The 71,755-nt window shown below is 46.4% G+C and overlaps 2 protein-coding genes across 2 annotated transcripts in view; one reads left to right on the top strand and one right to left on the bottom strand.

The window, feature by feature from the left end:
* The window catches only part of UPK1B (uroplakin 1B), a gene marked incomplete at its 3' end in the record, with an annotated part of 5,333 nt that extends 3,811 nt beyond the window's left edge, over positions 1 to 1,522 (top strand). Inside the window, exons 6-7 of the mRNA XM_082496426.1 lie at positions 756 to 839; positions 1,472 to 1,522. Of these exons, the coding sequence (XP_082352552.1) occupies positions 756 to 839; positions 1,472 to 1,522 (135 nt within the window). The remainder of the gene's footprint in view (positions 1 to 755; positions 840 to 1,471) is intronic.
* Positions 1,523 to 13,571: 12,049 nt separating this feature from the next.
* ARHGAP31 (Rho GTPase activating protein 31) lies at positions 13,572 to 69,236 on the bottom strand (the record flags this gene model as incomplete). The annotated part of the gene is made up of 12 exons (XM_082490637.1): positions 13,572 to 16,043; positions 16,939 to 17,252; positions 17,587 to 18,213; positions 18,891 to 18,950; positions 21,365 to 21,489; positions 23,230 to 23,428; positions 25,026 to 25,171; positions 26,902 to 27,009; positions 27,644 to 27,726; positions 32,403 to 32,547; positions 33,047 to 33,149; positions 69,137 to 69,236. The coding sequence occupies 12 exons, from the start codon at positions 69,234 to 69,236 to the stop codon at positions 13,572 to 13,574; spliced, it is 4,482 nt and encodes a 1,493-aa protein (XP_082346763.1).
* Positions 69,237 to 71,755: the final 2,519 nt, after the last annotated feature.

Genomic DNA, 71,755 nt, shown 5'->3' with positions numbered 1-71,755 from the left:
AACATATGTTGGTCAAAAGCACCTTGCTGGAAGGGAAGGAAACAGTGAATAGTTTCCCTCCTCCACTCTGAGCTACAGGTGTTCAAAAGCTTTCTGGAGGAGAAGCAATGCCTGTAGGGTCCTGGCCATGTTGCTGAACACAGAAAAAGTTGTAATAAAGGCTCTCCTGATGGAGAGAGAACTATTAAGAACAATATCCCAATGCCACCAGTAAGAAGTGAGATCTCCAACATGTAGATGGACAATAGCTAAACCAAATCTAGCCTGAAGATGAGAGCATACTATATGACTAGGAAAGTCAGCAGTTCTCCTCCTCAAGGTAGAACTTTTCAGTAGACCAGCTTGTCCTGTTCAAAGAGATTGCTGGGTCTTGAACATCAACTTCTGCATTAGCAAGCATTTCTAGGAGGTGTTCAAGCTTCCAAATTTGCCTGCAGCTTCGTGATTCTGGAGGTCAACTCTGTGTTGGCTGTGTTTGGTTATATACGTATGCTTGGCAAGTGGATGGCTCAGAAAGCTGTCCTTGAAGTGTCTGACATGGGTCTACTTTGTATCTGGAGCTAGAAACAGGTAGGCTATCTGCAAGTTGTCACTAAGCAGTGCAGCTGTGGCTTGTCTTCTTGAGACCTTGTGAGATATGCAAATTCCAATAGGAGAAGAGCATGCCACCTCAGTCTCTCTCAGAGATGGATAATCTTGTTGCCTGGTGGTACAAGCTCGAAGCTGGTATTGATTTATTCACAATTGTCTTACAGGGTTGTTATGATGCTATTTCTGGGCCAATGAACACACATGCCTGGGGTGTTGCATGGTTTGGTTTTGCCATCCTCTGCTGGACTGTGAGTACTTAATATTTGCCTTTATTTCCTCTTCTTCTTTCTTGCTATTCCACACCCAGCTGGGTGGAGGTGGATGACAGGACTGACACATTTTTAAAGTCTGTAGATTATAGTTATTCATTCGTCACCAATCTGCCTGTACCCTGTTCCATTAACAGGGCTACATTTACAAGTTCCCCTCCATTCTGGCTTCCACAGGTGAGGGGCTAGATGGCCTTCCAGCCTGCTGGGGCCTGCTGCCATCTCAGCAATACAACACAACAGACACAGCTTGCAGATACTTGCTTGTGAAGAGCATTGAATCATCAAAACAGTAATCATGACAGATAATGCAGTTTCTAGTTGGAAAACTGTGTATGAGTGCTTTAAGTACTCAGGGTTCAGCAGCTTCAGGATAGATAATCCCCAGTGAGCTGAGTGATCCAGTCAAATATTTATGGCTGCACATATCCTCTTTCTTCACTGTGAAGCTTCTGTGCAGATAAAAAGCTTTAAGATTTCTCTGCCTGAACAGACTTTGCTTGTCAAGAATTTCTCTTGCTCTCTCCTACCAGTAGGTCTAAATGGGGCTGGGGAAGAGGTGGGGAGAAGGAAACAGGGAGCAGAGAATCTTAGGAGTCTTGTCATTTCAGTTCTGTGTCCTCCTTGGTACCATGTTCTACTGGAGCAGAATTGAATACTGAAGGCCCGGTGTCCTCAGTGCTGTCCTGAAGCACTGCGTGAAATTGCATTTGTTCGTCTCCTGCTCCGTTCTCCTCATGCCATGGAGGATTTGAAGTCTTCCCACTACCTCTCCCACATATACTTTTGCCTCTCCAAAAACTTGACACACAGAGCTGATGACTCCAGGAAAGAATCTTCTTGGATCTTCTTTGCCCCTTGTTCTGCATCCTTACTGCCTTCTGGCTGAGGCACCATCCTTCTTTTTCTGTGCAAGAAATCCTTGGAGCATAAGATAAGAAGTGATCTGATTTGTTCTGTGATGACATCAGAAAGGAAAATATCCATATATGCTTGCTCCAGAAAAGTCTCTCTCTAAAACTAGGTCGAATGTAAATCATAATGGTAAAGGCTCTGGCAAGGGCAATGTGAGCAAAACTGTAACCTCCTGTGACCAATAAAGACGGATGCTGCAAGTAAGAAGACTGCCGACCTCTCTGATATATTTTACCGTTCAACTTCTGTTCCTGGTCTCTGTCACCCCTTGCCTTAGAATAAGGCAGATTCTCTGAGAGTTTAAGTGTGTCGGCAGTAAAGACATGTCACAGATAAAAAGTCTGTTGCTCGTCAAGCCCGATAAAAGGCTAGCTCACTCCTCAGCAATACGCTGTTTATATTCAAGCCTACCTCCTGTCACTGACGAAACCACTGCATGCGCTCCTACCATCAGAAGTGACAGTCCAGAAAAAGCTCCTCTTGCTAACAAGCGACTCCTTCAAAAAGCTGTTATGTACTTCACACAAGATTTCGCACATCTGCGGGCTAGAATTTGGGCAGAATACAAGGGGTCCTGTGCCGTAGTTGGCTTCGCAAAAGTGGCTGTCCCACGGCTGTAGATTACTGTGCTTCATGCTTCAGCTACCTCCATGTATATGGTCACGTCCCCTGTGTACTCCCCTTCCACATCCCCAGATCAGATAGGACAAATGCAAAAAACGGCAACGAGTAACTCTTGTGAAAAATGCAGGCAGGGAGCTAACTGAACCAAATCCAGTCCTTGCATCAGCAGTTACAGTTCTCACTCAGTTCAGTGGAGGCTGTTTACTTTGGCCCAGACTGATCTGGTGTCTTTCCTAGTGAACACTTCAGCAGTTACCTGTGTCGTGTGAAATATGCTCCTGTATAGAGCGTTTTAAGGTGAAGCCTTTTCCTACGGTGTACTGGTTCAGGTCCTGGCACTTGCCAGCTGTCTTGATTCTTGGTTTTTGTATATTCACCAAAATACTAATTAAAAAGAAGTGGAAGTGAATTTTTTTTCTTGTTCAAGATTGTGTGTTTGGGAAGGGGAAATTATAAAGGTCGGTATATGGGATGAGCGGGGCAGTGCAAACGCAGGTTTGAAAGTCCTGTAACCCCCTCCTGAAGATCAGTGTGCAAAGCACCGTGATGCACAGTACTACATAAGTTCTGCAGCTGAATAATCCCTCAATAGGGTACCGGGGGAGAGAAAAAGGCAGCTATGAGGGTGAACAGCTTGAAGGAGAATCAGGTCCCTGCAACATAAAGGGGTTTTTCTGTACGAGTGTGCCTTCAGAAAGGAAAATCCCTGTGGATCAGCCACTTCACTGGTTCAGTGGGGTGGTGGCTGTCTTGGAGAGCCTCAGCTCTCAGCAATTCCCATAAGGAAATTAGTCTTCAGCACTTTTTTGTGAGACTCGAGGACATGGATAGACTGTGGGGACCACGTATGGAAGTGGTCTGGGTTTGGTTTTCAATTATTTTTGTGTGTGTGTGCGTGCGTATGTTGCTGAAAGCTACAATAATACCCAACTCTAATGAAATCCAAAGAGAATTGGTGCCTGCCTAAGCAATAGCAAAGACTCGGTTCTGTGCTACTTACCGTGAGCTGCAAACGTCTGCCAACTGCAACAGCAGAGAGGAGAGAAATGGGTGAGGCGGGACAGTGCCGGCACACAGCTCTGTCCTCGCTTGGCCAAACTCCTCCAAGAACTCCTCAGTCATGGCAGCCTTCATGGATAGGTGCACACCTGCGTAAAGGTCTCTTGCTCAAGTTATTTCTGAAACTTGAGTAGTTCTCTGCAAATGGGTGAAACTGGCTATGGGACTTTCTAGAGACTAGCAAGGCCTTCTGCATACAGGTGTGACTGCAGATGTGGCCTGTAGAAAACGTTAAGACCACAGAAGCAGGTAATTTCAAATATTATTCTCCTCCTCTGGTCTTTTGCTTTAGACCCAGAGGTCTCTTCCTTCCTGCTACGTCCAAATGTGGTGTGATTGTAGCACTGCACTCAATATAGAGAAAATGCTGCAGGATTTTGCAGGAGAAGAGGAACTGAGACTAAGATTTTTGCAGTATTAACTGCTCCAACCAGTTGCAAATGATACCATTGACCTATTGCATAAATGGCAGTCTAAGCCAATTAAGTTTGGGTTCTTCTAATTTGCCTTCTGCTTCCTGAAACTTTCCCACACGTGACATATTATGATTTATGTTTTGCAAAAATAAAAGCTGTGATGAACAAATGATCTGGGCAATGGTGGATCTATGCAGAAGTGCCAAGCATGCTACGATGCAACCAGAAAAACCCAGCTTTATCCACCTGAACAAAGGGGGAAGCAGGTGACTGGACTGATGGCAGAGTTATGTTGAGCAGGCTCGTGAAAAATCCTGCACAGCTTTTTCTGGTTTTTCAGCTTCTGAAGGTTGATTCCAATCTCTGCAAGTTCCCTACCTGGGATGCCAGGGGAGGGTGAGGAAGGGATGGAGTCCATCACAGGAAGGGTGGTGAATGGGTTCATGTGTTGGCTGAGGCTGTAAAGAAATCCTGGTCATTCTCAGCTGTTTGGATTGCTGCCTGAAGGTATGGATGCATGTGGTCTTCAGAGCAGGTAATATGCACAGATGCATGAAAACTGCTGGACTAAGACAGGATGAAGAAAAAAAAAAATCTCTATGTGGAAGCTGTGTGGTTTGTTTGCAGATGTGCTCTGTGTATTTCTTCTCTGTAGGTGTGAATATTCACATTTCTCTCCTGGAAAAAAAAAAAAAACAAAACAAAACAAAACAAACAAAAAAAAAAAAAAACAAAAAAAAAACCCAAACCCATGTTTCAATTTTCCCATGGAGTTACCAACTGTATTTTTAGATTATTAATTTATTGTAATATTCCCCACTCTGAGAAATCACAGTCTTGCTGAGAAACATCCTCTGTTCATACTTGACAGAGCAGCGTGGCCTCCAAGCCAACAAGGATCCCAAATCCTAAGGTGCTCCCCTCCTGTACACACACAGACATAACCTGATGTCTTTCACGTTGTTGAATGCTTGTGGCTGGTGGTATGGAAGGTCTCTCTTTCTTCAGGCAATGGGGCAATGTGGGGCTGCCTTTCTGTATTTTGTGCCTTGCCCCCATTTTTCCAACAGGCTTTCCTACCCCTTCCTCCTTTCCCCTCACTTGTTCTTCTTCTTCTACATGAGATGTCTTTGCACAGACTCTCTCAGTCCCTATTTCTCCTTACCTTGCCAGTTCCTCTACGACATACAATGCCCACTATGTGCTGTGTTTGCATCTGGCTACCCACCTCAGTGCAAAAACCAGAAAACAGGCTGTCAGTGGCGGTTGCTATCCTCTGACTCAGATGATTTATTCCTCATCCTGCTCACTGCCCTGGCATCTTAGTTTTCCCCATTCCTTACAAGAGGGACTCATGCCAAGTGAATGTTTATTGGGACAAAGTATGACCTAAAACCAGCTCATAAATGAAGCCTCCTTCTCCCACGCCTTGGCAGCCCTGCCCTCTTTGGCAACTGGGGAAAGCCTCTGCAACGTGCGGTATGCTGGGAACCTCCTGCAGGGACTCTCCCTGTAATCTCAGGCATCTATCTTTAGGAGATCCGGCTGCATGAGGAGTTGAGGATGACTGCCGAGGGTTTATCCTCAACAGCAAAACAAGGTGAGGGTGTTTCTGACTGTGTTAGCTGGCACACGAGGTGAAATTCTAGCATAGGCAAGGTCATCTGCAGTTCTTGCATGTTCACTAGTTGAGATGAGATAAACTCTGCAAGAGAGCTAAGTGATGAGCAGTGAGCTGCTCTGGCTACCCAGGGCTGTTACTGACTGAGAGTGAATGCAGGACTGAAAACACTCCCTCTCTATTTTCTCCAAAGCAACACTCACCTTTAGCAGGGTACGGTGGCTGGCATAGAAGCTGGGGAAGGTAAAGCCAAGCTACTTCAAATAATCCCTGCAACTAACCAGCCTAGTCTTTTTACATCTCTCTTCTGCCTCCACTCTCTGACCCTTGGTGTTTAAAGCAAATCATCTCACAATGCAAAAAAAAAAAAAAAAAAAGTGAGTAAAGCAGTTTGTGAGCACCATTTTTTTTCTGATCTAAACTTCTTGCTGACTCGTATGAAGGAGGAAGGAAAGAAAAAGTTATCTGATATTTTTCAGACTGGTTCAATTCTATCTTATGTCTGGGTTTGTTTTTGTTTTTTTTTTTTTCTTTTTTCTTTTCGGGTTTTACTTATGGGGAAACTTTCCCTGTTTAATAATCATCATGTGTGTTATTCTTCTTTCTCCAGCTCTGATCATTCCCATGTTCCCGTTTCTTGTGGTTCATTCTTAAGCAGCCACTAAGTTTTCTTTGAAGTCATTTCCTCTCACTGAATTCAAATATTTCCTGGTCTTTTCAGATAAGGGATTTAAATGATTGAGACGTGTTCCTTGTATCAGATGTTCTACGGAAGGAAACAGGTCCAGTTTTAAGATGTGTCTGGACCCAAAGTGCATCACATAATTTCCTATATATTTTCTAGGTTTGCAAAATGTAGTTCAACTCGCACTGCAGTTTGCAAATAAGGCATGAGAAAATAGTCACCCTTTTTTATTAGGGAGTGAACCAAACATTCTTGTTTTAACACTCATGCTCTAGTTAACTTTTGGGGGCATCGGGACTTGGACAGGTCTGAGCTTCACAGCTCCCATTCATTTCTAATCCTTAACTCGGAAACTGTTCATCCTTTACCTTTGCGGTGAGACATGTTCTTTGAAAAGTTTGTCCTGCTCAGATGGAAAATGAACGTGGAGATCTCACTGCCTTTCTCGATCTTGGCCATTATGATCCTGTTCTTTTTGCTGTGGTTGATGCCTTGTGCCAGCTTGCCCTAGGTCTCCTTCACTGGCCTAAATTTCCTTCCCTGCACTGGTGGCCTTCCCTTTGCTGCCGGTTTACTGTCAGCTTCATCTAGTGGGATACCAGCTGAGTGTCCTGTTTCCCAAAGCTGCTGGACTCCTGTGTTGCAAGGAGGATGCATGAGACACCAGTATCAAATGAGTTTTGGCACTGGGTTAGATTATTTCCTGGTTAACAGCCAGTTTGGGAACTTGCTTAATCCTGGCTTTGGCTTAGCTGAAAGTATCCAAGATGTTATAGCTGTTGCTTCCAATACAACCTACACAGATGATTGTCCTGAGTCAGACTTTCAAACTAGTGGTGGTGGGAAAGCAGGCAAAAGGAATTGGCTGAAATTGTGTTCCAGCCCTTCCACATGTTTAAGCACCCTGATTTAGAGCAGAGCGCTGAATGGAGCATGAGCAGGTCTGCAGCATGCCTTTTGCTTGATTTCCATAACCATGGGAGTGCTGGGGAGCTGTCTGAGATTCGGCTCTTGTCTTATGGCCAAGTCATTGCTAGACTCTGTGGCACAAAGAATACAAAAATACTGTTTCTCGTAGAGCGCGCGTAATTGGCTATGGCTAACAACAATTCCAGAGTTCAACAGACATGGTTTTCTCTCTCACTTTGTGTGCCAGTTGCCATGGTAAGCAGGAAGCACAACCCAGGCATTTTCCTAAAGGGAAATTGAAGTCATGAAGGAGGTAGGAAAGGGAGTCAAGCCCTGAGTTCAGCTGCTGAGTGGGAAAAAAAAAGTATTTCATTTAACCTCATGATTCATCTGGGGTTTAGGGAGAAAAAAGAGCTGAACTTAGGTATGTCCACTGAGGCTAAAACCCCCTCTTATTTTCTTTTTTTGTTCCCAGAGTAATATAACAGACAGATACTAATAATATTCGCTTCCACACTACAGCTCAGAGATTGGATCAATGAGGGCACTGCAAGAATCCAGAGAACCAGCGAACTTAATTCGTGATTTTTTAAAGTTCTTGCTTGTTCTTTACAAATCAACAGAAGTGCATATACAATGCACCAGAGGCTTCATAGTAACTTCTCTTGTTCCAGCTTGGCTTCCCCTCTACAAGCACTGGGATCCCAAAGTATTTCCATGCTCTTCCCTGCATTGCTCTACATTATCACAGGCAAGGCAGAAATCTGCGGGGCACGTGCTAACTGGGAGGACATGGTTGCACAGCACTGAAACTTCAGCTTGGTAGAACTAGAAATGGTAAGGAAAAAGATTATTTTTACCCTTGGAAATTTTAAAGCATTTCAGGTAATGGTAATTCTACAGAAGTTTCCAAGCCCTCACTTCATTTTCAGAGCTGCAGGGCAGCTGCAGCCATCATAACCTCCAGTCAGAAAAGTGTGTGATCAGGCCCTAACCTTCACCCCCCCGGTGAAAACCCAGACAAACACAGCTAAGTGGCCTGGCTGCTCACACAACAAAAGAAGGGCTCAAACTCCATGTCAGAGGAAGACAAATGCATATGCGCTGCATTTATAAAGCAAACCCAGGAAAAAGAAAATGGTCCAAAACACCACTAGGGCACAGGTCTGGTTTTATAAAAACTCCAGTTTAATCTCATGGCTGAGACCTGGCAAAACATCTTTCTTTCGTGGCTTTGTTTTTTTTTAAAGCAATAAGGCACAAAGGCAGGCAATTCCACACAGAGAACAAAGCTTAACAAAAATACAATCCGTCAGAGCTAGCAGAAGAAATAATCACAAACCAGGGCCAGTGGGATGGGGACAGTCCTTTTCACAGTGTCTGACTTCCAGCCCTTCCCTTGACCTGGCAGCAAATAATATTTCAAAGGGGACCAGTGCCTGCAAGAACAAGATTTAAGGTCTGGGCTGCTGCATGGAGCCCTCAGGAAGAACTGCCTCCTGCTATCCTTCTTTCCAGGGCTGTTAAAGTCCAGCTCCAGCTCCAGTTAAACTCAGTGGCAAGCTTTCCGTTGCTTGCTTGGAGCAGAATTAGTTATCACCAAGCTTTTACATCAGTTAGGAGCAAGAAAAAGCTAAACCAAATAAGGATCAGCTACAGCTTCTCTCCCACCTCTAGAGATTACTTTTTTTTTTTTCTAGAGATGGAGAGAAGCAAAAGGGACAACTGCAAAACCTGGGCATACCTGAAAGGTAGTATATGCTCCAGTAGATTGCGTTTTCAAGGACTGGGGAGAAGCTTGTAGTAGAAAGCTAAATCAGTCCTTCCACTCTGGTCTCCCCTAAGAGAAACCTCATCCCTCGTCTCCCAGGAGATGATCCAGCTCAGGAAGGTGGATTCAGGGCTTCTGCCCACCACAGATTAGCCAGAACTCATTGGCTTCTCTGTGAGCAAAAAGCCAGTTGATCTCACACATTAAGTGCTACAGAAGTTGCAGCAGAAAACAGTTCCATGCATCAGCCCAAGTTTCAGAGATGTGCAGGATTCTAATTAGGCAATTCCTTCATTTTAATTACATTTCCTTTTTAATATATTTATAGAGAATGTTCTTTTATATATATATATATAAATTTAACACAATATTCACCACTACAGGCATTTCAGAATTTGTGAAGAAAGAAAAAAGACTTTGATTGCACCATTTGGACTCTGGATGAGGGAAAATGTTGCAAGACTTTAGGGATGCTCTCTAATGCAGACCTAAGTTCCTCTGAAGCTCTAAAGGTGAAAAAATAAGTGCTTCAGTCTTTCTGAAGTGCTGGCATGGAATGGACAGCCCAGAGGAATGAGGTTTATAAGGTAAAATACAATCCTCATTTCTGTTTACCCTCCCACCAATAAGGCAGCTCCCACATGAGCTAAAATTATGCATGTCCCTCGGTTCCATCAGGGGTTTCCCATCTTTGCCAGCCCAACCATTTCACTCTAAGCTACACTTAACAGAAGCTGCACAAACCCCCTGACTACATGGGAAGAATAAGTGAAATTTAGTCATTTGTCTCCCATCGGTGAAAGTCCATAAGCAACATATGTTGGTGATATCATCTCACGACTGAGACTGGGGCCATCTGCAAACTTGGGAATGGTCTTTACACTCTTCACAGTCTCAGGAGAATTGACATGTGCTGCAGGGTCCCTGAAATTATCCTTGCAGAGCTGCAAATGATGTGAAAGTCTGTCTAGGGAGGTCCTTTCCATAATGCCAAGAACAATCAACTTAGCTCTCCTGTACACAAAACTTCAAATTCTGGGCCAGACCCACCTCCCATAAATCTATCCCTCTCCATAACACTTCACAGAGAAAAACAAAAACAAAACCAAAACAAAACAAAACAAAAAAAACCCAAAGAAATCGAAAAACAAGCAAAAAACCCAAAATCCTTTCTTAAAGTCTCTAGTGTTGCAGGACTGTGATGGAGGGCAGGAGTTTGGTACCCACAATGTACCACTGCAAAACCCTGAACTTCAGAAAAGCTTCCAGTCTCGAGTTCAGTCTGCTCCTGCAGGGTGGCAGAGGACAACCTAAGGGCTCTGAAGTAAAGATGACATCGGGTCTGACCCTGAAGCTGACCTCAGGAATGTCTTAGTAAAGTTGGATCTCAGAAAGCTCCAACCACACTGTCAGCACCATTTGATGGGAGATGGATTCTGTCTTCTGGCTCTGTCTATCAAGCTGTGGTCCTTGCAGCTGACTGCAACTATTGATATCAACATGGTTCTATCATCAAGCATTACAAACTCTGCAGAAGTCTGAGTCTGAAGCTGGGAATGGTGACACCTGTGCAATGGTGCACCTTGCAACTAAGCAAGTACTCTTAGCTCTGCAGGATCTGGGGCTTCATCTCAGCGCTCTTGATACAAGCCCACTTGTGACCCCAGAGCTACACACTGGTGTGCCTTCATCGAGTTCACTTGCCTAGGCTCTTGGAAGTTTGATACATCAGCTGAAGGCTGGAGATGAAATTGTAAGTAGAGATGAGATCGAGCTACAAAATAGAGATGTCATTACAGAATCTTGTTTAATTAAAATACAGGGCCTGGGTCTGAGTTCAAAGTCTGAAACACCTTTAAATAGTATAGTCTGGCTACAGATTTTAGTTGAGGCTCATCTCTAATATTAAGTTAAGTTTTGTAATCATTTTCTCTTGCAGGAGTTTCACCACTTATGCCAAAAGCACTATTACTTACTGGAACACTGTTAAGAGTTGAGACAGTGTATTATATACAAATTGCCAGACCTCATTTCTTGTTCATAGATCAGCTTATATGAGAATAAGGAGGGAAAAAAAAAAACCACCAAAAAAAAAACGGTTTTAAGGTGCCAAGGTTTTATCACATTTTCTTTTTCTTTTGATACATTACTTCATAAGCTTCACTGGCTCCTTTCCAGATGCCTTGGCAGTCAAAACTTCTAGGAACTGAGAGAATATAAATCCCTGCCCAAAGTAAACTATTTTGTTGACGCCAAAAAAACCTGGGCATCATTTCCACAACTTTTACTTTCTCTAAAGCCTTACCACAATACCTCATATCGCACCTTCTCAAGTCATTTGCCGTTACCCAAGCAGTGGTGGTGAAAAGCTTTACCATGAAGCAGTAAAAAAGGCATTTGGATGCCATGTTAATGCAGTGCAGAGCTGTGCTAACTACGAGGAGCATGGAAGACAGGCAATCTGCTAGTTTTAATGGGAGGCTGCACAGGCATCTTATGGTCCGGGAGGAAGATAACACAATTGTCATGAAGAGGCATATTTTGGACCTGCCATCCACAGCTTGCCTAGGTAAAGCATTGGCTGACATCTGTGAGAGACCATGGTCCCAAACAAGAACTCCAGGCTCCCGTCTGGTTTAATATTCTCCCTCAACAAAACTGACAGCACTGACTTAGATCTCTGCTCTGTTCTTTCTTACACAGAGTTATGCACAAATGAGGAGTACAGTGGGGAGGATCAAAGATTGCAACTGGTGACAGGGAAAAGCCCTCTTGTTTTTTCACGCTCCCTTTGCGTACAGCAGGAGAAAATTCTGCTGAAGATATATTCCTTGCATTTGTGGGCCCTGAACTTCTCAAAAGTACCCTGGAATCTCTCCCCTTTATCAATCAAAGCGTGCAGAGAAAGCACAGGCTCTGGACACTAATTAAGGGACACATTCAGTACAGACCAGGAGCTCATGGGTTGAGTTTGCTAACTGCTTGAAAATGGCAGTACTTCAGAAAAAAAAAATCCCTAAACATGCACCCATTGGGAAACTGACTGACACTCGTTTTGGTGGCTATAGCACTTCCTACCAGATGCTCATTTACTGCTTAAACTATAGCCCATAATACCCACCTGAGGGCCTACAGACTCAGACATCTCCATGAATGATGGCCCCTGCTAGCACCATTACAGGGACAGTCTCAGTGCTGGCAGCAACACCTGTGTTCTCGTCTCCTCCGTAGTCACTAGCGACACTTAAATTGCAGAGGCAGCACGGGCTGTACCTGACTTTGCAATCGCCCACAGTCACATATCAGGCAATAGATGAGCCTACGGTGAATGTAGAGTTAGAAGCTTTATAAAGGAAGCTTTAATTCTATTCCCACGGCAGCTGTTGCTTATATGAACGTGTATTTGTCTGTAACAATAATGGCCCTTCAGGAGACAGTTTAATTCACTTCAAATCCCCCTCTCAGGATATTGTTCATGATCTGTTCTGCAGTCCCACAAATCACCCTCTTTACCATACTCTTAATCAATCTGAAAGCACTGAGGGCCATAGAGGTGACAACCAGCCATGTTCTCAAAGAAATGGTGTAAAATCACAAGGAGAGGAAGTTTAAAGGAAGAAGAAGCACCTGGGGACATGCCACACAGTGGCAATGAAAGACCAAGGGTCAAAGATATGTCAGTCAGGGTGCAAGAGAGCAATAGCCCAAGGACACGCAGATCAGAAGATCTTCTTGCCTTTTTCTGCTGTTGGCAGCGTGGACCACAGCTAGAGATAGTTGCAGAGGTGTCATCTGTCTTTAAGCAATGATGAAAATAGTTGATACTGGCCTTTGTTATGACCATATCTTTGCTTTCATTGATACCAGCCTGAGAAGTCTCTACCACTGGACAGACAGCTGCACACTCATTCCCCAGCCACACTGATCTCGTACGCCCAAGGAAGGTGTGGCTGAGCACAACAAAACTCATGAGCAGGACTTGGAAGATTAAAAGAACAACTAGGCGTTTCCTGTCCAGCTACTTTCATTCCAGCCCTTGCACATGCTGGAAAGAGCACATCTGTGATGTAAGGACAGAGCCGGAGGCAGCGCCTTCAGGTTGTATGTTTGTCAATGGAACATCCTTGGGTGTCTCACACCCTGTGTAACTTACTCATGCCAGCTTCACCTTCCTCTTCAGCTATCCCCAGCCTCCTGCACTCTTTAGTTACACTGTCTAAATCAGACAACAGAGATGGATAGGCATGGTCCTTCAGTGGTGGCCGGGAAACAATGAAAGGAGTTCCCAAACATCGGGACTTGCCTCCTCAGCAGATGTTGTGCCCCTGCACCCTGGCACGCAGTGCTTTGGAACTGTGTTTCCTCCCAGCCCTATTTTCTACTTATACCAAGATTTATTTTTCCTTTTTTCCATAGGGAGGATGAGACTTTCACAGGGCTTGTTAGACAATAAGTATGAGGAAATGCAAGTTCCCTGGGACTGGCTTACAAAAAAAAAGCAGACAGTGAAGGACTAGGCAGGGGTGAGAAAGGGAAGGAAAAGCAAGACAAGAAGACTATGACCCTCCATAGCAAAATGCTTTGCAGAAAACTGTAAAGGATTTGGGTCCACCTTGCACAAAATAGTTATAACAACAGCAAAATGGCAACAGAGTTGTTCTTGGACACTCCCATCCCATCCACCACACATAAGGAATACGAGAAGCAATTGCTATTCGATCTGCCTCCCACTTCGTCCGTCCAGAATCACAGAGCGCCTCTGGGGCTGGTAAAAGCAGCTAGTAGAGGTCTCCAGTCTCTGGCCATTCTTGGGGATGGTCATTTTGTTCCGCAGCGTCACCCCCTCAGGCGTTGTCCGCGAAGTCTCAGACAGATCACCACAAATGGGGCTCGAAGAGGTGGTCTGAGTGGGGCTCCTTATGGGTGATAACAACACCCTGGAGTCTGCTGAAGAGGATGGATGGTCCATGATGGGGAAGGGGGGGCTGAAGAGAATCAGACTCTGGGGCCTTCCAGGCCTAGATCTATAGGAAGGCTTGGAGAACCCTGATGGCCTCTCCATCTTTGAGGACTGTGGGTTATCTCCAGCTGTCTCCCCCTCAGAGGTGCGCTTTCGGCGCAGAACTGGGACATCCAGAGTGGGGTGATGACTGGATTGAGGTGGCTCCAGTGAAGAGCCAAGGCTGCTGTGCCAAGGACAGGCTGAGTCCTTTTGAGCTGGGTCACTGTTTTCTTTCTCTGCTTTGGCTTTCTTCTCTGTCGGTGGGCTCTTGGGGGCCTCCAGGTGGCTCCATGCCACACGTTGATTCTGCCTGACGGCCTGCTTGGCTTCTGCTTCCTTCTTCTCAGCTGGCGGAGCGGCGTTCTGAGCCTGCAGGGGCTGGGGGATCTGGGTGTACTGAATCTTGGGTGGTATCACAGGCACTGCTCTAGCCTGGCACATCTTAATCATGAAGGAGGTCCTGACTGCCGACACGCTGACAGGGGCAGAGTTACGACGGCCAGTGGTGGCATGGGCCACTGCCAGGTAATCCAAGTCTAGATCCATGTGGGCATTGAAATGAGACCCCCAAGGAACGTCTTTATTGGCAGCAGGACACGCAGTCGGCAGTGATGGGACAGAATCACTGCTTTTTACTTCCTTCTGCCCACATAGGCGGTTCCCAGGGGCAGAGGACATGGACAGGCTCTCAAATGTGAAGAAATCTTGGGCTGGAAGGAGTGAATCCAAGTTGAGGGATGATGGCCTAGTCTTCACTTTGCGAGGTGTTTCTTCATCTTTATTACTCAGCTGTGACTCAGTGGCAGAGCACAATGCTTTGGTAACAGTGTCTCCTCCCAGGGAAATGTCCTGAGACATGGATAACTCCTCCTTTGTGTTCTTCACCTGTGAAGAAGTGCCTGGGCTATTTTGGTATGGTAAAGACAGCTCAAGCTTTGAGCTCCAAGGGTTTTCATTGCTCACATCCACTTTCTTTTCCTCTGGCTCTGAAAGAGGGATTCTGGAGGGTCCTTCTTTCTCAGCTGGTGCTTCCTCCCTGCTGAGGGGGTACCTCAGCTTCTCAGGTTTCAAAGGTTCTTCTGGAGGACTTGTGCCATTCTCATCTTGCTTAGCTTTGCCCAAACTAGAGGGGGAGACAGGTTGTGTTTTGGGCAGCTCACAAGTCACTGGTAGAATGTCACTGCATGGTTGCTGCTGGTCAGTGGCATCTATGAAAGAGAATGGGATAGTCCACAGACTCATCACTGTGTCTTTACTGTCCAGGGAGAGGCTGCGACTGAATCGTGGTCTAAGAGAAAGGCCTGTCTCTGCTCTCTGGCTCTGGGGCTGAAAATCCTGTATCATCTTCTCCTGAATGTCCTTAAAGGTGGGGGAATGGAGTGGACTTGTAACCCACTGGTGATCCTCCCATGGCTCCACAAGTTCTAAGCTCTGCACGTTATCTGTCCAGGTATCCTCATCATCCTGGTCACCAAAATCATGGGTTCTGCTAACAGCATTGCCCTCCTTCAGCTCCTGGATTCCAGCTCCACTCAGTGCCTTGGAGGAGAATGCGTCCCTTTCACCAGCAGTCATTACCTCAGGCTTCTCCCTCTGAGTCTGGACTCTGGTAAGACCGTCCATATCCCTCTGCAGCTGGCGAATGCTATCTTTTTCTCTCCCTGACTCTGGACATGCTCCTTTGGAACAAGAAAATTCATCACTTGGGGAAACCTCATTAAATTCTGATTGTCTATGAAGCTTCCAGTCCAGGGGAGGAGTGAGACATTCACTCCTGCTGTCCTCCACCACTGGGTGGTGGTTCTTTGGAGAGGCTGTGCCAGTTGGAAGAGTACCCACTCTGGGTAGGGCTGAAGCACAGCTCTGCTGTGCAGCCACATCAGACTGGCAGTTGTGGAGGCCGTCTTGTCGTTCCACGCCAGTGGCACCAAATAAAGGCACCTGAGTTGTTGTCTGTGGTGTTCTGCTTGCAGATTTCTGTTCAGACACTGTTGGACTCTGCCCTGAGCCAGAGGAAAAACTATCTGTTTGGACTGAAGAAGAGGATTCAGAAATTAGTCCCGTCTTGGGGACAGCTGCTGGCAAGAGCAAGAGCTCCTCTTCAGATTCAATAATTTTCAGTTCCTGCTGTATCTCTGGCCACAGCGGTTCTAGAAGGGCATTTGAAGGGTCCTCCTCACTCTGAAAAACAAAAAAAAAAATGCCATGACCTGGCAGCTCACAGTTTACGAGCAAATAACCCTCCATTTTCCTCAAACAGCCCATATAGAATAGACAGGCTCCTGGACGAGGACGCTCATGGGTACAGAAAGACACACATGCAAACTGCTACCAGTCCAGAGAAGGAAATGCATCTATAAACAAATGGATTTATGGAGGAGAAGATTGGAGGTGCAGCCAAAATGAGGCCTGGACAGATGTACTGGAAGAGTGAGGTGAATGAGTAGCTGGAATGCCTCAGCCCAATTCTCAGCTCTTCCCATTCAGTGCTTACTTGGCCTTGCCAGAGGATCTGCATTCCCAAATCGCACACAAACTGGAATGAATAATCTATTCAAGGAGCTATGCCAACAGATCTTTAAATAGCTGTCCAGAGATGAGTATCACTGTAAGAAATCTGGTGAAAAATCTCCGCTAGAAATATAGAGGAGGCAAAAATAATAATAATGAAAAAACAATGCATAGAGAATGAAAGAAAAAAGGACTGTTCAGGATGTCCAGGACAAATGGGACAGTAAAAATAGAAGGGGAATTCAGAGACCTTGGGTCAAAGCGCTCAGACATCTGGACAGTCTCACATCTGGAGAGTCTCAGAGCAGACAAAGTGTACCGACTGCAATCATACAGTTACAGGAAAAGAAGTTTAAGAGGGGACAGTAGGTAGTTGCATAAAGGTAAATCACCACATGGTCATGTGGACAGGTGTGAAATCAGTACATGGTCAGTTCTTGACCCTGCTTAGCCTGGGTCATAGACTGAATTTTAATGACTACAGACACACAATGAAACTTAAACAGCCTCCCAGTCACCACTGTGACATTGTCCCCAATCTTTTTTCTCATGCTTTCTTCCTTACCACATCTCTTAAGGGTGACCGTTCTTCTGCCTTAGCCATCTGGATTTCCTGCTGGCCACAGCTGCCTTCTGAGGAGACATCCCTCATCTTGAGCTGTCCTTGCTCTGCCTTGTCTGCAGGGAGCGGCCCTGTATGAACCTCTGAGGCTGGTGTTTGTTCCAAGGTTGGACTTTGCTCCGAGGACTGCTGGGGGCTGCTGGTGCTGCTTGTGCCACTGCTTTGCACACATAATGTCTCCTGATTTTCTGCTGCTGGCTGTGGAGTCTCTAAGGACTCGGGTTTCCTGGCTGCCACCAGCTCCTCAGGGTGAGAGCCTGGTCCAGAAACACAAATGAACGATGTAACTACTTGTGACTGAAAACATGTGCCCTGAGACAAAGTGGTGCTGTTTCAACCCAATGCCAACCAACAAAGCTAAAGAGCTCCCTGTGGGCATAACAGGACACCACTGGGAGGCCACCCACCTCCCCAGTCTCGTTACTGCAACAAGCACCAACCTGACCTGCGACCATCAACACCCACCCTACTACCGCTCGGTCTCTTCCCTGCCACAAGAGCAGGCTGGAGCAACCTCCATGCAACCGATATGCAGGCCACCTCCAGTAGCCCAACAGAGGCTCCACATCACCCTCCTTAACACACTTTTACCTCTGGATGCTGCTGCTGGCAGGGTGGGCCCCAGCTGTTTCTCCTTACGCTCCGGCATCTGCTCTGTCCTCATGTGGGTCCCTGCTTCCTGGGCAGAGGGGCTCGTGCTCTCGGCCACCAGGGAAGACAGCTCTTCCAGGCTGGAGAGGGAAAGCTTCTCCTTGGCGGGCACGCGGCAGGGGGTACTGTTGGTGCTGATGACTGCGGATACCCGGAGGGGTACAGAGACAGCAAAGGGCTCTGAGATGTTCAGGGCTTTTCTCTGGTGACGAGGGGAGGCCTCCAAGGGAAAGAGGCTGCTTGGGAAGCCTGACTTGGCGGCTGTTTCAGAAGTGTAGAACATGCGGCCACCTTTGGGGGAAGTTTGCTCATTTTCGGCATCCTCTCCTGCTCGGAAGACCTTCAGCTGCTCAGGAGGTGACTTTGCCTGGGGTGTCCGGGGAGGACCTTTCTCCCCACTCAGCTCAGAGCATCCTTTGGCCCCCACACCAGATCCTTCCCGCTCCCACTCATTCTCCTTGCTGAGGTCATATGAACTGCCTGTGCCTCCTGTCCGTATCTTCATCACCGGGACAAAAAACCCTCCAGTAGTCACTGTCCGTTTGAATCTGCTCTTCTCATCCTCCCCTAGACAAGAGAAGGTACGAGGGAGTCAGTGGCAAGTGAAGCACTAGCAAGCAACCTTCCTCTGTGAGGAGCTCTTCTTGGTCCCTCCAAGGATGGGTCCTGCCATGGTGAACACCCAGAGGGATGGGGACAGAAGGCACTGAACACCTTTCAGGCTCCATCCCTGGGGCTTCCTTCAGTCTTGGCAGGCAGGGCTGAATAGGCTCCCCTCCAGTGGAAATCACATAAGACTTTTATTATTAGAGGGTCCTCTCAATCGGATGCAGCCAAGTTTATGGCTAGAGTGCATTGCCCACAAAGATCACAGCTCTGGGTTTTATTGGCTTATTGCAAGCACCTTTCGCTGTGTTATACTTTCCCTTACAAATGGAAATTTTTTGTGCCCAGAATAACCAAGAATGAAATCAAAGCAATCCCACCGCTAATAAAGATGCAGCTAGGCACAGTGGTAACTCTCAGGTGCACGCACCAACATAAAGGTCACAGAAATGGGTCAAAAATACGTCCACACAAAGGTGGGGGCACATGTCAGTTGCCATGACGCAAGCATACAAAGGTACACAATATGGCGAGAAAGGCAAAGAAAGACAGCAGTGCATCTATGCAGGCACGGGGGAAAGCTGAGAATGCAGAGGTACAATCCTTCACCTTTACAGTATAAGCTCTTGATGTCTCACCTTCTACTGGCAGGGAACACAGCGAGTCCATGCTCTTCGCAGGCCGAATAGTTGCTTTTTCTGCGGAAAATGGGTTTTAGAAACAGGCTTCAGATCCCACGGCTTTGCAGGTTTCAGCCCACAAAGACCAAAGGCTACATATAGATGGGCATGCCAGACAGACATCAAAGTTATTTTCCATTTCCAAGCGTTCCCCCTCTGTATCCACACCATGTGGCTTATTACCCACAACACTTGTCCACACAGCTGGGGATCTGCTAGCACTAACGACAGCTTTGCACCTGCCGGACATGTGGAGAGCTATACTTAACCCAGCCAGTCAACACCATCTCCGTTGTGAAGCAGTTAAGCATCCCCAAAGCTGTTATGCGCCACTGCCCTCCCCGATCAAGTCAGGCTATTGGTTGTGAGGACTTTTTAACTAAACCGACATACATACCTTCTCACCTCTCATTCCCTATAGCAAATGTTAGGTTATTTTTACGTTGTACTCCCAGGCTTTTTGCTGGCATAAGCACACCCTGCCTCCACCAAGCACTCCGGGAAATTTATGAGGGCAGTAAGCAACCTATTTTCCTGGTCATCCTCGCTGGATTTGCTTGTCCAGAAACAAGCTGCCATTTGTCACCAGACATTCTACAGGTCTGCTCCTGAGAGGTTTTGGAAGCATGTGGCTGTTACCGGTCTGAAAAGGGGAGACGGGGGAGAATGTAGCTGGCAAGGAAGACAAGTTAGTCTCTGGCAGCCCAAAAAGGGTCCGTGGAGCTCTGGAAAATGTCTAGGAGCAAAATTTGCTGTATACGAAGTTGCACAAAGTAGGTAAGGCAGAAAATGAGCAGGCTTGTTGGACTTCATTTGTTTATACAAATAAGGCTTCTGGGAGGGACTTTCACATGAGCATAGGAGAAACTCCAGCTACTTTTTGCATTTATATGGAGTCCTGACTACATTTTATGTTCATATGGCGCGATGTCTTGAGCACTGGCTTCGCTTCCCCGGAGGAACAGAATTCAAGCTGTGGAGCTCGCGTTTTAGGTGACTTGCAGACTCGTGTGCACGGGCACAAACTGTGTTAAAGCATGTGCTGAGTTTCAACAGCAAGTTCATCTGTTTCCTCACATTAGGCTGTAAGCAGAGAGCACACAAAAATACAACATGGCAGCGCTAAAGCACTGCTTCTCGAAAGCACTACTTCTGTGCCTAAATCTCTGCAGACGGTTGTGCATTTTTGTGTCCTGCTGGTGAAAATGTACAGCCTCCTGTCACTCAGTACTGTGCTTGGAAAAGGACTCAGCCCCCAAAATCACTGGGCTCCAGTCATTCCTGGGCATCCTTGGGTTAGCACTATTTGGGGACGTAGTATTCCTTATCAAAGTGAGAATGTGATCTCGTGATCAAAATAGGATGGAGAGCTATTTCGAGGTCTGCCACCAGCACCCTGTGCAAGGCCATCTGTACATGCAAAACATGGGAGAAGGCAGGGGTCCAAAAGGAGCTGGATCCAGCATTTGGCTTCACACTCACTTCTGATCCAAATACAGCCTCTCTTATATGTGGTGGTAGGTAATGTTGCCAACATTAACTATTTTATTTTATGTCTTGCAGTGTTTGGTAGTGCTCCTCCAAACACCAGCTCCTGGAGTCATGAGATTATCTTAAAAAAAGCCTCACCTTCACCTTCTTTGTAAAAAGTAAATCTCTTGTCTTGGAGATACTAAAAAAAATCTAGCACATATAAACGTGAAACACTTCTTTATGGAGTCAGGTTGAAAAGGGTACGCTTTCTTTTAAAAATTGCAATTACTTTTCAGTCAACTTCATGATTTTTAGAACTTGAGTCATCATTTCTGAACACTGGGAATTGGCACTGCCATTTGATTTCCTAGGAAGCAGAGTGTTTAAGAGACTCCAGCTCAGGAGGGGCTAAAACTTGCGATTACAGCCAGGAGAAAAGACAACTTCTTTCTCGTAACTTCTGCAAAAAGTAATAGCTTGCCTCAAAGTGCTGAGAGCCAGGAGCCATAGGAACTCCTAGTGCCTTGTTTTTCTCAAAGACACTGAACACAGTTGGTTCTTTAATGCCCTTTAGTGGAAGGACAGCCTGGAAGGACAGCCATTCACCCAATGCCGTGTAAGGAACATTAGGAGCCAGAGGCTGGCTGGGCCGGAAAAGTGGACTAATCCAAACCTACATAGCATTTCCTAGTCCCCAAGCTTGACAGCTGGGCAATGGGAGCCCATTTATCACGTACCAAAATTGAATACTTGCTGTAGCTGTCTGGCATATCCTCCTGAAAAGGCGCTTCTCACCATCACGTGAAAAAGAGCTGTCCATGAAACCAGGCAATATGACCCCACCAGACTATCTCAAGTCTAATGCTATTAGTGTCACGTGGATAAAGGTTGCCCCACGCTATCAATATTGCAGAAGAAAGCTGCAGAGAGAATTACTTAACTGAAAAGTGTGTTCTTACCAGAGAGCTTCTGTGCCCTTACGAAGACACTCCCATTTCGACTCAGTTTAGATTTTGATTCTGAGCCAGAACGGCCCAAGTTAAATATCGACTTCCATTTCTTGGACTTGGTAGATAATTTTCTCCTGGAAGGAAAGAGGGCTCCAGAGGTTACCAAACCCAAGAGATTTTTTTCTTCTTAATATCCCACAAAAATGTCTGAGCTCTCTTCCCTCAACACTGTCCTGCTTTTCTTCTCACACCTCTCTTAATTCTAAGGCATGTGAAGCACAGCTGCACAATCAACTCTTGCTTTTCTATAAGTGATTTATCTGTATTGCTGATTTAACCATGTCATGGATGGAAAGACACCTAAGCCAACTCTTCAGAGAACTGGCTGTGGCATCGTGCTACAGCAACTGTGATTGACTAAGTGATCAACCATGCCTCTCTCCAGAAAGGAGAGGTTTCTGAGGCTAGAACCATCTTGCAGTACAGTAAAGAAAAATTGCTTTTTAAATGGGTTTTAATGACAGAATGCAAGATAAATTCCAGAGAACCGATGGAACTGGTACTATCACCCAGTGCACAAAGCTACCATTTAAAGTCCTCACAGTTTTATGAATTCACAAAAATAGAAGGCTCTCTTAATACAAACTCGCTACTAATACTTCTCAGGCCAACATGCATTTAATCATAGGTGTTACATCACCAAATGGAGGAGGCTTAAGGCAATTAAATCAATTTCTAGTAAATGTCAGAGGAAATGGGACACCAGTTCCCTGCGTCTCTTTGGAAATCCCAGCTTTAAACAGAAAGAAGCTGCTACTCCTGAAGCCAGTTTTCTTCTATGCGTATTACTGCATGAAGCTGTTTCAGTTCCTTCATATACCCATTCTGACTCCTCCTTCAATCTCCCCTCTTCCAGAGCAAGAACCTCTTATCTCCCTATCTTGCTCTCCAAAACGGGCTTTCTACCCCCATAGTTCTGCTTTTCTTTCAGATCAATACTCAGAAGTCCTACAAAGAGGATTAATATCTTGGGGATAGGACCGTTCTCTTCAAGCGAGGAAGGAAAAGGCAGTACAGAGGGGCAGTACACTCTTTTGTCTTAAGCTGGTTATCCTCTTGCCAGCATTCAGTTAGATGGCTCGTTTTTGCTTTAATACATCAAGTGTGAAGAAATGTCTTTGCTACGGTGCTTTATGGGCCAGTAGATTAATGAGCCTCCTGCTGCAGAGGCTATAAACTCTCAGAACCAGGCAGTAGAGTGGCTATATATTAACAGATAGATAGACAAATAGATAAATACTTATGCTGGGCAGCACTGCCAACAACGGCAGCAACCTCAGCTGAAATCAGACTCTTCTCCTGGCGTACACACAGATGGCATAGGTGCCACTATGTAAATATCTCTCCATACCAGAAGTGAAAATTCAGCTTATTGCTTGGCTATGAGCGCTGAGGAACCTGGAGAACAGCGAAACTGAGCAGGTCAATGTCATCAGGCGCGCCGTGGACTGGCCACCAGCAGGTGGAACTCACAGGAGAACTGTGTCCGGACCTGTTCCACACTCAGCCCAGCTTTAGCCAAATCCTGAGCTGACCCAAGGATGCAAAGAAATTAATTCTTTCTGTAGGCGGTCTGTGAGGTTCTGCCCTAATGGAGGGATGTGGAATAGTGGAGCTATGAACCAGCAACTGCCATGCTTCTCAGGAGCAGCTGTGCCTCTTTTGAGAAGGGTACACAATTGTCTCTCAATATTGGCTATAGATCCATGTGTGCAGGTGTGGGGGTATCACACTAACAAAAGATTCATTTGCGGTCACGCTGGGAAACCTTCATTATTTTTTTTTTTGCACTTTACACTCCTCTTAGCACTTACTTGCTGTCAGGGAGGTCAACAACCGTGTGGAAGAGCGACCCAGTTACAGGGACAATTTCAGGCAAGCTGTTCTCTCTCCTCTCCTTACGAGCAGGGTGGGAGGCCGACAGACTCCGTGCCTGAGCTTCTTCCAGGCTCACCAGTTTCATCGGCAGGGAGGCCGAGGGGAGGGTCAGACTTTTCACAACTGATGGACTCTCTGAAAAGCAAGAAAACACATTCCAGCCTCGGGTGAGGAGAGACGAGAGCAAGAGCTTCATGTCTTTATTTGACTGGAACATCTCCTGCGGAGGGGGGAAAGGAGCGGCACGTGCAGGGAGAGAGGCTTTTTGTCAGATGTGTCTTCCATCTCCCCAGCAACCTTATCCATCTGAGTGCATTCCCAGCAGGGGCCACGCTTGAGAGCCAAAGGCTGTGTTGCAGAGACTTGCTGCTTCTGCTGTAGATGTTTCGGTGTGAAAGAGGCATCTCTGAAAACCACCAGGATTCACACATTCCCCTTTCTCCTCCCTCCTTCCCTCCCCAGATTTTGGAGCAGTTCGGTCCCCAATCTAAACCTGCTGCCTAATTCTTTCTCTCACTTCCGCTTCTTTCTCCTTGTCTTGATCCAGCACAGGTGCTGTTCTAAAATCAGCATTACTTTACCTTCCTAATGCATTTCAGGGCTATGGGAAGCAGTGTAACTGGCAGCCCTGGGAGCTGAAGGTCTCTGTTTACACAGGCAGTGGCAATGCCAGCTTCCCATAGGCCACCCCACCAACAGGCTTGTCCTAAACAGACCACCTCAAGGTGCATGAAGGTAGCGCAGCCTCTGGAGTCCACTCAGAACTTAGCCCTGCTGCTGAAGCAGGGTGCAAGCTCCTGCCTGTGCAGAGGGGCTAAGTGAAGGGGCACTTTCCCAGTAAGAAAGTAACTGGGACCATCATCATGTTCCTCTCCTGAGGAACCACACTGGTAGAGCATGGGTGCTACAGGTCAGGCAGGGCACCACACTGGAACTGCAGACTCCACGGACAGACTAGTAGGGAATGCCACATGTGAAGGGAAGGGTGGATGGGACAAGCTGACACAGGGCCAGAAAGCAGAAAGGTTACCTCCTCACTTCTGCAGGTATTACAAGTCTTCCTAGTGTGTAAAACAAAACGATGCATATTTCTGAAATTATGTGAGGTCACTGTGGATCAAAACCCTCTCACTTCCCCGGCTTAAAAGCATTTTGACAATAAGCCTGTCACTAAATAACAAAAATCAGCGTTTCCCAAGACTGCTGATGTCCCAGAAAGAAAAAAAAATCTCTTCTTATAAAATGTCCCCTGGCACAAGACATAAGTTTTTAGAACAGAAGCTTAAGTTTTATCTTGGGAGTGTGGTTTCTGACTTGGGTGGATATGGTGGCTGCAGAGCAGGTATCATCAGTATGAGGAATTAAAATTGGGGGAGCCTGAGAGAAGAGTTGGGACTGTGGCTGATGGGCTTAGAGAGAAAGCTTAGACCAGAATTGAGAAGCAAACAGGTGGTCTTCCTTTTGTGGAAAGGGTTAAGCCAAGTGAGATCATGCAAAAGATGAGCCATAGGGCAACCTGGGAGCACAATGAAGGAGGCTAGTATTCAAAACCAAAATGTTGGAGATGGGGATGAACAGTACAAGAACAATGAGGGATTGGGCTCATGGTGTGTTTGGGGGAGTCTGTGAGCACAGTAAGGGTTGATGTGCTTGAAATATTAGTGGAAGGAGGTACAGTTAGAGCTGGAGTACATTGCAAGTGACATGTAGAGTGGTTCAGGGAGGTCGTTACCAATGTTCTCTGCACAGCTGGCTTTTCTGTGGTTGCTGAAGATCTGATCCACGTGATTCAGGATGAATTCAATCACCAACTGCTGCACTCGCACCTCCAGGAAAGCTGCATCCCCATTGCAGCCAACCGCCTCAATCTCCTTTGACCTGCACCAGGAAAGAAGTATACTAGTAGCCAGCATTGCTACACACAGACCCTGGGAAGCAGAGATCAGCTTTCTTCCTGCAAGACTTGGAACAAGGATATTTTCCCCATTCTTGCTGCACCTCTTGCTCTCCTTCCCTCACGGACCCACATTCTCTCTGCCTTTTCACTCTTCTAAAAAATTATTTTCCCTGTTTTCTCTGTCACCTCTGGTGCTTCCTTTCCTGCCAGTGTTATTTTCCCTACTTCACTTTTACATTCTTCAGCAGCGGATAAAAATATGACTCTCAAACTCCACTCTTCTCCCTCTATGTTCCTTTTAGCTATTTCAAAGTTGGGCTGGAAAGACGATGCAGGAGCCTTCAAACACTGCTTCGTGATCCCTTCTCAGTGCTTCAATCATCTCTCAGTGAAATCCCTTAGAACCTGCTCAGGTCTTCCCCACACCAATTTTTTCAGTGCTTTGCCATGTGCCCCAGTAGTCTCGTCTCTGCCCCCCTGCACTCCCACATTCTCACTCTTGCTCTCAGCAAAGAAACATTCCTTATCTTGACATGCCAAAGTGTTGCTGAAGAAATTATCTCTGGGCAATGGATCCTTTGTAAAGTTAATGACTGGTGTGTTAGATAATAGCTTGGGGCATTGCCAAGAGGATAACCCTGTAAGGAGGCTGCAGTTGCACTGCTTGCTCCTTTCTTACCCTCCCTGGGACTTGCACTTACAAAAGATTGCAAAAGGAAACAGACTTCAGGTTTTTTTGACATGGACAGATGCTACAATAAAAATGTCTCAGTAGTAAAGGTCCACTTTGTGATATACAATAGAGTCAACATTTGATTCATTTTCAGAACCTGCTCTGCCTGTTTTGTGATTTAAAAGGGTGAGATAACTGTTTATAGAATGTTTTTCAGGCCTGAACATCTCTAGCCAATGTCTTTCCCTCCTGTCCTCTGCCAGCCCAGGGCTCCCCCACCCCAGCTCTGCCAGCGCTGCTCTCCTGCCCAGCTGCAGTCGTGGACTCTCCCTGCATAGTTCATTCCTCTCAATATATGGGTATGGGATGGATGGGGAAGGGAATCTCAACAAGATATGAAATATTTCCTTTTTTTCCCCCAGATACTATTTTTTCTTGTTCTGCTTAGTTCCACAACGTATCAGCCAAACCTCTGCCTGCATCTTATCCGGGCCTCTTCCCAGCAGAGTGCCAGGCATAGCAAACATGACAAACTAGCTGGCGGTCTTGAGATCTGACACTAGCTGCCATCTTAAGCCCACCAAGCTCATCTCGCTTATGCTCAAGCAGATCTGGGCACAGGCCTGTAGTATTATTGCCCTGTTGCCCTCCCTTCCAAGCCTTGCTGTCTCTCATCGCCCCGCTGCAGAAGTACTGGCACTGCCAGAAATGTCATTTCCGTTCCACAGTGATGAGCTAACTCCTCATTTTTAAATTCATGTGTTCAACATGCAAATAACAGCTTTTTTTTTTTTTTTTATAAGAAACACACCAAACCACAAGCTTCCTTGGATGCTGGCAGCAAGATCTCAGATTATTCAACCTGGAAGAATTTTTTCTCCTTTTAAAAGTTGTTTGCTCTGTTCTGCTGTTCCCCTTAGTTGTTCTGCTTTTTCTTGTCTTCCCACTTCCCTCAAGGGATGGGTCTCCAGGCTCAGGTGCTGGCGCTCCCCTTGGAGGTCAGCACGGTGCTCTAAATGAGAGGACTCTCTACTGTACCTGAGAAGATTGGGAGCCCACACCAAGGCCAGGTTTCTGGTGTGCATGTTGGTCATGTTGCTGAAGGAGGCCAGGTGAGTCAGGTGCTTGATCAGGTATTCCAGCGTTCTGCAGTGGTTTTATACGAAGAGAGAAAAAAGGTTTCAAGTGATCGATGCCCACCCACTGGGACAGCAAGGCTCAGACCTGACCCAGCCCTGACCTCAGAGTTGTCCCCTCCACAAGGAAGGCAGTGTCTGAAAAGGCACAACAGGCCCCATAGGACAGAGGATTTACAGCACCAGCATTCACACGGGATGGCAGTGAGCATCTGAACAACTGTGCTCTGGGGTGGCCAAGGATGGGGCACAGACCAGACAATCCTTAGTGTGATGGGTGTGAAGAAGATGGCAAACATATGGGAGAGGGAGTAGGGTGCTACAAAGGCTGAGGGCTTAGCTCTTGCTCAAGGACCTCCTGCAGATCATCTTCTCCTCACCATACCCAGCACACTGGCCAAGGATGCCATGGGGATTGTACCCGGGGAAGGAGGATGATAGACTGTGGCCAAGAAGAGCTTGTTCAATCTCTAACAATGGTTTGATATTTAAATGCCAGATTAATTGTTGTCAGATTTGGAAATGGTGAGTCAGTTTTTGAGAACTGACTTCTAGAAATAAACTCCAGTGCTATTTGAGGCAATATTCCCTGATGGTGAGGGTCGTTACACTGTTCCTCAGCACCTCAGTGGACACGTTCTCACCTGTAATGCGATGGTGGGAGCTCCTGGATGACATTTTGAATTCGTGCCAACTGCTCGTCCTCAGGGAAGCGTGATACTGCTTCCTGTGGAGATACAAGGAAACAGTCCACCCTGGCAATGGACTCAGGGGAAAAGGAAGAGGGATAAGGAGGGTCACATGAGACAGCCTGTCTCAGAGGGAATGCTCTCTTGTTACCTTACATAGCTATTGGTAAACAAAGTTACATTGAGCCCCCCAGCGCAGCAGAATTTTGCTATGCTGTTCTTTCATGTCTCAGTGCATCCTTCCCACAGGGTGGGACAGGGTAGTTAATATTTTGGGAAGAAGGGCATTTAAGGACTGAGACCTTAGATTAGGAGTTATGCTTCTTTTCTTTTTTTTTTTTTTTGTTGTTTTTCTGTTTTTTAACTTGGGCAGTGATGGGTGGAATAGTAAGAGAGGGAAAGAGAGAAGCGAAAATACTGGAAAAAAAGAAAAGTAGTGCCACCCCCCTCCCTGAATCTGTGTTAAAAATAAAGCAGGTCTTTCAAGCCTTGTGTTATGAAAGCAGCTTGGATATACATGTTCCGTGTTCTTCAAAATAAGCAATATTTTGGCTGTCATATGAAGACAGTTATAGGCATTGTTTGTGTGAGTTTGCACCTTTTATGGTGGGAGAGCCTTTATCAAAATCCCTGTCCTGGTAGATTAATAAATTCTCATACTCAGGGTTAGACTAGGTTAGACAGAATCTCGGTCTTGAGCAAGTCTGTATGGACCAAAAGCTTAGAGAGCCACGATAAGCTTTTGTCTGCATTCCTAGGAGTTTACTGCATTGGTATTCATCTGTTCAGCTGTTCCCTTTCAATATTTGTGCTGGGGGAGGACAAACCACCAGCGAGTTCAAACAATGCATGACTGTCTGGGAACCTCCTGCCTACCCTACTGCCACTGGAGTTTGGAGCCAGTTCAAAGAAAGATGCTGGGACCCACGCTGCCAGCAGAAGCTTTGCCTACAGACAGACGTCAGCACTGCTAGGAAAGGAAAGGAAGGAAATAACCCGTCCTAAACATTATGAACCTGAAATTACCAGCCACAACTAGAGAAGCATCTTCTTGTAGCAGTCACTACAACATCCACATTGATGATGCTGCCATCTCTGTTCTGGTCACTGTCCTTTTCCCAGCAGACCACTTCTAATGTACAAACACCAGCAAACCAAACATAATATGAATCATGTTTTATTCCCTAACACCAGGAATTGAGATCTATGCCCTCTAATTTGAACTTGTCACTGGTGTGATGGCAAATTAAAACAAGTAGGCTCACTAGTTTGGTGTACATGAGATGCAGATGCACTTGGTTTTGACCAAAGTAAAGGTAGATTAACTCCTTCTCATACTTTTTACCCATAACTACAGCTTCTTTTTTAAAAAAAAAAAAAGAAAGCCTATTACCATCAGCCCAGAAATTCTAAGAATAAGAACTCTTGTGATCTTTATACAAGGTTTCCAGTTGAATGGCCTTGTCCAAAGATGAAGATGGACAGAAATATAAACTTTAACTAGTGCATCTGAAACATTAGATTTCATCTAGATTGAACATGGTGTTTTCTCCCCCAGTGCTAATCTTCTTTCCCATATTTAACTTCCATGTCTCAAAGACCTAATGCTTAGACAGCAAGTGAATATAAGCTTCTCTGAGATCATGACCCGTTCAAACCTCTGAGCCACATTTCTGACCCATTAGTGTTGCGCCTTTGAAATCCGAGGCCCCCTTCAAAACTCAGGAATACAGCAGCAGAATACAGAATTCAAAGAAGAATCAATAACTCTACTTATTACATGTCTGTTAGTCATGGTATGAATTTATGTCATTTAGGATTTTTCTTACTCCACTGGTGATCTTGGGAGCGCACAATTCATAAGCCCTGGTTAAAAAGTGGAATAGATCCCGAAGAGAGAAAGTAGGCTTGACCTCCTACAGCTGGTTTGCTCTGAGGGAGTACTTGGACCCTCTATGCCCAGGCTAGAACAAGCCAACCAGATTCAACTTAGCTATCCTGTGAAACAAGCATCCATCACTACAATACAAGACGGCAAGCTGGAGAGCTTGAGAGGTCATCATTTAGCACAAGTTGATAGCCAGTGAGGTCATGACTGGGATGTTACATCGTGAACTGGACATAGTGATGACCAAACGGCCAACCCCTCCCTAGCCGTTAAGAATTTTACTTTCCTTAGCCACAAATGTCTGAGTCACTCTGCTGACTCAAAGTGGGGCCTATCCCATCTCAGAGACAGCTCCGACTGAGTCAGGCTGGGATTAGCATGCATCCTTTACTCCTACCAGCGCTCTTCTGCCGAGGCACAGCTGCCACCATTCCCTGTCCAGACACCCCACGCACACACACGCTTCTAGCAGTTTTTCTGCTCCTTGGGGAATTGTTCTTTTTTCTTTCTTTCCTCCTGTTATCTGACTGTGCTTCCTGTCAGCTGGGTTACCCATTATAAATCCCTACTGAGTAGACTTACGTGAATAATGGATTTTGTGGGTAAGTGGACAAACTGAAAAGCTGGAGATTAAAAAAATATCCCTCTGAGGTCAATCCAAAGTGATAACATTTTGGGGATCTGGCACAAGGTTTTAAAAAACAATTGTTTGAGGTTGACCAAAGCGTCACCCTCAACCACAAGTGAAAGAAATTATCATTTAAATTTGGGGTTGTTTAACCCTTTTCTGAAAGACATTTTATTTAAGAGTTAGATGTGTTGATTTTATGTTGAAACATTTCCTTTAGAAAGCATTTGTAAAAGAAACATTTAGACAGTTACAGAAATGTTTTCCCTTTTGTTTTTGAATAAAACTATTTACCAAATGTATCTACTGAAAATCTGCAAGTCGTCATCCCAAAACTGCACTTTTCAGCAAACATTCTTTCCTAAAAAAAGTTTCCATCTAAATCTTCATGTTTCCTTTACAACATTTTTCTTTCATAAATCAGTAGTGATAGCCAGAAAGACACCAGCCAAATAGCTTCAGCAAGAATGAGACTCATCAGTTACTGTGAATGGGTGAATAATACCCTGTATTTTCAAGATCCTACTCATCCTGACTGTCTCTAGTTTAGGGATCCAATCCTATATCCTCAGGATCCCTATATCCTGAGGATACAGGTCGATTTTTCAAATCTGCTCAGAATTTTGGCTGAAGTTTTGACTATACATCACCTTGAAACATAGACCAATCTTACTTAAAATGTGGCGTCAAAACAGCAAGACACCTAACGCTATTGCCTATCTATCAGGCAGCACAGCAAGCCAATTCCCACCCCGTGTTCCCCAGCTCAGTTGTAGTCTCTAACAGCTACATGACTTCTCATAGCAGGTTGCTGCTCGGCTGGTCCTGTCTGGCTTTGCCCTACAGCAAGACCCCTTGCAGAAACATGCCTGCCTCTTCCCATAGAAGGCTACAGGGAGACTTTAGAGAATGACGTCTTCTTCTGTGGACCCCGTGGATCTCTCTCAGTGCCTCCTGTGCCAAAGCAGCGCCACTTGGAAGTGCTTGATTCAGGATAGAGGCAATGCAGACAGCAACACCCGAAGGCCAGGTTGCATGCCACTTCCCGTTTCACTCAGACGTGATTTTGCAAAACTTCTCTGCAACATCTGACATGTTTGGCAATGTCTGTCCCCTCCACCTCCTCGCAAATGGGAAAGAGTAGGATGACAGAAATTCTTAACAAAGGACGGATGTTCCTAATGCTGAGAAAACAATCTTTCCCATCCCCCCACCCAAATCATTCTAAGGAGTTGGTGAATTCTTTTAGCTGAAAATTCACACCACTGGCACAGAAGATTTCAGCCTGAATGACTGGATTTAAATTTGTTGGTGTCATAAACTGAAAGCGGATTTAGAGCTGTAAGAAGCAGGCAACCTTAACAACAATCACAGCTTGCTGTGCCACCTTTTAATAAAATATTATCTGTCATCAAAATTAGCCAACTCTCTTAAAAATTCAGTCTTTGTTGGTCTTATTTTTCTGCTCCCCTGCAGTCTGCTCCTAAGCTCCAACTGTATCCATGTATAATCTATAGTTGCTTTTCAGAATCGAGTTACTACTCTTTGAATTATAATCTCTTTAAACAAGTTTGGAGATTTCTGCTTGGCCAGCTGCCACTTATCTCTGCCATTTGTATTTATGACATGATCATGACAGACCTGATGTGCCATAACTGGCATAACCTGTGTCATCATTTGCACTCTGACAAACTGTGTGAAAAATGCTACAGAGGCACAAAAATTGGTACTTTACACATGGGCTGAACAATCAGAATGTGCAGGTGTCAGGAACTGTCAGAGGGACAGGGAGGAGGAACCCACACCCTTGTGATTATGATCACAAGCTCCAGGTGACCCAGAAGACTCTCAGTGATGGACAGTAATGAGGAAAAGAAAGAAAATTAGTAATTCTGGGAGGAGGTGCACTGTGGGGAGAAAGAGTAACAGCAGGGAAGCAATGCGGTGAAAAAAATGAGCAAGATGAAGGGGAGGAAACAGCAGAAAAACTGAGAGAAATAAACATGAAATGGGGGAAAGAAACAAGGACAGGGAAAGAGAGCCAGCACAAGACAAGAAGGGAAGAGCACTGAGAAGTGTTTATACAGATAGATGCACCAGAAGCCAAGACATTGGAGTGAATCCCAAACAGTTGTCATGGAGGAACCTGCAGCACATCCACGCTGCTGGAGAGGAAGGAGAACAGCAAAGGGTCTCACCGTGAATTTCTTGTAGAGCTCATAAGTGAGGAGAGGGTTGGGCAGTTCCCTGAAGTACAGCTTGCAGAGCGACCCCACACAGTGGATGTCCTGGAGGTAAACTTCCCTTGTCAGATCCGGACATTGGTCAGAAACAAACTCTTGTCTGAAACAATATGGAAACATAACAACTTCGGCAAGTAAGCGCTGTAGCATCCCAGTACTCCACCCTAAGTACTCTTTCACAGCTAGAAGAATAAACAAACTGAAAAGTAGGGATGTCAACTGCAGCCTGCCTCAGATTGTCTCCTGGGATGAGGGAGGCCCCAAGGTTTCAACTAGTCTCTGGTTTCCCTAACATAGTCACATGAGTGGACCCCAAACTGATATAAAGGGATTGCTTTGTCTTGAGAGACAACAACTCAGCACTTGTCTTGAGACCCTCCAGGCCTTTCCATTAATAGATGCAGAGGGAGATAATTTTTTTCATTGTCATGGAATAATCCCTGTAATGTCGTATTTCCCTGTTACCAGCTTCAGGGACAGTTTATCTTCTGCATCAGTGTAGAGCTCTGTTGGCCCCAGACTATGCCCGAGGGACTAACAGTGAAAAGGTACCAGCAATGTGACCGAATCTCTCTGGCACTCAGACAGATTGCCCTTACCTCAGCTTTTGTATGTTGGATGTCACTCCTGAGAGGCGGTAGATCCCATCCACAATGCCATGAGTCTCAATGAACTCCGCACAGCTCTTCAGCACGTAGGGGACTAGGAGAGGAAAGCAAGTCAAGATGCCCAATGAATACACACTGAGAACTTCCACAAGTAACCACAGAGGAGACAGTTTCATGAAACAACAGCAGAGACTCTCTGCACGTGCAGGGAAGGGTGCAGCAATGGGAAAAATACAGGCAAACCAAAATTAAACCGCAAAAGCGGCCGTAGCCAATTTGCAAAGTGAGGATATGCTATGGTTTTGCCATGCCATATTAATTGACGTATGACAATGACAGATCCTGAAGTCACAGAAACATTGTGGGAAGAAAGGTAGGGTTTCTCTCACTCCCTTTTTCTTTCCTTTCCAGAAAAAGAAGCTATTTCATTCTAATTGAAAGCATGAGGTACGGCATGAGGTCCTGGGAACCTCCCCCCTCCCCAAGATATAGCTCCAGCCTCACTGAATTGTGCCAAAAGGTCTGATTGGCTTGGATAAAAATCAGAGAAGCATTTGCACTTCCATATAAGCCTACATACCCACAGTTTAGAGCTCATAAACTCCCACCGAGGGGGTACAAAGTTCAAATATTGACTAGATCTGCACACTGACACAATCTGACATTGGCTTCAAAAGAATTCCATCAACATAACCAGCCAAAGACTGAACCAGCCTTAAAGCTGAGAGGAGCATGAGGCACAACGTTTACATCCAGACCCGGACCCAAAGCATATGTTTATTTTTTCCCCATTGTATAGGTATAGGAAACCCTCATCCTCTTGGTCAGACCAAGCCTGCCTGTCCCCAGTACTGTAACAGCCCTAGCTATAACAATAACAGTAAGAGAGCCCTTCCTTATTAGGTGCTAGAAACTGCTGTGTATTTAAGGCAATGCTTCACACAGCCATAAACGCAAAAGCCAGTAAATGCAGAAGTTAAGAGTTCCCTGCTGCAATGCTGACTCCGCTGCACTACACATTCGGAAAGCTGTATGGAAGAAAACAGACTAAGCCATACATTTGACTGGAAAGCCAGGCATAGCAATTACTGCATCTTTGCGACACCACAGAGATCATGCCTCTGGCTGGACCTTCCCTGAGTTCTTCTGCTCAAAGTTCAGGACCATAATGACATATTAACATGTGCTTCATCAGGCGGCATCCAAAAACAGCACTCCAAGGACAGCCTGAACAAAAACCAGATGGTACATTATTGTATTTCTCACAGCTGCCACTGAGGCCAGAGCCAGCTCATGGGTGGACTTGCCCCTGCCAAGCAGCCCAGGGCACAGGCTCTGGTGAGGAGGGCTACCAAGCTGGTGTCTTCCTCAGTGGCATGCTATTAGTGAGCCCAGTGGCTCAGGGAAGTGCTACCCTTCTGCCTCCTGACTCTTACTGAGGGAGCTAAAGAGGTCCTTCTTGTGGGTCCCTTCTCTTCTCTTTTGGCCAACCCAAATGCAGGAATACGCAAAGCATCGGTGATTACTTGGAACCCTGAATGATCCAAACAGACTAATTCTCTTCAGTTAAAGAAGCCTTTCCAAAACAACAGGGGAAATTTGACTTCATGGTTTCTTGAGCACAGACTCAATGGAGGTATACTAGTCATGCTGTATCACACCTAAAGCCCTTGGACTGATTTTTAAAACCCTCAAGTTGTTGGGCTAAGACTAACAGCTCAGCTCCTGGCAGGGGCCTTAGCCTACTACAACAATGTTAATGGGAAACCATGAAATCACCAATAGAACAGGTGAAGTCTACAGCGTCAAAGCTTCATCCACAGCAGTCACAGAACTATAGGAGTCTCTCTTCTTTTAAGGAGGCACATCAGTGTCTTCCAGAAGGAACATGGGAAGCATTCCTTTCAGTGCGTACAGCACGTACCTCCTAAGAGGACTAGGTGATGGGGAAGGAGACAGAGCAAAAGTATGAAATTTCCTTAAAATCCTGCCAAGAAAAGCCCAAGTGACACATCAAGAAAGAGGACCTTCCTATCTCTGAGTAAGACCTGATTATCTGTAACTGCAGTAGGGAACTCAGATCATATGATGATGAGCATGCTAGAAATTAAAAAAAAAAAAAAAAAGAAAGGGAAACGATGACTTCAGACCTCTTTTTCATTTCTGGCTGGTCAGGCTCTACCATCTTCGTAGCAGGAGCTATGCATACATGGTATATTAAGATTTCCTTCTTGGTAGGGGTCTCTGGGAATAAATCTAATGTAAACAGCAAAAATGAAAGCTAGACAGATCCATGTTCACTTCAGATCCTTTTGGGTGGGAGAATGGGTGAACCACTCCATGCCACATGGAAAAAGAAGAATTAATTGAACAGAAAACTTATTTGATCAGGAAAGAGACATGACAAAGTTTGCCTAAAAATTAATTAGTCTTTTGTATAGAAAAACTTCATATGATGGTGCCTAGCTGCCACGCAAATGGGGCCTGTGCCCACAGTGCCCTTAGTTAGATACTTTTTGAAACCTTAGTGTTAATAAGCACACCAACTTAATGCACAGACTGATGTTTGTTGTGACTAATTTGACCTCTTGAAAGTAAGACCTCTTAAATCGCACTACTTTTTTTGCTGAGTTTTAAGTTTTCTTGGGATAAATTAGGTCAAGAGGCCTCAGGCAGGTAAGCAAATCTCCTATACTCAAACTAGAGAAGGCTAGATCCATCTGTTGAGGACTGGTAAGCACAAAAGAGGCCTGAGGGGAATAATCTGTAGCAAATGTATAAAATTCAACCCATTTATAAAAGTGAGTGAAGACTCCACAGTAGAGACAACCTATAGACTGAAGATAAACAATGTGCACTGAGCTCTGCCAGTATCTCTTACTCCAGCTCTGCTCTTCCCTGCTTTTCCAGCCCTGGGCTTCTCACATATCTCTGCCAGTGCCCTTCACTCATCATGTACATGATTTCCTGCCTTACTGGCTCTTTGGCTCTTATGAAGAGAAACAGACAGCTACGTCAAAATGTGTGGCAGCTTTGTGATGTCAAAAAAGAAAAAAATAAAATCCCACATAGGACAGATTTCACTTGCAGCCAAAAATTACAGACTTTGACCTCAGATCCCTGAAGGTGAAGGGACTGCATCAGCTTCCTGCAACGCAAGCCCCTAAATGCAGCGCTTGTATGAAACTGGAGCACAATAAATATTTTCTTTCAGCAGAACCTGCAGCTCTGAAATTCCTGAGCAGCTCTGATCTCCTACAAAGCTGAGTCTTTTGGGCACTTGGGGGAGGTGAGGTTAGAGTGGCGGTGAGCAGCTCCCCTCCCACTTCCAACCGCCTCTATGGTGTTTTGACTATTTCAGATGTGGCTCCCAAAGAACGGAAAAAAAAGCCTGTGATCAACCCTGAATGCAGGGAGGGACAGACTATAGCATGTGCTTTACAACTGGACTCTATCGGCATTACAGGGCACACGTAAATCACAGAGCCGGGTCTCTCACGAAGGAAGTTTGGATGTGGATGGGGATTTGTAGCAGGGGTGTGCGTGTGCGTGCAGGCACAGAAAGGGGGGGGGGGGGGTAGGAGGTGTCCAATCTTGACACTTCTATAATTAAAACTGTGCTGGAGGCTTAGAAGTTGGAAGAGGCAGCTGGTGTCACACAGACCCCGCTTGTTCTGCCAGACAGCCAAACTGTCCTCATTTAAAACTACAATAGAAACCAGATGGAGGAGGAGAAGAGAGCATGGAGCAAGGCATCAGTCAGAGGGGAAATTGAGTTATAAACATACTGCACACAAAAGACAATACTTCTCTTCCCTTAGACAAAAATAAACCAGAAGGGCAGTCGCAGCAACTTGTTCCACTCTCACTGGATATCACCTCCAAGCCCAACATACACAGACATTTACCTTCACCAGGGTCTTTTCTGTGACCACAGCTCATGCCACCTCCTTTACACGTGTGTGTGGCTCCTGCTAGGTCAGGTATCGTGCGCCTTCTTCCCCTCCTCTCCCCTCCTGATCCCACCAGCTTCCAGTGCCAGCGATGCGCGCTCAGCCTCTTGCCTCCCAGCATCTCTCCCTTCTCCTGTCCCTTCCCAGCCATGGTGCTGCCACCCACCAAACCTCCCTGCCAGCGAGCAAGGTGCTCACTCTTTGCCTGCCTGACAAAGGCTTCATCTGGCACAGGGCTGAGCATTTCAGATCAAAGCCAGGGAGACCTTTAAGCACGCACCTGACTAAATCACCAAGCAGCCCTGGTAGGAAGGAACAGTAGCAAGACAGGGAGTCACCCCATCAAATGACCGGTGGAAGGATGGACTCCTGGTCTCCCAACAAAGCCAGCAAAGAGTGAGAAAGACCCTGGTCTAGCAAGAGATGAAAGCAATGTCCTGCAGCCTTCAGTGCTGCCTGCTGGAAGAAACTTTTAGTCTCCATGGGCTCCAGAAGGACCCTGGGGAGGAGGTTGCTAAGTCAGCCACCCAAGCCAGTCAATGCAGATACTGTCCAGTAAGACTGTGCGTAAAGCTAGCTAACCCGGACTGGGTCATGTATTCAGGGGACACTGTACTGAACTGGACTGAACAGCAGCAGGCTTCAGTTTTGTCTTTACCCTTCTGCTGTTCTCTCAGAGGGCTCCTTACAAGGATAAAAGTTAGTGACAGAACTACTCAGGTCCTTCTCAGTGGTTGGTTTATACCACATGGAGGAGGTTTCACGTCCTCTCTAATTTTATTTTTATTTTAGTTCAAGTAACAGGAGGATAAATGCAGACCTTTCATTTCACCTGAAACATCATCTTTTTGATGTTTGAGTTGCAGGAAATAGTTTGAGAGCTTTTTTTATTTCTTCCAAAAATGAATCCTGTGCCATAAAAAAAAAAAAGGTGTGAGCATTTTTATTTCACCATTTTGATTTTTTTACATGTTAGTATGTTTTTTTAAATTGCCTTCCATTGCCCTCAATAGTAGTGCATGCTTCCTATCATGCTACGTCTATAGCATGACACTAAAGGTCAAAATAGTCTCTTGTTTCAATTTACATGACTAAATTAGGAAATATTTCCTCCTAAAAAATAAGTGTTTCAGTCTGTACTAAGAAAGAGCTGTTATTCTGTACAAACAAAAATAACAAAACAGTACACGTTTTAGAACATACTGAAATATTAACTTGGCCTCCTAATCACAGGAAAGGAAAAGCTTTGTATAAATGGCAACAGACGTGAATGTCAGTATCTCTGATGTGACATTTTTCTGTATTTCCTGATGCTTCCTACTTTAAATCACGAGCTTTAATGCTGATTCGGTAGATTTCTTTCTTCTTTCTTTTTCTTTTTTTTTTTTTGCTGATCTTGTCTGATTTTTACTAGGCATAAGGTTGGCTGAGAAACAGATTCCAGAGGAGATCAAACTGTGCGCTCCTCCCTGCAGCTCACCCGAGCCCCAGTCCAGCACGGCAATCACAATTCCAGTTTGCTTCCCAATGCATAGCCCTAACCTGTGGCAGCTAAGGATAAATCCTGCCTTGCCCCCAGGTATCATCTCCTTTGCCTTTCACTGTCTCCTTGTCAGCAGTGGCCAGGTATGGAAGGGACCACAGCATCTGAAATTGCCGCAGAGGATCTCTCCTGCTCAGAGATGAAGTGTGTTGACAGAGCCGGGGACGGGGAGGGTTCGCCCTGCCTGGACACAACTGCTACAAGGACAAACAGAGGGCTTCAGTCTCCAGGATGTCTATGCATACTTTTCACCAGCACTAAATTCATTTTACAGAAGTAGAAAAAATAAACTGTCTTACCATCAAATTCCAGTGTTTAGTTTGGCTGTTAGCACTGAGCTACTAGAACCCCCCCTATGCACACATACACCTGTGTTTGAATAGCGTGAGATAGCTAAACAACACCAAACAGGCTTAAAAACAAATCACCTTGTTAGAGTCCTCCTCGCCTCTTCCCCCTTAGCTGCCATAAACACAGTTAAAAAGAGATGAATAGCTGGCGCCGAGGTGATCCTGTCTGCATGGACAGCACAACTGAATCACCATATAAGTCACACTCTTCATATTTTTTTTTCCTCTACTTCTGTGGGAAATGTCTCTGCAATGTCACGAAGGTTAGGACAACAGTGCTGTTCCCTGCGATGAAAGCACCATCCTGGACACAGTTATGATTCTGGTGGGCGAAGACGTAGGAAAATCTCGAATCTGTCCGATGCTGTGAGCCATCACCCTCCATGGCCTGAGTGGGAAATGGAAACGCTGAGCACTGTTCGGGATGTGGCACACCGATTTCATGCAAAGGCATTTCAACACAGCCTGGAGGCCCAGTGTGAGTTTGAATGAAGTCAGCGCCATCACTATCAAGGTTTTTTTCCCCATTGATATTATACCCAGCTTATATCTCACATGTCTAAATAAGACAAGTAAGAACACCTGATCTTCCGGAATAGGTCTGACAACTGTGATGTTCCAGGCAGAAATGAAAGAGCCCACAGCAGACCTGGCCAGCTCATCAACAACGCACATCAAAGAAAGCCCAAGAGAAAGCACTGCACAAGCAGACATTGAATGCTGACTCTCAACCCTGGCGGTCACCGTGTCCCTCTGAAACGTGACTAGTACCTTGACATAGCTGGCAGATTCTGTCATGCAGGCACTTTTGAAAAGAGGTTGTACTAAATACTAGAACAGTTTTGTTAGGGAAACATCCTGCTGTGGGTTTCCTGCAAATAAAGACCAGATAACCGAACAGGATATCTCCACTCCTAAATTTATGACTCTGTGGTACAGCCACCTCGGAAAACAGTGGGCTGAGGTTCTGCGGGGTAGGACAATAAGCTGTGCGTGGCCTCAGCTAGCCATTTGAATCCTAACAACTCTAATCCACAGCAGATTAGGGTGGGCATTGTACGGTGTTTTGTTCACCATAGCACAAGCAATTGGGGTAATTAATTCTGGACATAGGCGTAATGGGACAATTTATGCCGTCTCAGAAAAGGGACAAAGGTATAAGTACAGAAAAGATCAGAATAGTTTTGAAATTGCGTGTAATGAATTGACCTCTGTCTTGGTGAATGCCTAGGTACTATGAGGACAAGAAGGCTGTGAGGCAGGGTTTCTGCTGTTAACCTCGTTTCTGACATGTACTAAAACCACGACCAAATCCAAAGGCGATGTCAGAGGCTGATGGAGCACAGGAGTGCGGGGCAATGCTGATGCTGCAGCTCGAGGGAGCTGGAAGAAGCGGTCTGCAAGGGAAGAGAGCAGGTAAATATTGAGTGCTGGGATGGATGGCCGGTGTTGTAGGCTCCATTTGAAGACCCTTCAGTGCCCACTGTCTTTCATCCAGATCAATCAACAAGATTATAGGCTGCAGGTGTCACACTGTATCATGTTTTCCTTCCTTTCTTCACTCTCTTCTTAAGCATGGACACCAATGTAAGTCACGCTAACCTTTCCTTAAAGCAAGGAAAATATATAGACTTCGTAAGTTTTTTCCTTCTCTCAACAGCTTTTGATCTGTATGTTTTCATCTACGAGGGCTTCAGAAGTAAGTTACAAAACAAACAGTGCACTGTCTCCATCTTCTACCTCAGCCTGCTAGCTGATACAGACTTGCTTAGCTTCTTACGGTCCCAAAATTATTCTGGAGATGACCTGTAAGCTGTTACACTCATTTCTTGACTGTAAAAAGAGTGTAGAAACCAACACCTCCCTTGACACGTGGGAACTCTTACATGGGATTCTTAGGATCCCAGAATCTGGAGAAAGGCAATTCAGGGGGATCAACTGCCTGGCCATCAGAGTTTGTTCTTTATTCCTTTTCAACTCAGACTTTAGTGTGCCAGACCATAGGGATTCAAGGTTTCTCTTTATAAGGAAGCCTTTTGGGGCTGTTAGAAAGAAATTCTGGGTGCTTAAATCTTGACGTGCATCTGAAAAAATACTAGTTACTAGTTAAACAGTTTTGAAGTCCTTTGTACTGTGCCTTTCACAAGCACCACTTCCATACACTGGAATCTATAGCAATCTCTGTAGGATGTAGAATTTGCCTGTAGTTTCTCTGCTCTTCTGTCATGCTGTCTCACTGTTAGACAGATCCTTAGTCCACTTTCATAGTGATGGCATGCTGGTGACAAAGCAACTAATTCCCAAATAGATGCTCTTGGGAGCCTTCAGGGAAAATGATGCTGCTGTTATCCTGCTGGTGAAGAGACAGAGCAAAGCGATGAGCTGGGCAGTTGTCTTGAACTCTGGTGCTGCAGCAAGGTGAGCTTTTCTGCAGTTGTCTCTGTGGTTCTTTCCCAGGAAATTATTGTTGTCCCTTTGAATGTGCAAGGGTAGGTTGGACGTCCGTCCGCGCTCATGGTTCTCCTTCCACACTTGCTGCACAGAAAGGCATTTACAAGCATATATGACAGCCATTCCCAAGCTTTAAAGTGCACATCCAACTGTGCCAACTAATGGAGAATGGCAGCGCCAATGAGCTCAGGTGTGTGAGAGGGAGAGCAGAGGCCAATCACTCCACTGAGAGCCCAAATTAATGCTTGGTAACAAGGTATGAAGTAACTGAGAAGCTGGTCCTGGACCAAGCTCTCATATGGATGGAAAATTGCATGGCTGAATCTCACAGCACATATTTATATCTTTTCTCTTCTTTTTATTTTGCCTTCTGTCTCACTGACGGACTGATGCAGACTGACACTAGATTATGCAGCAATGTTCTTTCACTCAGGCCTCTCAATGATCTTGCCTCTAGGGCTCTCCCAGTGAAGAGTGGATACAGCAATTTCCAGAGGTTATTCCAAATGGGCTATTTTACAGATAGTCAACAACTTAGGGCAAAGAGCAGGGAAAATTGCTGAGGATCATTATATATCACGGACAGACAGATGAGGAGCCTAAATACAAACCCGTAAAGGCTGCAAATGAGAAGTGAAAGGCAAATGAAAACAGACTTTTGAGAAAAAGTAAATAAGGCTTTATGATGTCAACCTGATTGAAAACAAACATGCGAAGGCACTAGCAGTAATCACTCATTATAGTCTGAAGCCAAGCAGCACAAAATCCATTCCATCTTTGCTCAGTTGCTGAGCATATATTTAGACCAAGTGTTTTCATTGCAAGGCTGGCTGGGCCTGACCCAAAGAACCGCACTCATACAAAAAATCCCATTGAATTCAGCAGCATTTTCCACAAGAGAAAAAAAAAAATCTGTTTGTTCTACTCTCTCTTACCTCTTACCATGGCATGCAAATACTAGCAAACGAGGTGTAGGAATGATAGAAGCATTTTCACCAGCTTTACAGGAGCATAAAATGATGGTGTGAGGTTCAACACAGAGGGGAGAATTAAGACTGCTGCTAGCAGTGGAAGGTCACCTAGAAATGCTCCTCCCAGCCCTACTCAGAGAAGGTTGAAAACAAGCCAGTCTTTATTTGAAGAGGATTAAGCCCTGGGTGATTCGGATTGCTGATGTTTGTCTGGTGAAACGAGGTGCTGTTCCACCCATTGGAAGTAATGCCCAGGGCGTATGATCACCACAGCCTGTGGGCTCAGTTTCTGTGCCCGAGCAGCATGGAGAAAATTCTGCCAGAAGCAGCACCTGGTCAGACACACATACCTCTATGCACAAACAAAGGTATATCTATGCATATATCAGCATATATATGTGTGTGCACACATATACAAATCTGCATGTATTTTTACATATGCAATTATATTCATTTATGTATGTATATATGTGTGAGAGGTTTCATGTACGTTACCAGGAAATTCTTCTGAGAGAAATGGCATTTTTTTAATAAGGTGTCAATCAAAGCCTAATACCTAAAGGTGGTGTTTACAGAGTCAAAAGCCGCAAAAGTCTTGCTAGGCTGATGTCACAGGTCTGGGGGATACATCACTACATGGTGGTGCTCTTGCTTGTTGAAGCTTGCTCAGCCAGCCAGAGAATAAGCCATCGCCACAGACATTTTCCATGCTCTCATGTCCCAGGCAAAGTGCGTATTGCCCTGCATGTGCTGAAGGCCTTTCTGGGCGAAGTACTTACTCTGAGCCAAGGAAAGCTGTTGGTTTAGGGGAGGATTCCTCAAGCATGCATGGATTTCTACATCAGCAAGTCCAGAACCAGGCTCAGTGGATTGGTTTCACTCAGTGGCATAGTTAAAAAGGGTAGACCATGGGATATGGGTCATTTTGGCTACAGCTTTTCATCTCCAGAGACTGCAGTCCTCTAAAGTGTACCTTACAGCCTTGATCACAGGGATCGTATTTTTCTTTCCATACACCAGGGAGGGTAAAGAGCTCTAAAAGGAGCTGCTGAGCAGCCTGGCTCCAACATCTGGATGTGGTGCTGCACCTTCAGGGCTTCTTTCAGAAACAGCAGGGAATACAGCACTGCTCCATCTGCCAGCCTTGTGGCAGATCAGCACTTCGCATATGTTGCAATCGGGCAACTCGGTCCCTCTCCAAAGCCTGCGAGAATGATCAAGGACAGCAAAGGAGGCAGAACAGCATTTGCAGATGGTGTCACACAGCTTCCCAGCTTTTCTGGGCTGGGATTGTTTAGAAGAAAATATTTCCTGCCACACTGTTTGTGTCTACCTCCACCCCAGGATGTCGGCACATAACTGCTGAGATGCACCCAGAGCCTATGACATGGTTTCTCCAAGGCTGACCTGCAAGGACTGTACCTCTGCAACTGCCTGGCAGAGGGGTAAGGGTACCAGAAACTAGTTCTGTCAGGTGGTCAGTGATGAAAGGAGGCACAACATGGCTTTTATGGGCCCTAATAAAAGGGGAAAAGAAACAAAGCTGAAAAAAATATTACAGCATGATGCCATCTTCTTATTACCCAAACAGGCTTCTATCCCCTCACCTAGTAGAGACAACTCAGGAGAGACATGTCTATATGCGACTCTTCTTTTCTGCCCCCAGTAGGAGCAGTTGTCTTCATGACTTTTCTACCACACAGAAAATGCCCCTGGTTCCACATGGGATACAAGACTCCCCCTCCCTTCATCTCTCAATAAATGTGCCTGCGAGGGGTTATCAAGCTGAGGGTCATTCTCCGTGCTAACAATGGAAAAAGAAAGCAATATCCAGCTGTTACTAAAGTAGTTAATCAAGTCACTTCGCAATATTACTCCTCAGTTTCCAAGTCCCCCAACGGATTCCTGATACATTCCATATTTTGCTCTTTATTTTGTTTTCCATTTGGCAAAGGACAGGCTCTGAACCAGTGTGAAGAAAAACAACCTTTGCCCCCTCCCCCCCCCCGCTTTTTTTTTTTATTTTATTATTATTATTTTTTGACGGCGCTATCTCTGCTCCAAGTCAGGCCAGGTAGTGCTTATCATTTCCTCTGCACGGCAAACACCAGCGTGCATGCGTTTCCTGCCGGCGAGTCCTACACCGCAAGCTGACATTGTTTTCAAGGCCCCCCTCGCTCGGCGGCAGGAGCAGCTCTGCCGCACAGCGCTTCCTGTTGATGTCAGGCCCCTCTTCCTCCCAAAGCAAATGGGCTTCCTGACGGCATCTGTGTCCTTTTCCATGAGGACTAGCAGTAGCCATTTTCCTACAGAGCGGCTGGGGCGGAAAAAAAAGAAGAGGTAGTGGAGACAGGGATTCAATGGGGAGGAGCAGGAGTGGTTTTTTTTTTTTTTTCCTAGCAGCGTTGAAGAACATCTGGGGCCCCTCTCAATGAGGAGGAGAGAGAAGAGATAAGAGGTCAAAACAATAGAGCTACGTCTCAGGGATGCCCGTGTTTTCAAGTACCAGAGAAATCGCTTATTAGCAGAGAACATCAGAGACTAATTACAGCTGCTGATTTCCCACTGCTAAGGAATGTAAGCTGACAAAAGAAAAGCTGCAGCCACAGCCCCCATGCTCCAGCGGCGCTGTCATAAGCTGTGGGAGATGCCAAGACCTTTACACTAGGCCATTGCCTACATTTTTATTCTTTCAAATTGAGGAATCTCTACTGTTGCCAGCACTGTTTCATCAACAGTGGAGAAACTGGACAATGATTGCAGAACACAGCTTACACCAAGCTGAAGCACTTCAGCTCCACAGACTGCCGTTGCATAAACCACTGCCCCAGCAGAGAAGGGAAAACCTAAGCACACACCATTTCGGACCTTCCCTGGTCCATGGCATTCAAGGTCTGCATTTGTCCCATTAGAGAAGCTGATGGGCTTGTGCCAGATCCCACCAGGAGGTCATCAGTTTGCTGCACAGTGTAAGAAAGCCCGGGAACATGTGATTACAGGCTCCGTCGTGGTGGGGACACACAACAGGGCAGAGCGCGAGGGGCACAGCCAGCCATGGCAGCAGCATTGCCTGCCCTTTGCCGCATTTTAGCCACAGGGCTCCCACGGCCTCCCGCACCAGGCAAGGAGCTGCCTTGCGTTAGAACATGTTCCCCTGCCAGCAGAGGTTTCCCATGACTGGGGAAACGGACTCCTCCAGCGTTTTCTACACCACATCTGAAACTATGGCCAAGCAGGTGGAGGGGGGAGGGGGTTTACTAAGGGACCCCCAGCAATAACCAGAAGAGGACCAGTCCTTTAAGAGTCTCAACTACTGCTCCTAATGGTCCTCTGGGATAAGTTTAATGTATATTTCAATAAAATATATTGTTATAACATGATTTTCTCCTCCTTTTTCTAGCTGTTGCCTGGTCACCTTCCTGTGTCACTGTAGGAACTAAGCAAAGGGTTACAATTCCAATTTCTGGCCATAAATTGCCACAGAGGCTGACAGAATTACTCCAGCTTTATGCAACTGCAGCCAGAAGCAGAAGCGGCCCCAAGTCTGGCAGAGCCGGCGGAGTTGCCAGAGGGTGAACTGGAGCTGAGCTTTCTTCACAGGCAGAAATTCTTACTCAAGGTGCAATTGCAAAACCTCGATGGCTGGTGTGGGTGTGAGATGCAAAGGAAAATAGCCCACTTACGTTCTCACAGCAGAAGTTGGCCAGGGCCGCTGAAATTGGCAGCGCTGATGTTTAGGCGAGCATTCCGAGCTGCAGAAGATGCGCTAAGCTCAGCTGGAGCTGCGCTGCTGCTCGCACGCGAGAGCAGGATGGGGGACCAGGAGAGGAGACCTCCCTGCGCTGTTTAGGGAGCTCCATTCTAGACAGTGCCAGTGGCTTTTCTGGAAGGTGCCCATCAGCTGGCAGCGCTGGCTAAAGCCTGTGAGCGCTTTGCAGGATGGGTTTCCTATTTCCAAAGCTGCTCTCGGAGCAAAAGCCCACTTTGACAAAGGAGCGTGCGAGAAAAACAGGCTCCACCGAGCTCACATTTTCCCATCGTGCTCTCCCTCTCTTTTAGTACTATTCGTGAATGAATTACCTCAATCCCTCTTAAGCAATGCACTGACCAGGAAAAGGGCGTGGGGACTATTCATGGAAAAATCCTTGAATCTTTTAGCCCTGCAGCATGGCTACAGTTACAAGGAAAACAGGATACCATGCTGCGTGTGGGGAGGAGGAAGAGAAAAGGAGCAGAAACCCTTAACGATCTACAGGGACTGATTCGTAAGGAAGGACAAAGTGGCGGTGGTAAATAGGCACAGCTGGCCCAAATTAACAGGAGAGACAAGAGCGCGCACAATAGCGGTCTGCACGGTGTGCATATACCACCAAGGGAAAGGGCCTGCTCTGGATGATCAAGGGGTTGTAACGAGGAGTGACTGAATGAAATTATGAGGGGAAATTTCGGCTGAATGGTAGGAAAAACCTCCTAAGAGTGAGACATAGTATCATGTTGTAGGATTGCCTTCTCAAGGGAGGGGGCAGGAGCCACGCTGCCTGGATATTTAAAATTAGGCAGGAGATTGCTCTGAAGGGAACGATCCTGCACCGGCTGCCGTGACAAAGACAAAACAATCTTGCCGGCCTTCCCATGTCATTATCAGGCGATGCCTTTTAAGCCACAGCGAGATCCCCTGGAAGAGCTTGCTGTGTTAATTATAAAGGAAAGTATATAGTGCCAGCACTCACTACAACAAGGGACAACCACAACCAGCAGCTGGAGTTTAAATTGGATACTAAAGCATGCGGGAAGAGCGACTGCTTGAAAATCTTCCAGAAGAATGATTTTCCAGTGGGAAAGTGTGCATTTCACAGAATCAAAATGTTTCACCGGAACGCAGGGATTAAGCTTGATTTTTCGACCAAAGAATCACTCAAATATATTGTTTCTAAAAGGTGAAATATGTTCACTTCCATATCATTATTTTCAATGGATTATAACCTTTTGGAGAACTTTTTATTTAGGGGAAGTCTCTACTTTTTTATTCAGATTCCAGAAGAAAGGAAGTCTTGCAGTAAGGGAAGACGGAGCACAGTGCAAAACAGGAACTGGCTCTAATGGGTATCAAGTGATATCATCAGTGACTGACTAGTGTTTGCTCCTCTCTGCACACTTCTGAGGATGGCAACACCATTCCTTGCAAGCTGAAGCCCAGAATATTGCGTGTGTTTCTCTTCAATGAACAAGAGAAAAAGGAGGCGAGTGTCCTAGGGTTTGCTTTTCAGCCCTCGGGATACAAAAAAACCTCATTTGAAATCTTGTTTGTATCTCACGTCCCCCATTGTGAGGATAAAACCCCAGCACAGTCTCACAAGAATGTGCTTCGCTTCCATCAGCAAAAATCTAACCCCTTGGCAAGGAGTCATGAATTAACAGGGGATAAGTATCGTTCTCATCCCATAGGTGCAAAAAAATGAGAAACAGAAATGAGTTGGCAGCCTGAGGTCATGCAATGAGTTAGCGGAAGAGCTAAGGTTAGAGCCCCCGGCTTTGATTCCCACTCTGTAACTGAACCACACAGCCAGTTTTCTTGTATCTCACCTCCTGGTGAATAGAAACTTACCTTCAAAAGTTCAGAAGTTGGTAAAGCATGCAGAGATTGCAACTGATTTATCAGAATCACTGACCCAGAAAGCCGAGTTGAAAATCTCACACAGATGTGTTTTTCTGGGAGACGTTCAATTCTTCCCAGGCTTCTACCAAACCAGAAAGACCCTTTCTACCCAAACCTCTAGCCAAAACCTGAACACATAGACTACAACCTCAGAAGGAGATTTGAGTCAGAGATCGCCGATCGGATTCTTGGAGCAACCTTTTGGGTTGGTTGTCCTAAAAGTTAGCCTTGTACCAAAAGACCAGATTTCAGTACCCCTGTGCCTGGGAATGATTGGAACCGGATCCACGCTTTGTGGCTTGGTCTTACTTCTAATTCTTTTTTTTTTTTTCCCCCTCTTGAGTGTTTCTCTCATAACTAAATACCACAATAATGGCAAGAAGGTACCCAGAGGCCATTTGGGGAGAAACTGCATTATTTCTGGTCATTTCAGGGATGGGAGGTTGGTGGGGGGTAGGAGGGGAGGCCTGCAGTCCCTGGAAAAGATGTCCTGTCTGTTCACAGATCAGTTATACCAAACATCCCGCATTCCGTGTCTTCTGTCTTCTTCCATCTCCTCAACTACCCATTGGTTTCCTTTCTTTACCTTTCATTTTCATTTCACAGAGTACTCAGTTTTCAGCATAATTTTCTTCCCATGGACACCAAACTCAAGCCCCACCTTTGGGATCTGGACCAAGGTTTAAAATCCCTCCCTAACAAAAAGGCACTTGGATCTGGCATTTACGATTCAGGTCCCTATCTTCCAACTGCAGCTCTAAACTGGATCAAAGACTTTTGTTCCTAGTTTTTGTTCCCAGCTTTTTTTCCCTTCTCCGTTCCCTAGAAATGGCAGCGAACATGATGGCTTTGTTGATGCCGTCAGGGTGGTCTGACCGCTTCCCACGCTGGGCAAGCAGATTGGGTCGCCGTGGAGCAGTCAGCAATTCACTGGGTGTCTGGTCGAGGATGTTGTTGTTCCTCACACCAAGGCAGTGGCCTGAAGCAGCAACACTGCCATGAAATCAACAGAAAACAAATCCACCTCCAGCTGCCCTGGTTCGCACAGGGACACGCAGGCTGTTTGTTCCAAACCAGCAGCTGCCGATGCTGCCAGGAGGACAGGAAACCATGCTGGGAACTCGGGGCTGTCCTCGGGTATTGGGATGGATATCCACCCTTTCAGACATTTGCTGCTTTGTCTGGAGGAAGACTCAAAATATATGCGTTACTGCTGCCTCCTGAGCCGACAGACTTGCAGGGCTGTCAGAGCTCACAGCTCTCATGGCTGTTCCAGCTCTCTGCTGACTTCCAAGTGGAAATGGGTTCTCTGAAGTCCAAGTGAGGGGACACAGGCATGTCCTACCCCAGACACCTCCTGTCACCTCCCCAGATGCCCCTGGGGTCACTCTGAGATGACCTGGAACCTCTCTGGCTACTGGCTGTTCCTCGGTCAGTGCTGGCTGCTCTGAGGGGTAGGGGCAGATGTCCCTGCCGGCCATCCTGACCCGTGTTGTTCCCTGCAAGGTTACAGCAGAGCCCGTGCAAAGCCCGGCAGGCTCTGCCTGAGCCATGGGAGGTACCCACAAAACGTGTCCGCCCGCTGTCACAGCGTCACAGAGGCGTTCACAAGAGGGATGGGGAAAAAGATAGGCTATGAGTCAACTCCTAGCCACGTTTCTCTGCCCCACCACGGGAACCACTTTCAGCCTGTGCTGGCCAGTAAGGGTTGCCTTAGCACCATTCCTCTGCCCACCTGAAGTGTTTGTATCAAGGGGGAGCCTCAGGGCTTCCAGGACATTTGTGCTGCTCTCTTTGCTGTGCCTGCCAAGATGCTGCAGAATATCAGCCGCTCTGAAATAATGTGCTTGGCTTCAGCCTGAAGAACCCGAGTAGCACTGCTCTACTGCAGCTCCCTGGTAGCCATCATGTTAAGGATGTCATTGTATTTAGAAATCAGCTGAGGCTTTTCCCGCTCTCTGCTCTGCACCTCTCCTGTTCAGTCAGTCTTTTCCTACCACAATGCTTTTTCCCACTGCTTATTACTAATTCATTTTTTCCAATTACAGCAGAAAAGGGCCCTGGCCAAAGAGGAATTTTGCAGCATGTCTCAAAAAAGATCATATTTGCCTGCAGCTTGGCTTTATTTAAGGAAGGTCATTCCGTGGTCAAGCACTCTCAAAACAGACAATGCCTTGTCTCCAGGTCTCCAGAACCTCATATCCAGGCACTGTCATCAAAGCTTTCAACTTGAGTGCTCCTCTGTTACATATCCAGCCTCACCAATACTTTCTCAGCAGTCTGTCCCACAAGAGATTTAGGCCAACACAATCTACTTCTCTTGGAGTTCATATTACCACCATCTTCAATGTCAGCTACAGTCTATTACAACAGCGCTGTTGATAAATCCACCTAAAATTTGGTTCTTTTTTAACTCTGGACACCAGTTCTGTCCTTGTGCATTCCTTGGACTTCCCTGGAGTTAATTCATGGCTCACTGGTGGTAACAGGGAAAGTGTGGATGTCACAGAAGCACTTTGTTATGGGGGAGATTCGCAAGTACCCAAGTCACACAGACATTGCTTTTGTTCTGCTGTTCCACCAACCTAAATCATAAGCCCCTTTACGTCTGAGAACACTTGCTGTATATGCAGACTTGAAGTACTTCCACACCAGTTGGCTGCAGCATCCCAGATATATACTAGCGTCACTGAGGTCAGAAGCTGGCCCGATGCCACCCAGCCTGTGCTTCCGGAGGAGCTCAACGGTAAAAGGCAGTATGCTGAAATGGAGGCAAAGTGTCAGAGTGCTGCAAGGTGCTGGAAAAACTTTTCAGAGCCACAGTAATGAAATGAAGACACCCTTTCTCTGCCAGCATGTGAATCCCTTATACTTCTTGTGTTCCACTGTGAGAGACCCCATGTGTTGGAGCACTTCCAAGGTCACATGGAGTACCAAGAGCCACACGCTAGGGAAGACCTGTGGTGCACCATGCAGCCAAGGAGCATGTTCGTCAGCGGATACCTTGACTTGCACAGCCCTGCACCATCCAACCCTGCCCCACAGCCCTGCACGTTCCCTTCTACTCCACAGCTTCATACACCAGAGGACATCTGGGCAGGGGACATTCAGTCAGGCCAGCTGTGCCTCTGACCAACCTGAGCAGAGTAGGAAAGGGGCTGCAGGGAAACACATCGATATGAATGCACAAAGGGCAGACACAGCTGTCATGGACTACAGACCAAGGCCCTGGTCCCCTGGGCACAGGTGGTCCCATGCAGAGTTAGAGCCTGGTTTCACACTACATGCGCAGCACAGACACCTTTGTGCGCAGAGACACATGCATCATTCCGGCCATCCCAGGTTTTAGGATGGCTCTGGGTGGAGACGGGAGTCAGTTGTACGAATCCCACACGTAATGCACTACCCTTGATCTGAAATGCTGGGCATAATGGCATGATTTAGCAGCATAGCCTGGTTCATAACTGTCCCCTTGGTTTTGCAGTATGTAAGCACGCATTTGGGTGGATGATGTCATGTTGGACTCAGGCTGGAAGGGGAGATGGCAAAGCTGGTGGGAGTGACAGCCAGGTGTATATCAGCAAGCTTGTCCTGCTCAGAAGAAACAGAGGAAATGTTGCAAAAGACAGTGATGTTCCCAGGGAACCTACTTTTGAATACGGCTTGCCTGGCTGCAACTTGAGACTCCTTTATAAATCGCATCAGGAAGGCAGCATTGGCCAACGAAACACAACAGCCAATCATAAAATCCGAAGAATATCCATTATGTACTCAGCTAGTGACATTTTAAAGCCTGTAATTTTCTGCACCTGTAGGCTCCTGGCCTGTAGTATTCACTCTCTTTTCCCTTGGAGCCAAGCTAGAGGCAGATTCAGATAAAAACCCTGCAGTCGGACACCCCGGTTTTCAGGGAAATTGAACTCAGGCGTCTGTACTTCAAACTCAACCCTGATCAGAGCAATCTGAGAAGAACCAGTTCAAAACAAGCTGGGCTCCAGACAGGCATCTTCGTCTCCCGCTTTGGGCAGGAGACAGTAGAGGCCAGTGCCAGACCTCCAGAGTGTAATCCAAGCAGGCTCTTGAGATATGCAAAACTCAGGTGCAACTCAAGTCAGCTTTGTAGACTTGCAGACCTTTGTAGACAACAGACACAAGGTCTTTTTTCTTCTGATTTCAGGTTTTGTTGGGGAAATTTCTTAACTTCCATTTGGTAGCACTTGGGTAACCTCAGTCCTCCTTTACACAACAGCCTGGGCACTCCTAACAGGAAGCATTATAGAGGGTTTGAAAAAGAGAATTGGAAAAATATGAATTTGGGATACAGGAATGTTATAACCTTGCTAGCACAAAGGCAAAAGTCATTGCGTGCACACAAATTTAGAAGCGGCAAGAGCAAAACCCTTTGAAGGAAAAAAGCAGTGATTTTTATTATTGCCTTATATGAGTTCAGAATGTTGTAAAGTTAAACAAAGCAATTATAAAGCTGGGTATTTAAAAATACTTAACGTTTCACAGTCTCCTTTGAGATGAATCAGGTATCCAAACATCTGGGAACTGCAAAATCCATCAGGAAACACAGACAGATGAGACACATCAAGACAGGAAGGTTCAGGGCTGTCATCGGAGAGACAAGGAACAGCAGGAGATTCCCGCAGCTTCTTTTGGGTAAGAAATGTTAGTACTACATGGATGTGTACACTAAACAAAAAGAGGAAGAAAAAGAGAGGGCTAAAATAGAGTTTTGCAAGTCTCCTGCTGTTCTGTGTCTTTCTCACTTTGCTCTGATCTCTCGGTACATGTCACTGGCTGGCAGGATGACTGCTTCCTGCTTCATGATTTCATATTTAATTCTTTCTATATAAAAGGAATTTAAAGGAAATTATTACAAACAGTTTGGCCACACTGCATCAAGTCATTGGAAACTATTTCACTACTCCTGACGTTTTCTTCCCCCCCCCCCCCTTTTTTTTTTCTTCTTTAAGAGAAAAGTTAGACACTTTCCTAAACACTTTCCAGACTTGCGATATTCACAGATTGCATGTGGAAGGCAAACACAACCCAGGCCTGGAAGAAAGAGGCTCTCATACTGGACACCCCAGTAGCTTGGGGCATTGCAGGCGGTGTCCTCAGCAGCGTTTCCTTTCAGAGAGACGTTGCTGCATGAAAATGCTTTGGGTGTAGCAATCCTGTGCTCATCCCACAGGCGCTTCATGAAAGAGGCAACTGTTCCATGTTGGGAATTCAGAGAAACCTCTGGCCAGCAGCGGCTGCTGGAGGCGCCCTGATTAAAGCCCCATTGTTTTGCCCACTCCAGCAGTCCTGCTAAACCGCTCCCTGTTGAAGCCGCTGTCTGTCCAGTGGTTTGGGAAGAGACAAATAAGTAAATACGGTCGTTGCTGGGAATAACAAAAATTGGGGGAAGCAAGGGAAGAGGAAGCAACAAAAAAAATCCTTTAATGCACTACGTTTTCTTCAAAGGCAAATGCCAAGGAGTTGGGTTTCTGGGCTGTGCTTCTTTTGTCTTTCTGACTCCTGGATCTTGCTGTACTAAGGTCTTTGAGACACTAACAAACACATTGCAAACACAAGAAGGGGTGTTGCAGGAAAAGGGCGTTGAGATCGTACTTAATCAAACTTCCTTACATTTTGATAGCTACAGTACTGCTGTACAAGTCAATCATCTCTTTGCCTTTGCAGTTCTCTGCAGCCAACACAGCTGAGCCATACACTTCGGGCCAAGACCTGTATCCTGATGTTAGTGCATGGCTGATGGGTTTCAGAGGGGAAAAAAATGCCAGGCTAAGTTCACCTCCTTGTACAGGTCTATCTCAAAGGGAGATGAACTGCATGATTTAAAAGCAGGAACTTATTGGAGACTATAAAATCAGAGAAGTTTTGATTCACAGCACAGGCTTCCAAAGCAAAGGAAGCTGAGGCACTGCATGCCCTCCGCAGGCAACGAAGCTGAGCACATTTAAATTTTAAGTATTGCAAGCTTATCCAAGCGAGACAAAGCTGCTCTTGCTCACGCCCATAGGTTCTGGAACTGATCAGAGACTGAAGCTCATTTTAACATCAGTTAGGCACCAAAGGGGGAATGAAAAACTGTAGTTAGCTGATGAAAAAATGCATCACTCACAATGCAGTAACTCAATGGCAGCTCCTTGCACTTTCCAAAACCAAGCTTGTTTCAAAGGCTGAAAGGAGCCAGAAATAATTCCCTCACATCTCGCCCTGGGTAAGAATCTGGAAGAGGAGTTTTGGATAACAAGAATAGTTGGCACTGTGAGCATCTTTCTTTACTCTCCACTGTTACGCTATTCCTATCTATCCTCCGTCTGTCTGTACCCAGAAAAGCATCTCTTCATCCTTTCTATTCCTACCACCAAAACTGTCAGGATTTTGAATTTTTCTCCCACTCACAGCCCTCTCTCTTTTACTACTCATTGGCAGCCTCCAGTTGTTCCAATACAGTCAGTTTTCCTCTCAGACTAGTTTTTCCAACCTTTCCCTCCTCCGTTTCTAAGCATATTGGGATTTCCTCACATGCTTTCTCCACTCCACCTTTGCCCTTATTCCCTTTCCCCATTTGTTCCTTTCGGCCTCCTTTTTCATTTCTCTGCAACACTTCTTCCCTCCCAGCTGTTTCTTTGGATGCATTATCATCAGCTTCTCTCAATAACCTCTCAAGGTTGGTTCCGGTCCCAGTACCAGAATCAATTGAAATTGCTGCCGGTGACTTGTTAGGGGCAGTCCTTTCCATAGTGTGCAAAAAGAAAGCTGTGTTATTGCATATTCTCCCTTCTAAATCAGACACTATAAAATGAAGATTGCAGTCTGGCAGAAAGTCTTTGTAGCACTTTTCTCCTTTCTTCTTTTTTGTTGTTGGTTTGTTGGGGTTTTTTTTTTTGCAAGATTAGCAAAACTAAAGACAGCGTCCTGGCCAAATTCCAGTTTAGGGTAATCTCTTCTGCTATTTCAGATAGACACTGCATTGTTTTTCCATTTCCTCGACCCAGAGGTTAGTTGGTAAATGGCTGTCATGTTCTCTTCAAAGCTAAAATGTCACGTATCGGGGCAGAGGCCTTACTAACTCAGAAGGAAGCACTAGCAACCTTTCTCTCTAGGTATGTAATGCCACCCCAGTGTTCCTCACATCTCCCTGTGAGGTTTTTGGTAAGGGGCCCGCCTGAGACAGGCAAAGTGGCCGATCATCATCCTTTTCTGCCCTCACTGTCATCCAACGTGGCACTCCCCAGAGCTGCAAGAGCCCACTTTTCAGTACTGGGTGATGAAAACAGCTGAGACCCTTCACACTTAATAATAATAATAAAAATAAAAACAATGGTAATAATACTGAGAACTTTGTACCAAAAAGAAGACGATACCAGCACCGTTTAACCACTGAGGGGAGTAGAATGTGGAAAAAGGAGCGGCCTAAGGTGTCTCACTGGGGCAAGCAGTGGGAGGAGCAGAGCTTGCCACCAGTGTGACTCCTACCACCTCCTTTGCTCTACACAATTTGAACTCCAATCTGAGCAATTCAGCCTTCATTTGTGTACAAACAGGAATATAAAGAGAAAAGCAAAAGGCGTGCTTACGTCTCTGCCAGGTCACCAAACCTGACGTGGGATAAAGGAAGCCAAACTGGGGGTGCAAAAATCTCATTTCACACCTGAACATCCACGTTCCCTTTTAGCCACCAATCACTGCCTCGGCGTAGAGCATGGAGTGAGTGGACAGCACTGCCTGAGGCGCACGTGGAGCTCGTCGAGATATTTCAGTCAACTGTGCCACTGGTAGGTTGCAAAAGTACTCAGCCAAAACCACTGACACATGTCAAATCCCCCAAGCAGTGTTACTGGCCTGGCCAAGGGAGTTCGAGGAGCCATCTGGCCAGGGATGCAGAGCCCACGTGCTGGGGGCCGGCCTCTTGCTCCCCAGGCTGGGATAATCAGACATTGTTCGGCCGCTGAATCGCCTCTCTGTTGGGCTGCGGGTTTGTCTCATAGGGACAAGCTAATTAACATGCAAACTGCCAAGGGAAGGAGAGGGTCAGAGATGGCCCTCACCCCTTCCTCTCCCCCATAATAAACAGGAGGTTTCTGTGCAACCACAACACCCCGATGCAGGGAGGGGAGAATGGGTGGGGAAGGGGAGGGGAAGGGAGAAGCTCCTTGAATACTTCCCATTCAAACCCAAACATGGGAGCCCTCGTCAAACACGGGAGAGGATTTTCCTGCCGTACCCAGGTTTTTGTTTGCAGTCAGTTCCCTGTGAACTTGCGAGCAGTGCCCGAAGCCGCCTGGAGATCTCAGCGGCGTGCACCGCCACGCTTGCTGCCTTCCCTCCCTTGTCCCACATCGGCCAAGGCATTGCTTTTCACCACCCCAGCCCAAACACAGAGCTGAAAGCACTGCAGAGACGGGACTGCACTGAATGTCCCAACCTACACACTGGTGTCACCTTGAGGTAAACCAAGTAGCACTATCGCCATCAGCCTCTTTTCAAGGAGGCAGAAGTGGGGAACGGGATAGAAATAAGGCACTTTCCAAGCTAAAATATCTTTCCTTTAGCACAAGAATTGATGTCAGGTGCACCTGCACTGTCCCCTGAATCACAACTATACAAAATGTTTTCATATCCTGCAAACATTCTCCCTCAAGAGGCAGGAATACATTTTTCTGATTTTTCCCATTCTCCCAAAGAAAACACACATGTCTCTCTCCCCTTTTTCTAGCAATGCTCACTTGAATTTGCTTCATAGGTATATAATGTTGCACAGAAAAGCCTTGCCGTCACCCTTTGTCTATCTGCTAAATCCTTCCACCATCCTGCAGCAAGTTCAAATCTGTAGTAAGAGATGCATGAAAAATCCCAACTAGGGAACAATTATTAGGGCAGGGGTAAGCCTCCAAAGCCCTTAGGATCCAGAGCTACAGCTCACGTCTGTCTTTAATGTCCAAGAGTTAACATCAAGAATTTAACGAGTGCCTTACATCCTGAAATATTTCACAAACTGCAAAAACAAGACTCACTCCACCCACCTCTAGGCTGGGAGGTGGCAGCTGTTGAGCTGGGCAGAGCAACGCTACGTGACGGTTTAGGACACCGAGTAAAAAAACAAATCATGGCTGCAGCTGAAATTACTTCTGGAAAGGCAAAGACACTGCACAGCATGTACATGTGTAAAAAAGTCCCTATCCCCTAGAAACAAAAGAGCTTTTTTTTAAAGGTTTGGGGCCTTTGTTTTACCCTGTGCCCAAATGGCAACGTTTCCCTAAGTGATGCCAGGGCAGCAACTTGACTGAAGTGATACTACACTTCTGAATCACCCACCCCATTCCTGCAGCAGATTTTTCTGGGCAACTCCCATGCAAGCGCTAACCAGACGTAAACCTGCTTAGGGCGTAATTGCTGCAAGCACGGCTTAAGGCTGAACAGCAGCACGCTTACTGAGCTGCCATGTTTAGGAGCCTAAGTAGTATCCAGTTAATCTTCTCAAATCTCATTATTGCAGCAGAGTGACAGATGGGTGTTTTAGCAGGCTAGAAATGAAGACTAATTAGGGCTCCTTGCCCTTCTTTGTGTTTATTACATTGGTTCCTTCCCCACCCCTGAAGCACGTTTGCCAGCAGTGCTGGGGGGGGAGGGGGCTGCCTCCACCGCCACGCTCTGCCTGCCACCCCGAGGACGGGTGGCCTGCCCCTGGCTGACCTAGGGACGGGGCTGCAGGAGGGTGTCGAGAGGGGGACCCCAAATCGAAGCTGTTGCGATGCGGAACTGAATTTCCTGACTCAGACCCCGTTTGTGGCTTTACACAGCGAACCTTGGGCAGCAGTATGTGACTGGGCGCTCTCTATCGAGCCAGGAAGGAAGAAGAACGGACTCAATAGATCAAAACCAGCTCTTCCCATTTACCACTCTTAAGCCCGCCCTAGGCACTGACGCTTGATATGTTGACTTTGGCAACACGTGCATACTGCCATCCTGGCAATAAAGTTACTGAAATGAAGAGAGTGGGTAGGACAAAAAAAAAAGCCAACAAAGTAAGGGGAACAGAAAATACCTGAGAGAAGGGAGAATCCCCCATGCCCCCTCTGTAACCCTGAGCCATCGCCTCAGGCCAAACCCCACACTCCTTTTAGAGGTTCCAGGACATGTGTTTTAACGTTTTTTTGCTGCATTCCTCTACCTTGTTGTACTTCTGGTTTCCAGCCGGGACTGGAAGGGAGAGAACAGGATTATAGAAGGAAGTCTGTTGCTCTATTTTTCTGGCTTGATTAGAAGCAGAAGATGCAATAAATCTCACAAGAGACTTTGTTCTCATTTAGCTTCTCGTGTATCTGAAACTACCTGACCGGAGCAAGGGTAAGGAAAATGCAATACCAAGCGGAGCGCATTAGGAAGATAAAAAGAGAAAGAGCGAAATGGTGAAGCTATTCCCCTCTCTGATTTTGCATAAGGAAAGAAAGCAATTCAGTCCCGCTGACAGCTTATTTATTTCACACAAATTGCAGCGCAGACGCAAGGGATCCAGAAGGAGGCTCACCCTGCCTGATCACACCCCTGAACCTCCTGAGGTGTGACTGCCACCACTACCAGCAGCACCATAATGAGAGATGAACAGAAAAAACAAGCACTAGTTGCACATGAAGCAAAGGGCTTTCCACAGGCTGATTGGCCCTGTTGTGCTGCCAAGCTGCCTGTCTGCAACAGGGCTGACAGTCGCATTCACTGCTAGAGATGGCATATACAGAACACTTAGAGTATCAAAAATACCCCTACTGAAATATTCGGGTCCAGATAAACAAACCCCTCCCTTTTCTCCCAGCGTTCGGGGTTTGCTAAATCAGCATTTTTTGATGAGCCGGTGAATAAAGACGGTGAGATCAGGCACAGATCTAGCCTGGATTCTCAGCCCTGCATCCCACATGTAGTGAAAGTTTGCGAGCACGTCAGCACCTTTCAGAAAAAAAAAGGCAGTACCAATGCTGCTGTGTTTGGTGAAAACCACAGTGGTATCCTCTAAATGAACTCTGTACTGGAGAATCTGGTCTGTTCTCCTGTCTAACACACTGTACGAAACAAGTCACACAACTTAGTTACAGCAGGAATGTCTCCTGGCCCCTTGGATGTTCAATCCCTATTTTAGGGATGCAGGTATATCTCCTCTAACCATTTCACTGTGTGACAGTAATTAATCACATTACAAAACCAAATGCACACATGTTCCCAGATGGAGGAAAGCAAAGAAAAGGCATGAGATGCAAAGAGAGCTTTGCGTTTGGTCTGGGGTTTAGTTTTTGTTCTTTCTTTAACAGTTCTGTGCTTTACAGAACTAAACAAAGCCTCCTGTTCCAGATGATAAATCTTCAAGCTGCTCCTCGCCCCAGAGAGCACAGGAGATAATAGCATTTCCAAAGGCATTTAGTTAGCTGAGCCTTGAGTAGAAGAGGGCAGAGAGAGGGGCTGGAGATAAATGGCTATGAACCCAGCTCAGCTGCTCAGGGCGTATTTCTGAGAGCAGCGGCCACAGCTGAGAATCCTGCACAGGGGTGCACGTTTCCCCTCCCCTTGCCCGGTCCCCGTGCTGGAGAAGGGCAGGTAACACAGCCACCACCACGAAAGGAAGAGTTCCAGCCACAAGCCCCCGGTTCGGTGCACAGTGCCTGGGGGTGGGGGGGCTGTACAACCACCGCATGAGAAAGGTGTGCTGCTTCACAGCATCATTTGTAGGCTTTCTATTAAGCCAAAGCTTTGCAAAGCTTTCATCAGATGCAGCATATCAGTGTATTGTATAAAGCATACATTAATTTGTTTGAGCTGGCCAGCAGCGAGACTGCAGAAACCATTAACAAACAGTGGCCCTTTATGAAAAGACAATTTGTTTTCAGCATTAACCAGAGCAGAAAGGATCCTTAACACTGTCCCAATTGCATGTTAGTTATTGACTGAAATTGCCAGCCGGGGCTGGGAAACCAAGGCAAATTTCTGATAGAATCTGTATAAATTACTAGGAACATGAGAAGAATTAAGAAGAATGTTGCCAGCAGGTCAAGTGATGTGATCCTTCCCCTCTGCTCAGCAGTGGTGTCCAGCTCCCCGCTCCCTAGTACAAGAATGACACAGACTTACTGAAGCGAGCCCAGCTTAGGGCCACAATGATAAAGGAACAGAGCACCACCCATGTGAGGAGAGACTGAGAGAGCTGGGACTATTTAGCCTGGATAAGAGAAGGATCACAAGGGATCTTACCCATGTGTACAAATACCTGATGGGAAGGTATGAAGAAAAGGGAGCCAGGATCTCCTCAGTGGTGCCCATTGACAGGACAAAGGGCACAAATTAAAAAATGTGAGATTCCATCTGAACACATTTTTACTGTGACGGTAGTCAAAGGCTGAATCAGGTTGCCCAGAGAGGTTGTCGAGTCTCCATCTGTGGAGATATTCAAAACTCAGCTGGACACAGTCCTGGGCAACCAGCTCTAGATGACCTTGCTTGAGCAGGGAGTTGGTCTAGATAATCTCAAGAGGTCCCTGCTCATATCAATAATTTTGTGATTCTGTAGCATTTTCTGGTGCTCTTAAGGTAAATCTTCCCACATGTACATTAAATGACCTAAGCTCAAGTAGCCATCCAGTAAAGACAGCTTTGCTTGGAACTGGGGCTGCCACACAGAGCATCAGCTGCTGGTACCAGGATGGAGATAGGCTGGTTTGAATCTCGGCCAGGCTGCTGCTCCCAGACGGGAGGATAGCAACGGAGGCAGAAGAATTGAAGGCAAGTTCAAAAACCGTGGGTTTTGCTTTATCCCTTTTGGTGCACTGTTAAGATCAAAAGTGCCTCCACTGGGCTGAAAAGGGGGAATCTAATCCAGCTGCAGGGTTATGTTCAAGGCACGAGTGTGACACAGAAAAGGACTGGGACTTCCCTGTCCGCTTAAGTGGGGTGCGCCAAAAGATTTGCAGGGTTAGGGACTGAACTCCTCGCACTCACACACAATGATAGCATTGATTTGGCACTTAAGGGAGGGTGAAGTTTAGTATCGGTGTCTATAACTTCATTATATGCAAGGGCCTAGACATTTGACAACAAGCTAGGTCTCAAGCCCATGGTAAGTACTTTCATATCTGCAGTCACACTGGTGCAGAAGACCAGAAAGTCTGCTTGAGGTTTCAGATAAATATAGAAAGCAGAGGGTTACATTATTGAATTAAGTATGAAAGTTAATCACACAGTCAGCACAGTTGCCCCACATTATTTAATTTAACACTAAATTCAATTTATGTTACACTGTTCTCTGCCTGCATCCATTGTAAACATGCTGCAGATTATTTTTTTTTGTTGTTGACAATGCAAAACACATTCACTGAAGTTATAAGCAAAGAAGGTGAAGGCTCTGGCATACGAACAACGGACATCTGGGGCTTGAGGCTTTGGGAATGTATGGAAAGTAGACACTAGCAGGCAACTGGCAACACTAGTTGCCCTTAAAGCAACCACCAGTGGAGCCAATTAGCAGCCTTTGTATTGTAATAAGGTATCTGTAGGTTTCCATCTCAAAGCTCTAAATGCATCTGGCGCCCTGTTGGTGGTTCAGGTCTGGAGGCAGATGCTGGTAGCTTGACATTCTTTACTCACCCTCCATTTGTACTTCACACTTAGGAAAACAGCATCCGGTGCGGATCAGAGATCCAGGCGAAGCAGTGATGCGGGCAGTCAATCTGACAGCCACCCTACCCCAGGCCCTTCAGAGCAGGACTGGGTATACCATTACTGACAGGCTGTTTTCATTTCCCCTATTACCGTTAAAGGACAAACACTGGAACTGAAATCTTTGGCACAACCCTGACTGCCAGCAAATGTTGCTGCTGCAGAACTGTCATATACGCAAAGCGTGAGTTACAGATGCAAGCTTTCGAGCATTTTGTTCGTGTCACAATTTCTCCCAACTAGAACAAGGCCTACACCAAAACTTTGGATCCAAGCATTGCGGACAATTGGGGATCTCCCAGACTGCTTGTTCACCACGTCTGCATCAGTCCATGCTGTACAACCACCCTGTGCAGTGGCAGCATGTCACCCACTGCAGTTATTTCCTTGAACCTTTGAGAACTGTGATACCACAAGCAGCGAAGTCCCTGCTCCTTGGTTTCCCAAGTCCAGATGAAATCGGCGGTTATCAACAAAGAGAAAACATTTGCTAAATCAAGATACGTTTTCTAATGTAGAATCTGCAGGCCAGACATGTGATTCACGCTGTTCGCAGGGTGTGGGGAGATGGCAGGATCAAAGTGGGGCTGAGTGCATGCAAACGACACGTGTGCCTCCTGCAGCGCTTGCTAAGGGAAATGTAAAGCAGGAGGCAGCATGGAAGAGCCCTCTGCTAATCACACAGCGCTAGCAATGGAAAGTCAATACAGAACAAGGAGCTGAGCTCGCAACATGAATGTTTAAATGCAGTAACACTGTGCCACAGAGACACAAAAATCCAGCTCCCAGGAACCAGAAACAGATTGAGGAAGTAACACAAACATCATCCAAAACAAGGAGGAACAGCGGAGTAACAGAAGCAGACAGATGGCTTCTGCTCCCGTCGTTCCCAATGTCTTGTTGCTCTCACTTTGTTGCCATAGAGGCTGATATCTGGGACTCATAACATGATGCTCCACTTGTGGGAGCAGGTGGAGAAAAAGCAACCTTTATGGTATTAATAATTTCCCCCACACTATCCGTTTTGGTGGGAGAGTTTCTCACTCCCCTGTCTGCTGGACATGCCTTGGCAAACTCTGCAAGGCCAAGGAGCTGTTTTCCCCCCAAGCCCAGCCTGGCTCCTCCACCTGCCAGTTCATGTACTCAGCCCTCAGGGCCGCTCTGCCACAGCTCTCCTCCACTGTACAGTAATACAGTCCCCCATCTTTTGCCCCCAAACTTCAGATCCCAACTGTCCCTTTTGCTTCCGTCACAAAGATGAGGGGATGCGGCCTTAGGTATCCACACAGGCTGCATGACTACAGCCAGGGATAGACCCCACAGAGCGCAGGTCATGGGACTGCGTTGTATATCAGTGTGAAAATGCAGAGCAGAGTGCAGCAGCACATCGGATAAAGAAAGAGGACTAATGGATTTCAAGCCAGCCCAAGAGGCTGTTCTTGTCCCCTTCTCCTCCAAGCCCCTGCTGCTTCCTTCCTTGCAGGAAGACAAGTGTTTGTATAGGCTCAGAGTGAGGTAGGCCGGGGAAGAGATCTGGATTGAAAGCAACCTGCCCACAAAGAGAGAAAAAGGTTTCTTTTCAGCTCAATCGGTTCTTGAGACAGAAATCCCCAGTGCCACAGTTTCTAATTTTGAGAGCAGGATGAATGCAGCTCTTCATTCTTCTGCAGCAGATTAAAAGAGCTTGTGGCATTTTCATTTTTCCAAGGGGACTTAAAAAAAAAAAAGAAAGGCCACGTCTTTTTCCTCCACATTACCATTAATGATCCTTCAGCAGTTTTCCCAGGACTTTCTGCATGAATCGCTAACCAAAAGCACCTAACCAAAAGCACGGGCATGCATTCACTTCGAAACATCAATGCAGGAAAAGCAGCTTAAAAAAGAAAACAACTAAGTGGACCCAAATGCGTCTTTGTGTGGTACACACTTACATGACTACGGACTTGCATGCACCCTCACGCACATCCCTGCATGCTGTTATCCCACAAACACATGCAGCTGCACATGCAAGTGTGAGGAACGAAAGCCACACGACCCAGAAAAGCTGCTTCACATCTGGGTAGCAGCTTTAACAATTGGCTCCAAAGGCAGCCAGTTCCCGAAGCAAACTACTTTCTTCCTGAGTGACAGGTCTCCTCATCCATCTGAGCACGGACGAGGCAGCTTCACAATGAAGCAGAGCATCAAAATCAGACAGAAGGAAGCATGCTAAGGGGCTGTACCAAAACAGAGTACCCAAGGCTACCTTTCCTTTGTACAAAGCATATTACCGCTGAATTATTGCTACTGTTTTCCCTCAGAAATTCTTGACTATCCTACAGTAAGGTCTTGAGCTACTGCAGCTCTCAAAATGGTTAAGATCCTGCTTGGGGAGCCATTGCAAGCCAGAGCTCCCACGTTTTTATGAGACCGCTGACACTAAATGAAAACTTCCCTTATTCTTTCATTCAAATGCAGTTGTGACAGGGCAGAAGCAGTCATTGCACAGCCACACAGCGTAGAAGAACATCATGTGGGCTACCCATATTGTTGTCTCCTTCCCCATATTACAATCCAGGGCCTTCTGTGGGTTTCTTCACGCATCTCCCTGTGCTACATTTGCAGACAACAGCTCCCTTTCCCTCCCCGGACTCAGGGAGGGCTGCTGGCCGGCCCTGCTCTCTGCCATGGCAAGAGGGAGCCTCAAGCGCAGAGCATGAAGGGGTTGGTGGCTTCAGAGCTCCTCAAATGAAGCAGCTCTATTTCTATAGCAAATAACAAACAAAGCCAATAAGCAGCGTTAGACAAAGAGATAGAAAGTGCTTTGGGTGCCACAGGCTCAGGATGAGAGGCATTGAGGGAGCTGTGGGGAGTGTGGGAGGGGGTTAAGGGGAAAAGCTGATCTCATTGCATCACAACCAGACAACATCAGGCAGGAAACAGATGTGCAAGAGACCACAGAGGGGTACAGCAACAGCAGAATTAACTCTCCAGCAAATAGGGAAAGCTGGGACACACAGAGCTGACCTGCACCCTGAGAACAAGGCGTCTAATCTGAGATTTGGCTTTTTGCAGTCCTGGTAGCACCTCCTATCCCAACATCTAGACACCATCATACTAAAAATGAAGGAAATGATTCAGCCTTTCTCCAAGTCCTACCTGGATCTAAGCAAATGAAGCAAAGGCAGATCCGAATACGTAGCAGTTCCTATGCAAAAGGCTGGGTTATCTTTTACCAGCAAAAGCAAATTTTTATAGATGCTGTGTCTATTTCCATTTTAAAAAATGGAAGTTGTATCTGGCTGTGTACCTGAAATCGCAGTCTGAATCTCCCACAGTTAGCAGTACTGAGAATATTAACTTCCATTTTGACTTAGTCCCTCTCACTTTAACAGCTTTGACTTTTTCAGCCCCCTCTTACAACACTTCTGTGATATAACCAGAAGCAAGACTACTCTTTGTGACTGTTTTCTTAGGCAGTTCAGACTGTCCTGCTCCAACTAAGGTTTGTGCACTCCCTTGAGTCTTATATTCTCTGTTGGCCGATCTGTCACTAGAAAATTATACTGTTGGTATTACAGCAACTGGCAGCCTGATGTGCAGCTCCCACTGACTTCAGTAGAGGCACTATGTGCTTTTCTCCTCTGGAAATCAGGCTGGTTATAAAGAGGCCAAAATATGGCTCTAATGTTAATCCTTCAGGGCTAGTATCTGTTAGCTCCATTGTACCCATACAACACAAAGTTTGACAGAGGAAAATGTTTTCATAGAGGAAAATGTTTTAGTAGAGGAAATTAGCACTAACTTCCTCCTGCATGGGTGCCTATCCACACTCAAAGCCCGACACTGCTTTCTAGTGAAGCTCTGACACTCCAAAAGATCACTTGCCTCCATGTGTGGATTCAGTGCTGGCAGCGACAGAAGAGGGACGATGTGAAATCAGGCGGCTTTTACTCATTGGTATTGCCAGCTACCATTCTTTTATGTCTTATGTGAGCTTTTCCTCAAATCCGCTGCTATTAAAGTCATTGTTTGAGAATTTTAGTGGGAAGGAAGAAAAGCTATTTTTTTGCCAAGTTTCTAGCCCTCTTGCCAGTAGAAAGACTTGGAAATGTAACTCAAATGAGCACTGAAGTTTCAGAAAACAGAAAGCAGAAAAAGAACTCAGCACTGATTTTTATTTTATCTCATGATTTTTGTGGCCTGAGTCATGATTTTAAATGCTTGGGAGCACTGATAGCAGCCTGCCCCCGTAAGGAGCATGACCAGTCTCTGTGTTGAGAATGCCAGCAGGAAAAGGCCAAGTAGGGTCAAATGCGGTAGTGACAGGAACTGACTTGAAATACAGTAAATTCGACACATCTGACCTTCGAACCAGCCACCAGAGAGCAACATCTGTCCATCACCACTGACCTGAAGAATCTGAAGAAACAGATCAGATCAGACAGATCTGAAGAATCAACTTAGGGCTAAAGGCTTTGTATCACATTTTTAGTCTCCTGGGCTACCCCACTGTACCTGCTAAAGTCTTTTCATCTACACCACTCTTAAATACTTTGTAGTTCTGCCATGGCTTTTACTGTATTATCATAAAGCTCTTTATAAAAGAACCTTAGGTGCATCTGTCTGGTAAGGGAGACAGCAGGACCTTTCTACCCTTCACTGAAACACAGCCATCTCTAAAGCGGCCCAAAGCAAGTTATTAAACAGTTAAACGACAGGAGAGGAAATGCTGATACCTTAAGCAGAATATAATTCTCTCCACTGGAATTTGGCAACAACACAGGGACTAAGGTCCATGCAGAAAGCACAAGCTGCTCTTCAACAACCGCAAACAAGCATGTAGGGACTCAAATTGTGCATCTCCTCCACAAAGCACCACACAAGTAGTGCAGCACCCCCTAACTGTAGCGGCCATGTACTAATCCAGAGGGAAAAAAGCCAAATTTAATCGTCTACACCAGCTTCAGCCATCCCCTGTGCTCCCTTTGTCATCCACAGCACCAGCAAAGCCGGTCTCTTCTCATCGCCCGTGCGAGCGTGCAGGACCAGTCACACAAAGCAGCACTGCGGGTTGGCGTAAAGCAGACCTGAGCATGAAAGCACAACCAATCTGACTTGTGTCCTGCCTGTCCTACAGCCTCCTCTTCTTTTCCAGTTAACCTTTCTGGGTGCACTTTAAAACTTGCTTTCACAAAAGTCCACAACAAAACGTTTTCTGGACAGCAGCCAAAGTGCTCTCCCCCTCCTCATCACTCCCAGATGCCATGAAGAGTCTTACATCTTCATTACTTCCAAGTAGGGAACAACCAGAGCCTGCGTCGCACCAGCTAAACGCAGAGTACTACCAAATGTAGAGAGAAAGTTATTGCTTTACATTGCTACAAAAGCCCCTGCTTGCAGGAGCACTGGCTTATCACTGGAAATAATTCTTAGCAGGACAATTCAACTATCCCCAAATCAAGCATTTCTCACACCCTAAATGCTCTTCTAATTTTGTTTCATAGTTACAGGTTGCAAGTTCCTGGTGACATCTGAACTTTCATTTCTTCCCAAGATGTCACTTTGGTATACTTGGTCACTTTCCTATTGATCCAGAGAGCCCTACTAGCAAAAAGATCAGCATCTCTAATTCTGTCACTTCTTCTCTCCTTCTCTCCCTGTCCCAACGAATTGAATTGTACAAATCTAACTTACATCCTTCCCAATAAACCCATAACAATTGAGTCTTTCATTTCTGGATCCCACTGCACTGGGCAATGGGATGTGCTATTCAGCAAATAGCAGTACTGCATAAAGGGAGAGGAACTTCATATTCTCCCCCACTGCTCCTCAGCACAGAGAGACAAGTAGGTTGGAACCGTGAACCATTCCAGAAATGGGAGTTGAGACAATGTCCTTCTTTCTTGTGCCCAAAAAACTATTAAAAAAAAAAAAAACAAAACTATGGGATTTTGGATAATAAATTTTGCTGTTCTGGCCTAATTTCAAATGCAGTAACTGTGTCTCCCTTTAAAATCCCCCTTGCTGCTTCAACTGAATATACTGTCTGCGCCTGCTTTCTCTGTGTTGTTTTTCAGTGTTCCTGTAAACAGTTGTAAATTGTTCGTCCACCACGGCAGCTCATGTTAGCACTGGATGGAATTTATCTATCTGTACCTCGCACTGGCAAAGTGGTACCAGTTCATTAAGTCTGTTATTTCTGCTATTTCAATTCAATTGCTGTTAAGGGCTGTGTAAGTTAAAAGATACAGTAATTGTTACAGATGACTGACAGTGAAATTGAATTTCCCCCAGCCCTAAATAAATGCACATATATAACATTTTAGTTTAGTGATATATGCACTGCCCTCCTCGCTGTGCAACGGAAAGGACTACTGTTATGTAGTCCATCCCTCTGCCAGTGCAGTTCCACACTGTACTTCATCAGCCATGCTCATCAGCAAATGAAAGACCTGATTGTACAGCCCTCCCCGTTACAAAGCTGACATTGCTGCTAGAAGCTTTTTTCTTTGGAGTAGCTTGACATTGGTAAAAGTTAGTTAATTCAAACTGGAACATAATGCTAAACCTGGAACATAATGCTCACATCAGGGATGGTAACAGGCATGTATTTATTTTTCCTCTTGCTAAACTGCAGGTCTTTCTGTACGCCAAACTCTCAACTGCTTCTCTCGTCATCCAACACTCTTTAAGAAAAATCATTCTGCTCCTTTCCTTATCCAGGACTGACCATTTTAAGCTCAGGACCCTCTGACCTTATTGCAGTTACCTCTTCTCTGAGCTACCATATTCTCATCCAATGTTTGGGGGCATGGAGGTCAGGGGGAGGAGGAGAGGAGAGAAAGATAACAGGCAGGGTAGTGAAAATATTAGCTCAGCTGCCCCCTACACCTCACACTCCACCCCACCCCCCAGTCTCTATCCTGTCTCCATCCAGCAATGGAAGGACAATATGGGAAGTGTAGTGGAGTCCAGGAGGTGCAGACGGGACATTACCAGATCCTCCCTATAGCCCTGCAACACTCTAGGCTCATGGACTTCGGGAGGATTTCCAAGTCCAGGAGGAGGCAACGCTAAGCACAGTCCTGATTTCTGAACCTAGCTCCCTAAAAGCCTGGTACCCACTTCTACGGCCAGGCGGATGGGAGAGGGCATCACAACATACAGCTGGCAACCTCTGTCCACACTTAGGCAGCCCCAGAGCCCAGCCCAGTCCTTTCCCCACACACAGTGCTACTCATGCAAGGGTCATGCAGACGCGTCACCAAAGCAATCTTCCGATTGTTCATTCATTGTGAGCAATTGGGCAGTGACTCCACTTCCTGGGGATAAACCAGCTCCAGGTTGTCTAGCCCTCAGCCTTGGGAAAGGTCTGGTTCGCAGTCCTACCAGTTAAAAAAGGGGGGACGCGCGCTGCACTCCTCCGCTACCAGAGTGAGAATAAAGAGGCATTTACCATCCTGCCCAGAGCTCTCCAGATACTCCGTCAGGTCGCAGCCGAACGCGCTCGCGGCTCCCTTCCTCTTGAGTTTCTGCTTGGCTCCCTTGTTCTTCATGAGGTTAGTCCCAAAAGAGGTTAGCCCCCCTCCTGCCTTGCCCCCCTCCCCCCGGCCTCACGCTGGGCGACAAAAATCTTGCTCTTCTCAGACCACCGCCCGTGTCCCGCTCCCAGGGAGTAACATCGAGGGTCCCGTACAGCGTCCAGCTGGAGAAGTAAACATTAATCCCCACCAGATGTTGGGCTGCTCCTGTGGCAGAGGAAGGTCAGGGCGAGAGGAGGCTCCCCAGTCGGCGGCAGCAGCGATCATAGCCTGAGCCCAGAAGGGTTCTCATCAGAGGGAAGTGGGTGGTGGACGGGTGCCCGCATCGGAGTTGCCAAGTTGGGGGCAGGCGATGGTGGAGGGGACGTCTTTCCCTTAGCACGGTCCCGGGACCCTCCGTGGCCACCTTCTGGGTTTTGTCAGCCGGGCTGTCGCCACTTCCAGCAGAAAGTGTCCCAGTCTGGTCTTCCTTCTCTCGGCTTTTGGAGGAGACTGGAAGTTCAAACGGACTAATGAAAAGGGACCGGGGAAGAGTCAGCACAAGGCTCCTCTTTGGCTCCCCCCCTTCCCCTCCTCCTGCCTTCGGACAGTTATAGAGGAATGAGAAACCAGCTTCCTGTTCTGACTCCCGCTCGCTCGCGCTCTCCTTTCCCCCGTTTTACAAATCCTAGGATTATCCAGCTCAAAAAAATGCTGAAAGGAAGTTAGCTGGGGGGGTGGGGGGTGGAGGACAGTTTTTGGCAGTAAAGTGCATGTGTGTGTGCTGGAGAGAGGCTGAGGGAAGGCGGAGAGAGGAGTCGGGGGACTGGGATGGGGACTGGGACGGAGAAGGGAGGAGGGGGAGGAAGAGGGAAAGCCTGTCCTGACAGTCGACAGATAACGGACTGCCTGAGAGGAAATCACAGCGAGCCGAACCGCAGCCTGCGACGCGGTCAGGCCCTTCCTGCGCTACCGAGGCTCAGCTCTGCAAAGGCCCGAGGAGGGGCTGGTGAGGAGGAGAGAGACCAGGAGCCGCTCCAGTAAATCTCTGCCTTCGCTCATCCAGTCCCTTCGTCGCAAGGCGCCTGCCTTCCTACCCTGGAATGTGGTGGCTCTGTCGCTTCAGGGTCTGACTTCCTCTCCAGAGGCGCAGGCTGGAGCTACCGAAGCCAAGAAGAGGGGGGCAGAAAGTTGGGAAACTAGAGAGGGGGGGAGGAGGGAAACCTTCAGCTGCCTTCTACCCAGCTCACCAGCAAGCAGGAACAGATGCCGTGCAGGCATCTAAGTTCACATACTTTCAAGTCAGCTCCCAAAAAAAAGGCTCCCCTTGACTGAGGGGTTTAAAGACAAGGACAGAAATCACCCAGTAGCGGCAAGAAGGGGAATGGGATGGGTCCGCCCTCGAACCCTGAGTCTTGCCATCCCCCTCCAACACCTTTCTAGTCTAACCTTCAGTACATCCACAACTCTGCTCCTAAGAGCAGTCGCCTGCACTTTCTCCACATTTTCTGTCCCAGAAACACAACCTCTTTACATGACTGGGTATGCTGGTGGGTCGCATGCTTCACCTAGGGAGGCAAAATTAACTCCGCTAAGGCTTCACTGCCCCCTCTTGCTCCACACTGAATATAACTATATGGGTCTGGGTGAAAAATAAACAAACAAATGAAAAACAGGAAATCACAGCTTTTCATCAAAAATCAGACCAAAGATGGGGAGAGTAGGTTTTGTTTGGATGAAAACTGGACAAGGAATGAGGCAAAGGACTCCCTTAACCCACCTCCCTCCTCAACCCTGGGCTCTGCACCCTGACGCAGCATAGAAACCCCATCTCCTCCCACAGACCTCTGCAAACTCACTACCTCACCCCTTTATTTTGACAGAGAGATGTTTTTCAGAGAAATCAAGCCTCCGACTGTGAGCCGAATGCTGCCAAAAGCCATTCGGGTTCTGTCTGTTGGTATGGTGATTTCTTTTTTTTTTTTTCCCTCAAAAGTGTTGGATGTTATCACTTCACATACAGGAAAAAACACCAAGAGCCCTAATGAAGGACCTTGAGCAATTATAACTCCTATTGTGCAGTTTATCACTGTAATTATCATCATTATCCCCATTTTACAGCTTGCTGGCTGACGGGTTGAGGGGAAAATGATTTGCAGAAGGATGCCAGAGAGATGTCTGGCCTGTCGGCTCCCAGCCTCCTGCTCTTGCTCCCAGGCTAAGGAGGGATACTGAACCCTCACCACCAGACAGGTGGTTATTCTCAGGGACCCTCAGTGCTCATGAAACACTTAAAACTTCCTTGAATTTATTCTGGGCTTCTCACAGCACCTTGATGTCAAGTTAGCACGCGGGATCCCTCCCTGTACCGGCGTGCCGCCAAATCCATCGCGTGCCGCAGCCCATCCTGCCTGCCTGCCAAGGGGCAGGCTTCAAACGGGATGGACAGACAACAGGACGCTCGGACCTGGATGTCTCACCAGGCTGTCCTCCAGCTGCCCAGGGGGGCTGGCTTCCCTCTGTAGGAAGAGAAAGGCCTCTCCTTGCCCTCTCAG

This window comes from Vanellus vanellus (genome assembly GCF_965231255.1).
Source record: "Vanellus vanellus genome assembly, chromosome: 1".
Taxonomy (NCBI): Eukaryota; Metazoa; Chordata; class Aves; order Charadriiformes; family Charadriidae; genus Vanellus; species Vanellus vanellus.
Note: the sequence above shows the minus strand (reverse complement) of the source record. Positions and strands in the feature narration are given on the sequence as shown.